The following is a 56,591-nucleotide window of genomic DNA, read 5'->3' as shown; positions in this document are numbered from 1 at the left end:
GTGGCCAATTCTTATGTGACCCCTTGACAAGCGTTTTAATTAATGAGTGGGTTTTCCTATGGCATCACTGGACAGTATGAGTACTTGGGCACCACCACTTCTATAAATTACTTCTATAAGTTACTTCTATAAGTAACTTAATGTGTCTTGTCCCTTTTCTTCAGAGGAAAGCTGTCATGTGGTGTGTTCACTTTCATCACAACAAATTCTATTAAGGTGGCTGAATTGAGGAAGAACATGAAATCTTTCAACAGAGCCCGACATTCCTTGGTGTTTTTCAACTGAGCCCTCTTCCCTATCTTTCCACTGGTTGGGTTTGCTCCAGTATCTCACTTGGGCCCCTCAAACTCCAGTAACTTCAGGGTTTCAGAGGAGGCAAGTACCTGCTCAACTACCAGTAAAACTTAAGGTCATCCAGATACAAGAGATCTGAGAACAAAGAGACTTTCCCAATTCATCTGGACTCTTAAGGAGGCTGTTGCAGCTGCTGCTGCTAAGGAACTTCAGTCGTATCCAATTCTGTACAACCCCATAGACAGCAGCCCACCAGGCTCCCCCGTCCCTGGGATTCTCCAGGCAAGAAACTTGAGGCAGATGGGCACAAAGGGCCTCTGGTGACTTGGCCTCTGCCAAGTCTCCCGGTACTTGTAGAGTTCAGGTGAAAGAAGACTACTTTGTGTCCCTCTGTGGTTGCCATAAATTTGTCAACTTGAAAAAAAAAGCACAACCTGAGAATTGCAAGTCACATTTTATTTGGGGCCAAATGAGGACTGCAGCCCCAGATCAAAATTGCAGATGGCTTTGAAACTGCTCCATGGTAGATGGGGGACGGTCCATATATATACGATTTTGCTGAAAGGAGATCAGGCAATCAAGTATGTATTTTTTGCAAGAAGTTTCTGCCAGTTATAAAGAACAGTCATACCCATGGAGGATTTGTGCTTTTCTAGATTTGAGGACATACAAAAACTGCACTCCTAAGATTGGCTCCTGAAAATATCTATGTGAAGACCTGTCTTGCCAGCTTTTCCCACAGCACAGCTGCCTCAGTTGTGCCCCCAACTTGAACTACTTTAAGTGGGGTGTTGAGGTCAACAGCTGCAGCAACATCTGATTTAATTCTATAGAGGTAGACAGCAAGTGCCAATGGCTTACCAAAAACTAGATGGGGTCTTAGTTTGAAGATGGCATTTTGTCACTGCCTTTCTTTCATTTGAAAGGTCAGTTCCCCAATAGATTTATCAAGATAAAAACACACCAGTAGCAATCATGCAGTGGGTTACAGCATGTTTTGTGACATTAACTCTTAAACTTTAGATTTGACCACAGAGTCCTTCAATTCAACAGAATTGAAGGTGTTTGAGCTTTTCACCCAGGTAATGTAAAATCACTGTGAGTACTCAGATCACAGAGAGGTCAGATCTTATATGTGTCCCCAGCAGAGCAACTTTTTAATTAAACTAGTGACCTTCCCTTTTAGGTATAGTAGCTAATTAAAGGTACTTGTATCCACCATTCCTGAATCTGAGAAAACCAGGAGTATCACTTCTCTTGGGGTGAAAACTCTGAGATATCTTCACTTTTTCAATAAGTTGTTTTAAAGTAAACAAGGGAAAATCACAGGCTATTTTCCCACCAAAATACCTACTCCAACCCCTACTCAGTCAGCTGAGGTAAGTCTTCTGAGTCTTTTAGCTGGGTCAAATTACCCATATTTAAACTGAGCAAACAGAGAAGGCAATGGCACCCCACTCCAGTACTCTTGCCTGGAAAATCCCATGGATGGAGGAGTCTGGTAGGCTGCAGTCCGTGGGGTCGCTGAGGGTCAGACACAACAGCGACTTCACTTTCACTTTTCACCTTCATGCATTGGAGAAGGAAATGGCAACCCACTCCAGTGTTCTTGCCTGGAGAATCCCAGGGATAGGGGAGCCTGGTGGGCTGCTGTCTATGGGGTCGCAGAGTCGGACACGACTGAAGTGACTTAGCAGCAAACTGAGCAAAAATCTTCCCAGTGTGTTTCAAATGAACTAGTCAAGGTATCAAGTTTAAAAAAGTTTCAAGGGTAACCAACACATCCAAGGAGTTCTACATCACTGGATTTTCCAAAAACGGCATATCTGAGTACCAGAAGAGAAGGACCCTAATTCATTTAGACTCTCCAAGGGGGTGGACAGGCACAAGTGGCCTCTGCTGGTACTAAGGATCCAGATCCAGAGTTTAGCGAAGAAAAAAAGTCTGCTTTGTGTGCCACTGTCGGTGGCTAGTACTGTCACACTGAACTAAAAGGGGGGAAAAAGGCACAACCTAAAAGCTAAGAATGTTTTATTTGGCTAACTTACTGAGAACTATGAGAAGGGCATGGTAACCCACTCCAGTATTTTTGCCTGAAGCCTTCCTACAGATAGAAGAGCCTGGTGAGGTATGGGCCATAGGGATCACAGTCAATCAGACAGCACTAAAGCAACTAAACACAGCAGCACTGATGATTATAACCCAGGAGGGATTATTAGCTCTGAGGAATTGTTACACAGAGGGAAAGGAAGAGCAAGGTATACAGAAGGCTTTGCCAAAAAAAAAAAAAAAAAAAAGCCAACCAAACAAAACAGAGATAGTCACATCAATTTCTAACCAAAGAAATACACCCTTCTGAATTAAAGAATATAGGGCTTTTCTTTGAATGGGAAAATAAAGTTTGAACTCATTAAAATCATTCCCAGATTGTGCATCTTAACCATTTTGGGCCGACTTCCTATTTCTCTCCAGCCCATCTCAAACCGCATCAGGGCACATATTTGCAGGTGAATGCAGATGCTGATGACTTGATTCCCTTGGCAGTCTTTGTTTACCGAAATACCTGGTAAAATCACTTGTCCAGATTTTCTCCAAACAAGTATATTTCCCTTTATCTGTTTTTTAAAAAACTTTGAGAACCCTAAAGGTTCTGCAAAAATGCTATTGCTACATCCGGACACCTGAGCCCTCCATCAAACTTTCCCCAGAAGGCGCTTTTCCCTTCTTCCCTAAAAGTGAAAGTCGCTCAGTCCTGTCAGATTCTTTGCGACTCTATGGACCATCAGTCTATGTACTTTTCCAGGCCAGAATACTGGAATTGGGTAGCCTTCTAACTTCTCTTAGATTTTCCCAACCCAGGTCTCAAACCCAGGTCTCCGCATTGCGGGAGGATTTTTTACCAGCTGAGCCACAAGGGAAGCCCAAGATATTGGGTGGGTAGCCTATTCCTTCTCCTGAGGATCTTGGCGACTCAGGAATCGAACCCGGGTCTCCTGCACTGCACGCGTATTCTTTAACGAGCTATTAAGGAAGCCTTCACTCTCCCACCCCGCAATCCCCCAAAGGAACTTGCTGAGTCTGAGTGTGGCTTATTACAAGCCGTCCTTTCGGGGAAGACAGGCCCAGACCACAGGCGACCTCACCATAATAAATTGTGGAAACTGCAACCAAAAAATAGGGGTAGCAAGTCCCTGGAAACCGTTCCAAGCGATCAGCTAGCGAAACGGAAACAGCTACTTTCGACTTATCCAGAGGCGGGGTTGCGTCATCCTACCAAGCGTTCTTTTTTGGGGCTGCCCTTAGCGTTGCCTGCACAAATGCCCATTAAGTCGCCAGTGAATAGGCCCCTAAACCTTTGGCTCGCTTTTTATCGTCAGGCTTTCTGCAGGTAATACGTAAAGCCAGGAGAAATAAGGCCATTTAGTGACCGCTCTGGTACACAACCATTCTTCTCTCCCAGGCGCGAGACGTAGTCGCTCTCCCGCCTGCGCAGCCCCGCCGGGACAAGGGGGCCTGCGAACCGTCCGGAAGCTTCGCGGACGGTTTCGTTGCTCGCTCGGCAAAATGGCGCGGGGTGAGGAGTCGTGTGTGACCCTGGGTCAGCCACATCTTTCTCGCCAGGATCTCTCCACACTGGTAAGGTTTTCTTTAAGGCGGATTGGAATGAGTTTAGGAGTGGGTATGACCTGACCTTTGGGAAGCGTTGAATCCCGGCAGTACCGGGCTGCCGAGAGCCTGAGTTACGCCCGAAACTTGGACCCGGGCGTTCTTTGAAGCGTTCATCCAGGTGTGCGAGTTGAGCCTGGCGGTGTGAAATCATGGAGCTTCGAAACGCGGAGATTTGGGCAGGAAAGTCAAGATATTAAGTGCCATTAACGTCTTTTCCTCTGAAGATCCGGCAAAGACTGTTAATACCCTCAGTTCTGGAAGGAGTTTTTACATTGTCGTTAGTGTTAATTTTCTTGAAATTTGAGGCCCTGGTCTTCCAGATCTTCTAGAGTTGGTGGAAATATAGGCTCTTCTGTAATTGTAAAGGGCTTTTAGGACTTGACTTTTGTTGTTGAGTCGCTCAGTCGTATCTCACTCTGCGATCCCATGGACTGCAGCACGCCAGGCATCCCTGTTCTGACTGGAAATCAAGACTGCCTTTGCAAGAAAGGTACTTTTGGTAAACAGTGGAGCGCTGAATAGATAATGGTAAACTGTAGATACAAAACGAGATATAAATTACGGTTTGTCTTTTGTGAGGTAGTTTAAACTAAAATGTTTAATTGCAGGATGTTACCAGGTTGACACCACTCTCTCATGAAGTAATCAGCAGACAAGCCACAATTAATATAGGTAAGAATACATTGTTGTGTACACTGCTGTCCTTCTTGAGGATTGATTGCTCTCCGATGACATTTAAACTCTTGTTCAATGAACTGAACTGTAGGAAGACTCAAATACATAATGGATAGATTTTAGCCATTATGAGCAAAGTACCTGCTCGATTTCTTGGGAAACAGTACTCTTCACTTGGATCCAGGGAAAGACATAGGTGTATGAAGAGACAGTACGGTGTATGCATGTATAGCAGAATGTTAAAGAAGAGGTGAAAATTCTTTTTGTAGAGAATATTTTAAGAACAGATTTCTTAACAGAATTTGAAATGTCTTATTTAGTATCTAATCTTTCAGAAGTGTTTTACTTCTTTTCTTAATTGACACATAATTTGGGAGAAGTTGATTGAGTGTAGATGTTTTACCTCTGTTAGCAGTAAAGCCTAATAAGACTTACACCTTAGAGTGGTGAAAAATTGTAAGACATTGTACTGCTTGCTGCTGCTGTTTTAGTTGCTAAGTGTGTGGACTCTTGTGACCGCCCCCCGCCCCCCACCCCGACTTGTTGCTTGCTAATCTCTGCTTTGGGATTCTGTAGGCAAGAATGTTGGTGGGGGTTGCCATTCCCTTCTCCAGGGAGTCTTCCTACATCAGGGATTGGACCCCCCATCTCTTGGATTGAAGGCAGATTCTTTATTGCTGAGCCACTTGCGGTGCTCACTCTGAACATTTACTTGTTTTACTGTAATCAGATTGGAGTTGTTTCCTAGTTTTCATGGATCTGTGCATGTTTAGGCTTCACTGTGGCTCAGCTGGTAAAGAATCCACCTGCGTTGTGGAAGACCTGGGTTTGATCTCTGGGTTGGGAAGATACACAGAAGGAAAAGGCTACCCACTGCAGTATTCTGGCCTGGAGAATTCCAAAGACTGTGTAGCCTATGGGGTTGCAAAGAGTTGGATGCTACTGAGCAACTTTCACTTCGCTTTGTGCATGTTTACCTCAATCAAAATACTGGAAATTTTATTAATATACAAAATTTTGTGTTTTTAAATGAATGTTTATTTCAAGTGAACTCCTTTTTTCAGATAACAAGTTGAATAATATGATTTTTAAATAAAATTTTCAGGTACATGTTTCAGAAAAAATTTTGTGTTGAAAGAATATATGGAGGGCATAAATGAAATCTCTGTTGGTTGTAGTTTGAAATATTTATAGTGAATTATGCCTTTTGTTTTTCTAACTTTACTGAAATACTTGGTATAATGGTATGCATATAAATTAAGTGTTTTTTGGCCTTTATAGGTACAATTGGTCACGTTGCTCATGGAAAATCTACTGTGGTGAAAGCTATTTCTGGAGTTCACACTGTCAGATTCAAAAATGAACTAGAAAGAAATATTACAATCAAGCTTGGGTATGCTAATGCCAAGGTACATAGTATGTTGTGGAAGGAGAAACGATTTTACTTGGGTTTCAAATATGCAAGTGAGAATTTAAATTTATTTTCATTATAATTTTTAGATTTACAAACTTGATGATGCAAATTGTCCTCGGCCAGAGTGTTACAGATCTTGTGGGAGTAGTACACCTGATGAGTTTCCTACAGACATTCCAGGGACCAAAGGGAACTTCAAACTAGTCAGGTGATTACTTTATGTTAAATACACATTTTTTTCCTTTCTGCTTATTGAATTATTTAATTGATAAGTTAGTGATTCAAATCTAAGCTTGAAGCAGATGGATTTTTGCCAAAACATTTTCTAATAAAATTTAGAGCTTATACTTGTTGCTGATAACCTTTTTAAGGATTCTGTTTAAATATAAGGTAAAATGTGTTTTTTTGGGTTCTCTTAAGAAATACAAGCATGGGGGTCCTTCTGTTCAGTCTTCCAATATTGTTACATACTTGTTTTGTTTTGCCTGTAGGTATCCATTTCTGGAATGTTGCATATCTTGATTCCTCAGAACACTAACATGTCATCTAACATATGTAGGTGTTAGGAATACCCAAAGAAAATTTACATCATAAGGATATTAATATTCAATTTTTGAGAATGGTAGTAATTCTAAAAGCATAGTAATTTTTGTTCTTAAGTGCTGAGTTCTTTGCATTAGGCTGGCAGGTTCATTCAGTCTTCCAAGACAGTGGAGATCCTTCTGTAAATTCCTTTTTTGAGTGAAAATTTCCATTCTGATAATGCAGTTGTAGTTTATTTAGTGTATATTATTGCTTGTTTAAATAGTTTATCTGACATTATATGGTTACAGTTATACTCTGAAAACATCAGATATCTCTTAAGCTTCTATAAAAGTTTTAAAAGCTAAAATTATTTTTAAAATCTACATTTTTAATGCATGGTTTAAAATTTTTTATTGTAAGCATTTTATACCTAAAGTTATTAATGGCAAATGTAATATTTGATTTTCCAACTGCTCTGCTCCATGTGCTTTCATTTTTAACTTTGAAATAATTGTAGAATAACCGAAAGTTGACGAGCCTTAATTGATTTTTCCCCAGTAGTTGTAAAGTGTTAGTCACTCAGTTGTGTCTGACTCTTTGAGACCCCAGGGACTCTAGCTGGCCAGGCCCCTCTGTGGGATTCTCCAGGCAAGAATACTGGAGTGGGTTGCCATTTCTTTCTCCAGTATTCACAGTACTACTTCAAACTTCAATGTAATACCAAAACAAGGCACTCTGTTGGTGTACATATATACGTCTACTTTATGATATGTATGTTCCTGGATAACAGAAACATTATTTCACCACAAAGATTCATCCATTATCCCCCACTGTTCTTAATCCTTGGCAAATACTGAATACTAGTCTGTTATTTAACTGAGTTTTTAAATTTCAGAAATGTTGTGTATGTTGAACACAGTATCTGCTGCTGCTCCTGGTGCTAAGTCGCTTCAGTCATGTCCGACTCTCTGTGACCCCATAGATGGTAGCCCACCAGACTTATCCGTCCCTGGGATTCTCCAGGCAAGAACACTGGAGTTGGTTGCCATTTCCTTCTCCAGAGCATGCTTGTATGCTAAGTTGCTTCAGTTGTGTCTGACTATATGCGACGCTATGGACAGCAGCCCACCAGAACACAGTATATCGCCTTTGAAATTGACTTTTGCACTCATTACAGTATTTTAGAGATCTGTCAAGGCTTTTGAGCTTACTAGTAGTTCATTCTTTTGGGTTTTTTTTTTTTTTTGGTAGACTTTATTTTTTAAAGAAGCTTTATATCTAAAGGTTCAAATGAGTACTGTGTAGAAGGTACAGATTTTTCTTATAGCTTGCAGGCAGAGCCCTCTCATTTTCAGATGAATGTGTTTTGACACAGCATTATCCAATATCCATGATTTACATTAGTGTTCACTCTTGTTTTATGTTTTACAAATGAGCAGAAATTTATAATGATGTGTTTGTCCTTTTGCTGTGTGTTCGTCCTTCTACTAAAAATCCTCTGTATCCTGCATATTCATCTTTTCCGCCTCTGTAACCCCTGGCAACTACTGATACTTGTTTCTCTGTGATGTGAAATTTGTTGTATCCTGTCTGACTCTTCATAACCCCGTGGACTATACAGTCTGTGGAATTCGTCAGGCCAGAATACTGGAGTGGGTAGCCTTTCTCTCTTCAGATTTGTTTATCTAGTTTTGCCTTTTCTAGAATAGTAAATAGTTGCTATTTTACCCTTCTATTGACCTCTTTTACTTAATGATATATAAAAAGCCTCTTGATGAAAGTGAAAGAGGAGAGTGAAAAAGTTGGCTTAAAGCTCAACATTCAGAAAACTAAGATCATGGCATCTGGTCCCATCAGTTCATGGGAAATAGACAGGGAAACAGTGGAAACAGTGTCAGTTTATTTTTGGGGGCTCCAGAATCACTGCAGATGGTGATTGCAGCCATGAAATTAAAAGATGCTTACTCCTTGGAAGCAAAGTTATGACCAACATAGATAGCATATTGAAAAGCAGAGACATTACTTTGCCAACAAAGGTCCATCTACTCAAGGCTATGGTTTTTCCAGTGGTCATGTATGGATGTGAGAGTTGGACTGTGAAGAAAGCTGAGTGCCGAAGAATTGATGCTTTCGAACTGTGATGTTGGAGGAGACTCTTGAGAGTCCCATGGACTGCAAAGAGATCCAGCCAGTCCATTCTGAAGGAGATCAGTCCTGGGTGTTATTTGGAAGGAATGATGTTGAAGCTGAAACTCTAGTACTTTGGCCACCTCATGCGAAGAGTTGAGTCATTGGAAAAGACTCTGATGGTGGGAGGGATTGGGGACAGGAGGAAAAGGGGACGACAGAGGATGAGATGGCTGGATGGCATCACTCACTTGATGGACATGAGTTAGGTGAACTCCAGGAGTTGGTGATGGACAGGGAGGCCTGGCGTGCTGCAGTTCATGGGGTCACAAAGAGTCAGACATGACTGAACGACTGAACTGAACGTTTTGCATCACTTTGTAATTGGTAACTTGCTTAATGGCATTGAATAATTTGTTCTCTGGGTGTATCTGAGCATATGTATATATCTATTTACTCACGAAAGGATAATTGATTGCTTTTAAGATTTGGCAGTTATGAATAAAGCTGTTATAAATATGCAAATTTTTTGTGTATGTAGACATAAATAAATTTTCAGTTGATTTGAGTAAACAGTTGTATTTGCTGGACCAAGTGGCAAAAAGATATTTGCTTTTGTGAGAAAACAGCAATCTTTTTAAAAATGGCTCTACCATTTTGCATTCCCACTAGTAATGAATGAGTGCGTATTTTTCCACATCCTTGTAGTATTTGCTGATGTTGGTGTTTAGAATTTTAGCCATTCTAGTCAAGTTTTTTGTTTTAATTAGCATTTTCCTGTTATGTCATGTGGGATCAAATTATCATGTGGTTATTTTCTATCAGTAAATCTTTGGTGGGGTTTCTTGGACCTGTTTTTTTAACCAAGTTCTATATTTTGATTTTTAAGAGTTATCTGTACACTTTAGGTGGTAGTTCATTTTCAGATACATCGTTTTGAAAATATCTTCTGCTACTTGGCTTGTCTTTTTATTCTCTTGACAGTGTCTTTAACAGAGCAAAAATTTTTAAGTTACAGAATTTTTTTTTCATTTTTGGGGGGGGTCCTTGCCTTGCACCTTGTAGGGTTTTAGTTCCCCAATCAAGGATTGAACCTGTACACTCTGCTGAGTCCTGCTGATCACTGGGTGTTCAGGGAATTCCCAGCAATTTCTAATTTTGAGGAAGGCCAGTGTATTAGTTCTTTTCTTCTGTGGTTTTGGTATTGTGCCTGAAAAGTGATTGCATTCAAGGTCATCCATGTTTTCTCCAGTGTTTTCTTCTAGGAGTTTTACAGTTTGATGATTGTTCTTTGAGCTAATTTTTGTACCAAGCACAAGGTCTCTGCCTGGATGTATTATTTTTTTTTTAACATGTAGATGTCAGTTCTTAAGGCACTGTTAAAAAGACTGTCTTTGCCCTTACATCTCTTTATGATATTAGTTAACTCAGCACAAGTTTATTTCTTGGGTTTTTGTTCTGTTCTGTTAATGTTTATCTGTTTTTTAAATACTGCAATGTCTTGGTTACTAGACCTTTATACTAAGACTTGAAGTGGGCTTGTGTCTTCTGATATTGTTATTGTCATTGAGTAGTGTTGGCTTTTCTGAGACTCACCTCTGCATATAAACCTTTGTGTTTTTTTAAATTTTGGTTTGTGTTGGGTCTTTGTTGCTGCATGGCTTTTCTCTACTTGTGGTGAGCAGGGGCCACTGTTTATTTTGGTGCTTAGGCTTCTTATTGGAGTGACTTTTATGGAGCACATACTTCAGTTGTTGTGGTTTGTGTGGTTGTGGTTCCCAGACTCTGGAGCATAGTAGTTGTAGTGCCCATACTTAGTTGCTCTGTGGCATGTACTATCTTCCTGGGCCAGGGATCAAAACCACTTCTCCTGAATTTGCAGGTTGATTCTTTACTACTGAGTCACCAGGGAAGCCTTGCATATAAGCTTTAGAATAAGTTTGTTGATATGCGTAAAATGACTTGCTGGGATTTTCATTCAGATTGGATGATACCTTTAGATTAGTTTGAAAAGAACTACCATCTTGATGGTATTGTTTTCCTATTTATTGCATGGAATCTCTTTAATTTTTTGACTTCATCAGAATTTTGTAGTCTTCCTTGTACAGATCTTACACATATTTCTTAGATTTATACCTAAGCATTTTTATTTTTAGGGGTGACAGTGTAAATGGTTTGTGTTTTTAATTTCACATTCTGCTTGTTCATTGCATCCTTTTAGGAAAGTGATTGAGTTGTATAAGTTAACTTTGACTCTACAATCTTATCTTATATTCATCACTCGTTACTTTTGGGTTGTTTTTTTTGGTTGTCTTTAACAGTTTTTCTGCATAGGCAGTCATGTTATCTACAAAGACAGTTTTATATCTACATTTTTAATCTGTATACCTTTTATTTCATTTTCATATTTTTATTATATAAGCTGGGACTCCATTATTGTGTTCAAAAGCATGGAGAAAAAGAGACATTTTTGCTTTTTAATTATCTTAGTAAAGAGCATTGAATTTCTTAACCATCAAGTATGACATTAGCTGTAGGGTTTTGTAGATACTTTTTATTACTTGAGATTGCCATCTATTCCTAGTTTGGTAAGGGTTTACAAATGAGTTTATGCTTTTTGTGCATTTCTTGATAGTATTATGTGATTTTCCTTTAACCTGTTGATGTGATGGAAGGCATTAATGAATTATCAGATATTGAATCAGCCTTGCATACCTTAGTTAAATCCCACATGGTAATATTGTTGGGTTAGATTTGCTAATATTTTGTTGAAGATTCTTATATGTATGTTCATGAGAAATTTTACTGTAGTTTTTCGTCCTTGCGGTGTCTTTGTTTGGTTTAGGTATAGAGTAATGTGTGCCTTATAAAAAGAGGAAATATTTCATTTGCTGTTATCTCCTTAAAAATCCAGCAGGGAATCAGTATAATATCTTAACTGTTTGGTAGAATTCACCAGTGAGCCCATTTAGGTCTGGTGCTTTCTGCTGGTGGAGGTTATTTGTTGATTGAATTTCTGTAATTAATATAAACCTAGTCAGATTGTTCAAATTGCTGTATGGGCTTAATGCTAACCATATCAAAATACCAGCAAAGTTTTTTTTTGTTTGTATATATACTACTTTAAGAAAAGATAATATCAGGCATACAGATCAGAAAGAAATGTTGCTTCATAAGTATGGTTGCAGTATACAAGTTCATCACACAGTAGCTCACTGTATTTCAGTGTACTAGCAATGAACACTTACATACCCACCCAAATATAAACTACTAAAGTCTGCAAAAGATGAAATACTTTAACCATTGCTTTAGAAGATAGAAGAAATACTTCCTCATTCTATGAGAAGAACTTCACCTTTTATCAGAACCAGAAAGACATTACACAAAAGGAAAAGTACTGGGAAATAATTCTTATGAGTATATAAGCTAAAATATGTGAAAATTAAACAGCTCGGGAAAGAAGTCAAGGAAATTCTAAATATAATCTGCATGAATTGAAAGCTCAACCAAAACACACAGGTTTAATGCAGCTTTTATCAAAATCCCGGCAAAGTAGGAAACCGAGAATTAGACCCCCTCCAATATGTCCCAGCTGAGTTTTGGCAAACGTGTGGAAGGAGTTCTGCAGAAGAGAATAGGGTATTCAACAAACAGGTGATGGAGCGTCTGTTTAAAGGCAAAAAAAAAAAGCGCCTAGTTTTAAATGTAATACTTTGGATTCAGAATGTATATTTTCTTTGAATATTTGTGTGAGCTCATCTATTTTGAGTACATACTTAAAATACAGCCACATTTGAATATTAAATGAATTGGATAAAACTATAAGAAACCTTTGAGAGAAACTGTAGGCAAAAAAAGTGTAGAACTTGGGATTTACTCTGATCTTTCAAGATATTATGGCATGTTGTATTCCATGGGGAAAAAAAAATTGGTAAGTTGCATTACATCAGGATTAGAAGTAATTGCTCTGCAAAAGATCTGTTGCAAGGGTCAGAAGACTTTTACTGACCCAGAGATAATATTTGCAGACAGCATGTCCAGAAGTGACTAGAACAGATAAATCTCAACTCAGCAGTTGAAAATAGTTGATCACAGTAGAATGTGTTAGTTGCTCAGTGGTCTGTCCATGGAATTCTCCAGGCAAGATAGTGAAGTGGATTGGCATTCCCTTCTTCAGGGGATCTTTCCAACCTAGGGATCAAACCCAGGTCTTCTGCATTGTAGTCAGGTTCCTCACCATTAGAGCTACCAGAAGACAATAGTCTAAAGGTACAAAGATCATATTTGCAGGCAAATAAGCGTATTTCCTATAATTCATGGTTTGACTTTAAATCCAGAATATGCCTAGTTTATTATTATTGTTATTTTACTATTCCCATTTATGCATCTATAAAGTCAGTATCTTTTTCACCTTGGGACATATCTCAAGCTGATTAGAGCCTAATCTTTGGTTAGGTTATATCTGTATATAGTTAATTTTCTCTATTTTGTATTAGGTCTTCAGTCATTTTAATTTCAAAGATGGTAGTATCATTTCAAACTTTTGGAAGCATCATGGTATATAGCCACTCTGTAGCAGGATTAATTTCTTTCAAAATAATCTAGCTATTAGAAATCTATGGATGTTTAAGTACTAGTTGATATTAAAGCTGGTTATTATTTCTTGATTATTAGACATGTTTCCTTTGTTGACTGTCCTGGCCATGATATTTTGATGGCTACTATGCTGAATGGTGCAGCAGTGATGGATGCAGCTCTTCTGTTAATCGGTAAGTAACATTAGAATTGGTTTCACAAATAAGTGTAGAGTCCATTCAGCATGGAATGTTTAAAGGGGAGATAGAGTCTCTCATGTCCATAATTGAGAATAGGTAGATTATCCAAATTAGTATAGATGAGTGCCTGTTAGCTATCATGAAATAGTAAGGTAAGTTGTACTGGGGCTATTATCTTGAGAGAATTTTAAGAGAAGTGTGGGGGAAACTTTTTTTTAAGACAATGCCTTTTTCTTACTGTTTTTCTTAGGCTTTTAAAATAGTAGTATGTTGGGGGCAAGTAGAAGGTAATTTAGAAATGGCTGTGAGCTATTCAGTGCAGTATTGACGGAATGGGCTTTTTAAACATGCACAGTCATGTGAAATAGTGAAGTCAAGGGCTGTGTGAATGTTTTTAGAACTGAAGTTGTGCTTTCTTTTGTGAGATCTTAAGGTGAATTGTAAGGGTCAAATGTAAAGTTCAAGGGCATTGTCTTCACAGAAGACCACTGTTGTTTCTGATACTCAGGGTAAAATTCAGGGAGTTCTCTACATCATCCTTAAGTTTGATAACTTATTAGAGTTTTTAAAAAACTTAGTGAAAGGTGAGTTTTTGAATTATGCAAAGGTGCAAAATTAAGTTCAGTGAAGGGAAGGCTACAAAGGGGCAGAGGCCAGCAAAGACAGTCTTTTATAAAAAGCATTTAGCTTCCACCCAAAAAAGGTTTAGTCCTTGCATTTGTGCTTCTTGACTATAAGCCATGTCACTTCTGACAGAATTGTCCTTATTCAGGGCAGGAGTTGAGTACATCTAATGTTAAGGGTAAGATTGCTACACCGGATACCCTTAAAGAGGGTGGCCATGCCAAAAAGAGCAACCATGTAATTTATGGTGAGAGACTGTGGAAATGAGAACTCCACTGATGTAAGACTGTGCTTTTCAACAAGCCTGCAGAATAAGTATGGGACAAGGCAACTAAATATCACAATTAAAGGGAAGTGATCATTGGGATACTGACAAAATACACTTTTTAATAATACATTGTCATACCTTCATTTCTCCTCACGTGATCTTACGTAACCTTCCCATCTGTCTTTGTGACTGGATAGCTGTGTTGAGAGGAAACAAACAGCCTCCAGGTTGGAAATCACTGTCTTTGTAAGCTGAGAAGTGTTGTTCCATTCCTTTTGTAGTATTCTCTTCATTAGATCTGCCCCACATTTAAAGGGAAGGATTTCACAAGGGTGTGAATGCCAGATAGGGGCTTCATTGAACATCTTCGTGGTTGTCTACATTTATGGTTGGTTGATTATAGTTCATAGACTGCACTATGCAACTTTTCTACTCTTAACTGTTTTGGAGCTACACTAGGCCAGAATATGCTGCAGACTACATAGAACTAGAGGGGTATATGTAATACCTAAGTATAGCCTGAAGGAAATCAAATTAGTTGATTCCAAGTATTGTGTGTAGGGTCAGGAATAGGAGTTAAAAGATGAGGGGATCCAGGGCAGTCAAATGTTGGGTTTAAACTGGTGAACTAACTCTGATCACACATCTTTTTTGTGTTTTAATTCTTCATAATCTCCTTAGCTGGTAATGAATCCTGTCCTCAGCCTCAGACGTCTGAACACCTGGCTGCCATAGAAATTATGAAACTGAAGCATATTTTGATTTTGCAGAATAAAATTGATTTGGTAAAAGAAAGCCAGGCTAAAGAACAGTATGAACAGATCCTTGCATTTGTACAAGGTAAGGTGCTGTAATAGTTAATAAGTGTATGAATCAAGGTTTAAGGTAAACATTTAATCATCAAAAATGAATCTATAGTTTCTAAACCCTGTTTCTCTATGTTACTAAATGCTTTTTAGCCAGTTTATAGAAGTAGTGAAATTTGAGTTGGTTGTTAGAGTTTGACTTTCATGTTAGATAGGAACAAGGTAATAGTCTGCGAATATTACCAGTTCGGTTTCTTCCAGATGGCAGCACGTTACTTTTGTTTTATTTAAAAATGACTGTTAACTTAATCATCATGGTAGTGAAAATATGTAAGAGCTAATATTTGTGTGTCATCCTTGCATTGAAGTCATGCTAGTATTATCTATATAATTCTAGTCTCAGTATATGTGTTTTCAGAGTGAGAGCCAATGCAGTTTTTTAAATTCTTTCCCAGTAATAGTAAAATTATATATATATATATGTTAGTCTGTTTTCTGATTATTTACACTGTCTACTTAAGAATCTCTTTGTAGTACTGCAAGTGACAATCATCTCTTTAATCTGTAATGTTCTTTTCTTTAAAACATGGTTTCTATTTGGGGCAAGACATAATACATATTATTTTTTACATTTGGCTTTTTTACTTGTTAGATGGTCTATCTTAATTAGCCAGATTGTGTGATAAAAGTTATACCTGTAAGTTCTCTATTTGGTCCATTCTGTTGACTCCTTTTTTAGCATTAGAAAAAAAAATACTGTGCTTTTCTAACAGGGTGGTAGCGTTCCATATTTTGCTGACATCTGTTTATAATGTCTGGATATCTGCTTTAGTTATCTTCAGTAATTTGTGGAGCAGACTTTGAAAAACGGATGAATTTTGATCTTTCTGAATTTTGTCATACAGGTACAGTAGCAGAAGGAGCTCCTATTATTCCAATTTCTGCTCAACTAAAATATAATATTGAAGTTATCTGTGAGTATATTGTTAAGAAAATTCCAGTACCTCTAAGAGACTTCACTTCAGAACCCCGACTTATTGGTATGGACTTAAGCTATTAGCCTTTAACTGTTGACTGTTTTTTTCTACATTGTAGATTTACTTTTAAGGGCACAGAGGTAATGATATATTAGAATGTTTGTGTGCTATTTTGAATTTTAACATAGGGAATGAGTTTATTATACCACAGGCAACACATATATATATGTATATGTATATATATGTAGTCATATATATGCATTTATATATATGTATACATATATATGTCATATATATGTATTTATATATATATATACACATACATAAGTCAACGGAGTGAATTTTAAAGTTTTATGTATTAGATAGATTGACTCTAAAATGCTAGATTGAAGAACAGAATCATGAATGAAATAGAAAAGTTAATTTTTATTAGGTAATCAGGATTAGAGTAATATAGTGTTAGAGTAACAATAGTGTTCTTTTATATAGAGATAATGTTTTAAACAAGAACACGAAAATAGAACCTCTGTACAAATTGTTTTAGCATACTGTTTATGAAGATTTTCATGTTCTTTTTGCCTTAATTTTGTAGTACCAGTACTGATGATTACATTAAGGTTGTGTTTTTTGAAAACAAGTTTGCAGAAAACTTGAGCCTTTCTGTACACTCCTCTGGGGATCCTGTATGTTTTATGGAGAGTGTTCTTTTGAGTGATTATGAAGCACACTCTTTGATAAGTGCCACTTTTTATAAGTTAATATAGTCCTAGAATTATTTTGTAGTTTTAAAAATAAGTTTTTGTCACATAAGTTCTAATATAAACGTATATGAGAGAAGAATTCAGTTCCACAGAACTGATAACATGTGTATTTCCAAATGTCTTTTTGTTCATATCATATAAACCTAGGTGCGTGTATAGTCATTTAATGAATGTAGGATTGTACTCCGGAAATGAATTTCATAGCTACTCCTTTTTTTAATTGTATGTGAGGATCACTGTAATAGTTTGGTAGGGCTGCCGTAATAAAACATCACATAATGGGTTTACTTCTCACATATACACGGGCCAGACATTAAGGTCCTTCCAGATTTTCTTCCTCCAGAGGCCTCTCCTCTTTGACTTGCAGATGGCCAGATGGTGCTTTTTGTCACACAGTTTTTTCTGTGTATGTATGCATCCTTGCTACCTCTTTGTCCAGATCCCCTGTTTTTGTAAGGACATGAGTCAGACTGGCTTAGGGCCTACTCAGTGACCTAATTTTACTTGAGTTACCTCTTTGAAGGCCTTGTCTTCAAATATAGATTCTGAGGTACTGGGTCGAAAGCTTAGGGGCTTTAGCATGAATTGCAGGGAAGGAGGCCACACTTTATTTAGCCTAGAATAATCAACCCTTCACTTAATTTTATCTGTATGAAGTATTTATTTGTCTTTTCTTTTGTAATAGTTGTTTAATTCCATAGTATAAATAGAGCTTCAACATGTCACTTAATTGATTGACTTATTTTCACTTTTCCAATATTTAAGACCATAATTAGATTAGGAATAATGATGTTTTCCACAAACTCAACTCTAAGGTATAGATCATAGCTACTTCTGAACATAGACACATTCCACTCACAAAGTTAGCGTGAGTAAGCGTCTGATTTAACTAACAGGATGAACTTTATGGTTTATTTCCTTTTTTCCTTTTCCCTTTCCCAGTTATTAGGTCCTTTGATGTCAACAAACCTGGCTGTGAAGTTAATGATCTTAAAGGTGGTGTGGCTGGTGGTAGTATTTTAAAAGGAGTGTTAAAGGTGAACTTGATTTTGAACTTTTCTTAACTAGAACATATTTTAAAGATGGTAAAAATAAAATTTCAAAATTAACTTCAAAACACATTGTTTTAATATGTCTTTAAATCATGCATAGGTTATAAGCTAGGTAACTGAATAGTGGTTGTGTTTCGAGATGTACTAGTTAGGACTCTTAACATATAAAGGTAATTATCTTGTCCCACATATTTTTATAACTCAATGTTTCAGCTGAACCAGGAAATAGAAGTCAGACCTGGCATTGTTTCCAAAGACAATGAAGGAAAACTCATGTGTAAACCAATCTTTTCCAAAATTGTATCACTTTTTGCGGAACACAATGATCTTCAGTATGCTGCTCCAGGTGGTCTTATTGGTAAGAATTTCACTTAACATCTGTAGGCTTCTGATAGCACCTGTTCATGTCACTTTTTTGTGAAATACACTGTCTATATCTCTAATTAGGTATTTTAAGTGAATATGAAGGAGTGGGATGCACAGGTATACACATAATTTAATTGTTCACTGTAGTATAAAACAATTTCATGTTAAAAAAAACTTGAAGGGAATTTTTTGGTGGTGCAGTGGTTAGGACTCAGCCTGGAGAATCCCAGGGATGGGGGAGCGTGATAGGCTGCTGTCTGTGGGGTGGCACAGAGTCAGACACGACTGAAGCGACTTAGCAGCAGCAGCATAATTAATGCCTCATTAAGAAACTAAAATCCCATAAGCTGTGCTCTCTTTGTGGTGGCAGGAGTTTTATATGTAAAGAATACATTTTAATTGCTATTAGGAAACCACTGTAGAACACAGGGTGCTCTGTGATGGCCAAGAGGGGTGGAGTGTTGTTGGGAGAACCAAGAGGGAAAGCTTCACGTATACATAAAGCTGATTCACGTTGTACAACAGAAATCAACACAGCACTGAAGCAGTTACACTGTAAAAACATAAAACACTAATTTATTGAGTGTAGTATGCTTAGTCGCTCAGTTGTGTCCAAATATTTGTGACTTCATGGACTTTAGCCCCCCCGGGCTCCTTTGTCCTTGGGGATTCTCCAGGCAAGAATACTGGAGTGGGTTGTTATGCCCTCCTCGAGGGAATCTTCCCAACCCAGGAGTTGAATCCAGGTGTCCTGCATTGCAGGAGGATTATTTATCAGCTGAGCTACCAGGGAAGCCCAATTTATTCAGTTTATTGAAAATGATAAGTTAAATAACAAAGTGTAATGATTTAATATTAAATGTAACACACCCTTACTTAAACTGGTCAGATTCACACTGTTCACGGCATCTGGTCCAGTCACTTCATGGCAAATAGGTGGGGAATCAATGGAAACAGTGATAGACTTTGTTTTCTTGGGCTCCAAAATCACTGCAGATGCTGACTGTAGCCATGAAATTAAAAGAGGCTTGCTCCTTGGAAGAAAAGCTATGACCAACTTAGACAGCATTTTAAAAAACAGAGACAGCACTTGCAACAAAGGTTGGTATCTCTTGATTAAAGTGAAAGAGGAAAGTGAAAAAGTTGGCTTAAAGCTCAAATTCAGAAAACTAAGATCATGGCAACCGGTCCTATCATTTCATGGCAAATAGATGGGGAAACAGTGGAAACAGTGTCAGACTTTATTTTTCTGGGCTCCAAAATCACTGCGGATGTTGACTGCAGCCACGAAATTAAAAGACACTTGCTCCTTGGAAGGAAAGTTATGACCAACCTAGACAGCATATTCAAAAGCAGAGACATTACTTTGCAACAACGATACATCTAGTCAAGGCTGTGGTTTTTCCAGTAGTCATGTATGGATGTGAGAGTTGGACTGTAAAGGAAGCTGAGTGCTGAAGAATTGATGCTTTTGAACTGTGGTGTTGGAGAAGACTCTTGAGAGTCCCTTGGAGTGCAAGGAGATGCAACCAGTCCATCCTAAAGGAGATCAGTCCTGGGTGTTCATTGGAAGGACTAATGTTGAAGCTGAAACTGCAATACTTTGGCTGCCTGATGTGAAGAGCTGACTCATTAGAAGAGACCCTGGTGCTGGGAAGAATTGAAGGAAGAAAAGGAGAGACAGAGGATGAGATTTTCTTGTTACTTTGTTGCATTAGTGTACAAACAATAGTATAATGAGAACCCTGTATACCTGCCAACCAGCATTAACAATTATGTATTATGTTTCTGCAAAGTAATATCCCTGGTGGCTTACTGATAAAGAATCCACCTGACAATGCAGGAGAGATGGGTTCAATCCCTGGGTCAGGAAGACCCTTTGTAAAGGAAATGACAACCCACTCCAGTATTCTTACTTGGGAAATCCCATGAACAGAGGATACTAGTGGCTGTATACAGTGCATGGAGTCAGAATCAGACACAATTGAGTGACTGAATAACAACAATCATTATAAACTTTGTAATTCTCAGACTTAATTAATTACATGACATTTATTTACCTTTATAGTTTAAATAAACTTAAAAAAATTCTTTAATTTCTATAAACCCTTTTTTCCCCATTGTTCTTGTATTTATGGATAAAGCAGGGATTTCAATTAAAAATGTATGGCATTTTGATTATGTAGTTGTTACCTGTTATGAGTTAATTGGGTTAGAATGTGTAGATAGATGTTATACTGGTATGACTACCTTTGCAAATGTTTTAAGAAATAGCAAATTGGAATATGTATTTTTTTATATCTTAGGAGTTGGAACAAAAATTGACCCCACTTTGTGCCGGGCTGATAGAATGGTGGGGCAGGTGCTTGGTGCAGTTGGAGCTTTACCAGAGATTTTCACAGAATTGGAAATTTCCTATTTTCTACTTAGACGACTTCTTGGTGTACGCACAGAAGGAGACAAGAAAGCAGCAAAGGTAAGTGCTTTTTGTAATTCAGAAGCACAGACAAAGCATGATGTTTCAAGCAGTTTTGTTCATTTGCTACAGTGACAGTATAATTACAAAAAAAGTATTCGGGAGTGAATACTTTGAAAGTTTCTGTGTACCAATGAGCCATAAACCAAGCCAGAATTTTGTTTTGTTATTTAATGGAAAAAAGTGTTTGTGCCCATATGTCTAATGTGCGTGCTCAGCCATGTCTAACTCTTTGTGACCCAGTGGGCTGCATCCAGCAAGGCTCCTTTGTCCATGAAATTTTCCAGGCAGAAAACATGTGACTTTTTATAAAAGAAGAGTCAGACTTTGTTGGCAGAGATACAGAGAACTAAGTACTTAAATTTTCTGAGAGAGTATAAATTTGTAACATATTTAAGTGTTCACTGTCCCAGCATGCTGGGGTCCTGCCCCGGTTGGATCCAGGGTATCCGAAGTGTAACAGCATCAGTGAAGAGAATGATGTAGAGAGATAAAGAAAGAAGGTTGTAGATAAGAAAATAGGGGAGAGAAAGAAAGAAAGACATGGGGAGACCAAGCTTCTTCAGTTAGCTAGGCCCATTACTTTATTTTCAGAGAGCGCTTTTATACCCCTGAGTTGTACACTGAGGAAAGTGAAAAATGCAGAGTCAACTCAACATTCCATCAGTATTAACTTTTATCAATACCAGGTTCCTTGCTGCAAGAGTCCTATTTTTTGTACATTATCTTCTGGCCCGGAGGCCTGTTGATATTTTATGACCTCTTTTTGATAAAGGTTGGTAGGCCAGAACAGTAATTTTCCCTTAAAGTGTTTCTTCTTAAATTCCTAGGCTGTGTCACCCTTAAAGTACAGAGTTAGGTTTTTATGAAGCAGGTTACAGCAAAGAAAGAACTTATTAACTCAAAGTCTAATGTTGCTAATGCTAAAGCTGCTGCTTGATTTTTCTACATCCTGACTATATGCACTCCCAGGAACACAATGGATAGGGGATGTGAGAACTTGGCAGCAAACATTGGCTCAACAATGTTGCAAGAGTCTGGATAAACCTGCCAAGTAAGCTAGAATGCTAAGGGGTTTGAATTGAAACACTCTTATCTTGTCCAGGAGAGTTATTAACTAAAGCCCTAAGTTAACTCTTTCCAGAGAAAGGTGGTCGGGGACAGCCCCCTGTTAATGTCAGAAGAGTTGGTGAAAGACATAAAATAGTAAGACAGATTCTAGTTTTGGGGTAGATGCTCAAGCAGGTCCAGGGGGTCAATCGAGTCCTGAGGCCTTGCTCATCAGGACTCTTCCTCATGACCTTGTCATGGGTGGGATGGCCCAGAGAGTCTTTGGAGTCCTGCATGATCTTGTCATGGGTGGGATCTCCCTTGCTGGCTCCCGGCACCAGCAGTTTCATTTTAGAGTTGTCATTTTAAACAACAACGGGAAAATGACATTTAAAAAGGAATGATGTGTAATACATATTTTGACATTAAAAGATCTGAAGATACAATAAGCTCAGAGAAACAAGTGGCAGAGAGTGATACAGAGTACTCTGTTAGCTTTTAACACTGGGTTTTTTTATAGTAGTTAAGTCTTTGTATCATGTTATCACTATTAGATTGTATTCTCTAGCTTTTCTTTAAGCTTTAGTATTTGTTGTTTGAGTGCTTAAAATAATAGCTAGTGGGAAGCTGCTCTGTAGCACAGGGAGCTGTTCCTATACCTTGCTTTGAAGTATGCAACCTTAGATTGAGAATATTCTTCCTGTACAGTATTTAAAATTCTGTATGTGATCATAAAGTCCTTTTTAGAGTTCACTTTAGTATTTATATTTCTTACAGTCTGACTAAATGAAACATGAAGGTCTTAAAGACAACAGTGTAGGGGTTACCCTGGTGGCTCAGTGGTAAAGAATCTGGCTGCCAGTGCAAGAGACAACAGGTTTGATCCCTGATCTGGGAAGATACCATATGCTGTGGGAGCAGGAAATCCTCTGTGCCACAACTGCTGTGCCCACATGCTGCAACTGCTGAAGACTGTCCACCTAGACTCTGCTTAGCAGGAGAAGCTGCCACAGTGAGAAACGCACACACCACAGCTAGAGAGTAATCCCTACTGACCCCTACTAGAGAAAGCCTGCACAGCAACAAAGACCCAGCACTGCCACAAATAAATAAAATTATACATAAAAAAAGTTGGTGTGAATTTTGACATTATACTGTAAAAGCATCAGTAGGCAGTATGTTGTTTAGTTGGTAAGCCATGTCCAACTCTTTGTGACCCCAAGGACTGCAGCAAACCAGAGTTCCTTGTCCTTCACACTCCTGGAGTTTGCTCTAACTTGGGTCGATGGAGTTCGTCATGCCATGCAACCTTCTACTCTGTAGCCCCCTTCTCCTGACTTAAGTCTTCCCTAGTGTCTGGTCTTTTCCAGTGACTTGGCTCTTTCTATCAGGTGTCCAGAGTATCAGAGCTTCAGCTTCAGGATCTATTCTTCCAATGAATATTCTGGTTAGTTTCCTTTAGGATTGAGTGGCTTGATCTTGCAGTTTAAGGGTGTCTCAAGGGTTTTCTGCAACACTGTAATTTGAAAGCATCAATTTTTCGACACTCAGTCTTCTTTATGGTTCAACTCTCACATCCATACACGGCTTCTAGAAAAACTGTAGCTTTGACTATACTGACATTTGTTAATGAACTGATGTCTCTGCTTTTTAATAATGTAGTCTAGGCTTTTTGTGGCTTTTCACTCCAAGAGTGACTGTCTTTTAATTTTGTGGCTTCAGTCACCAACTACAGTGATTTTGGAACCCAAGAAAAGAAAATCTGTCATTGTTTCCATTTTTTCCCTTTATATTTGGTGTGAAGTAGCAGAGACATAACTTTGCCAACAAGGGTCCATCTAGTCCAGGCTATGGTTTTTCCAGTGGTCATGTATGGATTTGAGAGTTGAACTGTGAAGAAAGCTGAGTGCCAAAGAATTGATACTTTTGAACTGTGGTGTGTTCGAGAAGACTTGAGAGTCCCTTGGAGTGCAAGGAGATCCAACCAGTCCATTCTGAAGGAGATCAGCCCTGGAATTTCTTTGGAAGGAATGGTGCTAAAACTGAAACTCCAGTACTTTGGCCACCTCATGTGAAGAGTTAACTCATTGGAGAAGACTCTGATGCTGAGAGGAATGGGGGCAGGAGGAGAAGGGGATGATAGAGAATGAGATGGCTGGACGGCATCACCGACTCAATGGATGTGAGTTTGAGTGAGCTCCGGGAGTTGGTGATGGACAGGGAAGCCTCGCGTGCTGCAATTCATGGGGTTACAAAGAGTTGGACATGACTGAGCGACTGAACTGAACTGAACTGAATGGGACTGGATGTCAGGATCTTGGTGTTTTGAACGTTGAGTTTCAAGCTAGCTTTTTCACTCTTCTGTTTCATCTTCATCAAGAGACTCTTTAGTTTGCTTCACATTCTGCCATTAGTGTGGTATGAAGCATTCTGCCATTAGTGTGGTATCATCTGTATATCTAAGGTGGTTTTTATTTCTCCCAGCAGTCTTGATTCCAGGTTGTGATTCATCCAGCCCTGTGTTTTGTAAACAAGCAAGGTGTCAGTATACAGCCTAGACTTACTCCTTTCCCAATTTCCTAGTTGTTCCACTATTGGTTCTGTTGCTTCTTGACTTACATACAGGTCTTGGAGGAGGCAGGTATTGCCCTTTAAAAAATTTGCCAGTTTGCTGTGATCCACATAGGTAAAGGCTATAGCTTAGTCAGTAAGCAGATGATTTTCTGAAATTCCTTTGCCTTTTCTATGACCCAGTGGATGTTGGCAATTTGATCTCTGGTTCTTCTCCCTTTTCTAAATCCAGATTGTACATTTGGAGGTTCTCAGTTCACATACAGTTGAAACCTAGCTTGAAGGATTTTATGCGTTACCTTGCTAGTTTGTGAAATGAGTTCAGTTGTACTAGAATTGGAACATACTTTGGAAATGCCTGACTCTGGCATGAGAGTGAACACACTGCTTCCCAGTCCTAGGCTACTGCTGAATTTTCCAAATTTGCTGGTATATTGAGTGGAGCACTGTAACAGCATCATCATTTAGGATTTGCATTAGCTCATTTGGAATTCTATCACCTCCATGAACTTTGTTCATAGTAATTTTTCCTAAGGCTTGCTTACTTTCACACTCAAGGATATCTGGCTCTAGGTGAGTGACTATACTATTGAGGTTATCTGGGTCATTAAGACTTTAATTGTATATTTTGTCCATGTGTTCTTTTGTGTGTGTGTGATGATTTTTGCCCTACATCAGTGTGAATCAGTCAGAGGTACATATGTTCGCTCTATCCTGAACTGCTCTCCCTCCTCCCTTCCCAGCCTGTCCTTCAGGGTTGTCCCAGAGCATCAGCTTTGTGTGCACTGCTTCATGCCTCAAACTTGTACTGGTCATCTGTTTTGCATATAATAACATACACACTTCAGTGCTATTCTCAAATCCCATTCTTGCCTTCTCCCATCGAGTCCCAAAGTTGTGGTTTATACCTGTGTTCCTTTGGCACCCTGCATATAAGATGGTCAGTAGTATCTCTGTAAATTCCATGTATTTGTGTTAATACACAGTATATGACTTTTCCTTTCTGACTTAACTTCACTCTGAATAATAGCCTCCAGGTTCATCTATCTCATTAAAACTGACTTAAATGTTTACCTTTATACAACTGGGTAATATTCCTTTGTGTATATGTACACCCTCCTTATCCATTCATCTGCTGTTGGACAGTTCAGTTGATTCCATGTCCTAGCTATTGTAAACAGTGCTGCAGTGAACGTTGGGGTACATGTGTCTCTTGCAGTTCTGCTTTCCTTGGAATGTAACCAGCAGTGGGATTGATTGCTGGATCATATGGCAGTTCTGTTCCCAGATTTTCAAGAATCTCCACACTGCTATCCAAAGTGGCTATACCAGTGTGCGTTTGCATCAGCAGTATAAGAGGGTTCCCTTTTCTCCACATCCTCTCTAGCATTTATTATTTGTAGACTTTTGCTGCTGCTGCTGCTAAGTCACTTAAGTCATGTCTGACTGTGTGACCCCATAGATGGCACCCCACTAGGCTACCCCGTACCTGAGATTCTCCAGGCAAGAACAGTGGAGTGGGTTGCCATTTCCTTCTCCAGTGCATGAAACTGAAAAGTGAAAGTGTAGTCTCTCAATCGTGTCCGACTCTTAGTGACCCCGTGGACTGCAGCCCACCAGGTCCTCCGTACATGGTATTTTCCAAGCAAGAGTACTGGAGTGGGGTGCCATTGCCTTCTCCTTGTAAACTTTTTGATGGCTATTTGGACTAGTATGACATGATACCTCATTTGTAGTTTTGATTTGCATTTCTCTAATGATAAGTGAAGTTGACTATCTTTTAAAGAGTTTATCAGTCATCTGTGTATCTTCTTTGGAGAGAAATGTCTATATAGGATTTTTGCCTTTTTTTAATTGGGTTGTTCATATTTCTGGTATTGAACTGCATAAGCTGCTTGTATATTTTGGATATTAATTCTTTGTCAGCTTGTTACTTTCTCCCATTCAGAAGGCTGTTTTTACACCTTGCTTATAGTTCTTTCATTGTGCAGAAGCTTTTAATTAGGTGCAATTTGTTTATTTTTGTTTTTCTGTCCATTACTCTGGGAGGTGGGTCATAGAAAACGTAGTGATTTATGTTGAAGAGTCTTCTGTCTTTATTTTTCCCCTCAAAGTTTTAAAGTTTCTGATCTTATATTTAGGTATTTAATCCACTTTGAGTTTATTTTTGTGTATGGTGTTAGAAAATGTTCTAATTTCATTCTTTTACATATAGTTGACAGTTTGCCCAGCACCACTTGTTGAAGAGACTGTCTTTTCTGCATTGTATATTTTTTGCCTCATTTGTCAAAGATACAGTGTCCATAGGTACATAGAATTATTTCTGGACATTCTGTTTTGTTCTGTTGATCTATAGTTTTGTCTGTTGTCAGTATCAGACTATGGTGATGACTGTAGCTTTGTAGTACAGTCTGTAGTTAGGAAGGTTGATTCCTCCAGTTTCATCCTTCTCAAGACTGCTTTGGCTATTTGGAGTCTTTCATGTTTCCATAAATTGTGAAATTATTTGCTTTAGTTCTCTGAAAAATACCATTGGTAGTTTGATAGGAATTGCATTGAATATGCTAACAATGAAAAATCAGAAAGAGAAATTAAGGAAACAACCCAATTCAACATTGTAACAAAAGAAATAAAATGCTTGAGTAGTATACTTATTTTCACTTATTGATTCTTGCAGTCCAACATGTGTCATCTTTGATTTCTTTCATCTGAATTTTATAGTCTCCTCTATATAGATCTTCAGTTTCTTTAGGTAAATTTATTCCTAAGCATTTTATTCCTTTTGTTGCAGTGTTGAATGGGGTTATTTGCTCAATTTCCCTTTCTGATTTTTCATTGTTAGCATATAAGAATGGAAGGTCATTTCTGTATGTTAATGTTATATCCTGCTACTTTGCTCGGAGAAAGCAATGGCAACCAACTCCTATACTGTTGCCTGGAAAATCCCATGGATGGAGGAGCCTGGTAGGCTGCAATCCATGGGGTCACTGAGTCAGACATGACTGAGCGAATTCACTTTCACTTTTCACTTTGATGCATTGAAGAAGGAAGTGGCAACCCACTCCAGTGTTCTTGCCTGGAGAATCTCAGGGACGGGGTAGCCTGGTGAGCTGCCAGCTATGGGATTGCACTGAGTTGGACATGACTGAAGTGACTTAGCAGCTACTTTACTGTATTCATTGATTAGCTCTCATAGTTTTCTGGTGACATCTTTAGGGTTTTTTATGTAGAGAATCATATCATCTGCCAACAATGAGAGTTTAGCTTCTTTTCCAATCTGGATTCCTGTGATTTCTTTTTCTTCTCTGATTGCTGTGACTAGAATTTCCAAAACGGTGTTGAATAGAAGTGATGAGAGTGGGCACCCTTGTCTATTTCCTGATTTTAGAGGAAATGCTTTCAGTGTTGCACCATTGGCATTAGTGTTTGCTGTGGGTTTGTCATATATGGCTTTTATTATGTTGAGATATGTTCCTTCTATGCCTGCTTCTGGAGAGTTTTCATCATTAAAAGGTGTGGAATTTTGTCAAAGGGTACCTCTGCATCTATTAAAATAACCATACAATTGTATCTTTTAATTTGTTAATATGTTATTGCATTGATTGATTTGGAAATATTGAAGAATCCTTGGCATCCCTGGAAGCACACCCAGTTGACATAATGTCTGATCTTTCTAATATGTTTGTGGGTTTTGTTTGCTAGAATTTTATTGAGGGTTTTTGCATCTATGTTTACCAGTTATATTGTCCTGTAGTCTTTTTTTGTGGTGTCTTTGTCTGGTTTTGGTGTCAGGGTGAGGGTGGCCTCATTGAATGAGTTGGTGTGTTTTTCTTCCTTCGCAGTTTTCAGGAAGAGTTTCAGTAGGATAGGTGTTAATGCTTTCTTAATTTTTGATAGCCATTGTGATGGCTTCATGTGTGAAGCCATCTTGTCCTGGGCTTTTGATTATTGGAAGATTTTGATTACAGTTTTAATTTCCATTCTTGTGATCTAGTGTTCATATATTCTATTTCTTATTCAGTTTTGAAATGTTAAACTTTTTAAGTATTTGTCCATTTCCTCCAAGTTGTACATTTTGTTGGCATATAGTTGTTCATAGTAGTCTCTGATGATAGTTTGTATTTCTCTGTTGTTCATTTTAATTTCTGGAATTTTTTCTTGTTAATTTAATGGATTTGAACCTGCTCTTTTTTTCCTGATAAATCTGATAAATGGTTTGTCTCTTTTATGTTCAAAGAACCAGCTTTTAGTTTACTGATCTTTGCTGTAGTCTCTTTCATTTCTTTTATGGTAGTTTTTTTTCCTAGTTGCTTCACATGTCAAGTTAGGTTGTTTCTTAGTGTTGCTTTTGTTTCTTGAGGTAGGCTTGTTCTGCTCTGAATTTCCCTCTTCAGAGGTTTTCCTGAGCAGGGGTTTTCCTGAATTCGATATTTTTTATTTTTGTGTTTTCATCATTTGTTTCTGTGTATATTTTGATTTCCTTTCTGATTTCTTCTGTGATCTATTGGTAATTTAGAAATGTGTTGTTTTGTCTCTGTTTGTGTTTTACGGATCTCCCCCCCCCCCCGCCCACCCGTGATTAATACCTAATCTTAAGCATTGTGATCCAGAAAGATGCTTGAAATGATTTCAGTTTTTGAAGATTTACCAAGCCTTGTATTATGGCCCAGAATGTGATCTGCTGGAGAATGATCTGTGTGCACTGGAGAAGAATGTGAAATACATTGTTTTTGGGTGAAATCCTTGGTAGATATTATGTCTAATGGGTCTAATGTATTATTTAAAATTTGTTTCCTTGTTGATTTTTATGTCAGATATTCTGTCCCTTGGTCTGAGTGTGGTATTATAGTCCCACACTATTATTGTGTTACTGTCAGTTTCCCCTTTAATAGTTGTTAGTATTTGCCTTATGTATTAAGGTACTCTCTATGTTGGGTGCATATATATTTATAATTGTTTTTATCTTCTTCTGATTGATCTCTTGATCATTATGTAGTATTCTCCTTTATGTCTTAGAAAGGCCTTTGTTTTAAGCTCTGAGTGTTGCTATTCTTGCTTTTTTTTTTTTTTTACTCCATTTTATTAACTATCTCTTTCTACTCTCTCATTTTCAGCCTGTATGTACACCTAGGTTTGAGATGGGTCCCTTGTAGACAGCGTATATAGGGGTTTTGTTTTTGTATCCATTTGGCCAGTCTTTGTGTTTTGATTGGAGCATTTTATCCATTTACATTCAAGGTAATTATTGATAGATATGTTCCCATTAGCATTTACTTTATTGTTTGGGGTTCTTTTTTAGAAACCTATAACAATCTTGTCTAAACAAGATCCTTTAGCATTTGTTAAAGAATTAATTTGGTGGTGCTGAATTCTTTCAGCTTTTGCTGAATTCTCTCAGCTTTTGCTTGTCTGTAAAGCTTTTTGATTTCCCCTTTGAATCTGAAAGAGATCCTTGCTGGGTAGAGTAATTTTGGTTCTGATTTTTCCCTTTCATCTCTTTAAGTATGTACCATCATTCCCTCTAACCTGCAGGGTTTCTGTTGAAAGATCAGATGTTATCCTTATGGGGATCCACTAGTATATTATTTGTTGCTTTTCTCTTGCTGCTTTTAATATTTGCTCTTTATGTTTAATTTTTGTTAGTTTGATTAATATGTGTCTTGTTATGTTTTTCCTAGGGTTTATCTTGTATGGGACTCTCTGGGCTCTTTGTACTTGGTTTTTGTTTTCTTTTCAATTTTAGGAAAGTTTTCTGACTATAATCTTTTCGAATACTTTCTCATGCCGTTTCCTTTTGTCTTCTCCTGGGACCCTATGATTTGAATGTTGGGGCGTTTAACATTGTCTCAGAGGTCTTTCAGGTTGTCCTCATTTCTTTCTATTCTTTTTTCTGCTCTGCTTCATTTATTTCCACCATTGTATCTTCTAGCTCACTTATCTATCCTTTCTTTTGCCTCAGAGTTCCTTTGATTTCTTTTGGTTCCCTCCAGAGTGTTTTAATCAGTTTTGCATTGTTCGTTATTGATTGACTCTTTTTTATTTCTTTTAAGTCTTTGTTAAACATTTCTTGCATCTTCTTAATATGTGTTTGTAGTCTGTCTGTAACTCGATTTTGTTTTCAAGATTTTGGAGTACCTTTACTATCATTATTCTGAATTCTTTTTCAGGTAAACTCCCTTTCTCCTTTTTTGTTTGGTTTGGTTAATTTTTATCATGTTCCTTCACCTAATGGATATTTCTCTGCCTTCTCATTTAGTTTGCTGTGTTTGGGGTCTCCTTTCTGCAGACTGCAGGGTTATAGTTCCTCTTATTGTGGGTGTGGTTGGATCCTGTGTGTGGGGTTGGACCTTTGCTTGTGAAGGTTTTCTGCTTGGGGGAACTTGTTTTGTGTTCTGGTGAAAGGAGCTGGACATTGTCTCTCTGTAGGGCAAGGAAGTGTCCAGTAGTGCGTTTTGGTGTGTTTGTGGATTTGATAACGGTGTATGAAATATCTTGTATTGGAACTTGCATTGGAACTTGATGGCTCTTTGGTGAAGCTTGTTTTTAGTGTAGGCATGGAGAGTTTTGGATAAGCTGTTGTCTATTAGTGTTCCTTGGGGTCAGAAGTTCTATAATGGTCTAAAGTTCTGGAGGTGAGCCTCCACCTCTGTGTTTGAGTCCCCCTCCTACAGTAGCATTAAAGCTTCTCTGTCCTCACAGCACTAAAGACAAAACCCCAAGGTTAATATTGAAACAACTCTCCCCAGCCAGGAATACACAGAGAGGTTCACAGAATTACGTAGAGAAGAGGAAACGGGGAGATACAAATGACCAGGTTGAGAAAATGGAGAGTTAGAGGGGGATAGAGCAGTCAAGACAGCAGTTGAATGCCTAAGTGAAAATGGGTACTATAAAATAGATGCTTAAAGGCTCAAAATTAATAATAATTATCAAAAAGCAAAGATTAAAAAACTAGGATAGAAATTAGACTTTCAGTATACTACAATAAAGTACAATATAAAAAATACAAAACAAATTCTGTCAAAAAAATAAAAAAATATTTGTATGGAGTTTGTTTAAAAAGGGGCTTTAATTTTAAAGAAAGGTAATAGACTACAAATATGAAAGTTAAGGAAATAATAAAGAACAATTTTTTAAAAAATTAAAAATGATAGTGAAATGTTTACAGGAATTTCTCTGGAGCTGTTGTGGGCTGTGTGGGGTCAGTTAAATGTCAAATAATCCCTTATTCTGGCTTGTACTTGTTCTCAAAGTCTGTTCTTGACCCGTAGATGCACAGTCTCAGATTAACTGGTGGATTTTAATCTGTTGTATCTGCCACTTTCAGGTGGTTCCCCCTTCTTTGCTTATTTTGGCCTCCTGTGTTTGTAAGTTTCTTCAGTATCTAATCTCTGCCCTGAGTTGAAGGGGCAAAGGTGACCATTTATTCAGGCTCACTTGATCAGTTGTGTTGTGGAGAGCGACACACACACTGCAGGCAAACACTGCTGGGATGTGTGGGGAGTGCTCGCAGTGAATGGACCACATGGGGGTTGCTGCAGCCCAAACTGGTGTGTACTTCCCAGGTCCATATTACTCAGGCTCCCAGGTCCTCTGCAAGGACCCTGTCCTGGGAAGGCCCTTGCTTTCGTGCACTTTCCAGGTCCAAGCCTCTCAGGCACATATTCCTGGATGTGCCATGAGCACACAGACCCAGATGGGTAGTGTGTCTCATGCATCTCTCTGGTCCCAGCAGCTTGTTTTCCTAGGTGTGCAGCAAGGGCATAGTCTCATGTGTGCCTTGTGTCTCCTTAGGGTAACTGGTCTTAGATTGTAATACTTATGGCAGATATGAACCATCCAGGGTCCCAGGAAGACATGGTTAGTGACTGGCAGCCTGGTCACAGCTTGGTGGGAGAAGTATCTGGGGTTGAGATTGCAGAGGTCCCTTGCCTTCTGCCTCTGGCTGTGGTGTACCTGCCTGTTAGCCTCCAGAGAGGGAAGGCCACTGGCTTACTCTTCTTGGTATTCCCTAGGGTGCAATCCTTTGTTCTGTGATTGTGCCAGGGGTCACGGTGAGATGTAGAAAGGTCTTTTTTTTTTCATTGTCTCTCTGGAATTCCCAGGGATTGGGTTGCTGTGTCACATTGGCCCCCTCAGATTGTCCTCTGAGCACTCAAGCCTGGTCCTTACCCTAAAGACCAGTGATGCATCCTGTATACAGCCCCTCCTTTGGGCAGAAGTGAGTGTGTGAGCCTTTTGCTTTTCTGCTTGTAATGCGGTTCGGTGCAAAAATTCTGTGGTGATTCTTCCCATTATATTGCTCTCGGAGATTCCAGAGCTCTTCACTGACCCTCTCTGTGATAGGGTTTCCTATTGTGTGGAAACTTCTACATGACTCCCTCTGCAGGTGAGGTCACTGTCCCTTAATCCCCTGTCTCTCTTTTCATCTATTATCTTTTGTCCTACCTTCTTTTGAAAAGATAACCTTTCGTTTCTGGTATCTGGTGTTCTCCACTAGCATTGAGAAGTTGGTTTGTGGAAGTTGCTCCACGTTCATTTGATCTTTTGATGGATCTCTAGGGGAGAAAGTGGTCTCCCTATCCTATTCCTCCACCGCCATAGGACCTCCCTCCCTCTTCTGTGTATTCTTGTCATATATTCTTATTCTTTTGTGCTATTGTTAGGTTCTTGCTATTTCTGTCCATTATTGTGCCCATCCTTGCATGACTTTTTTCTTGCTCTCAATTTTCTTGAAGAGGTCTCTTGTCTTTCCTGTCTTTTGGTTTCCTCTAGTTTTTGTATTGTTCATTTAAGTTTTTCTTATCTCTCCTGCTGTTCTCTGAAGCTGTGTGTTCAGATGGATATGTCTGTTCAGTTTCTCCTTTGACTTTTACTTTTCTCAGCTATTTATAAGGCCTCCTCAGACAACCACTTTACCTTCTTGCATTTCTTTTTCTTGGGAATAATTTTAGTTACCACCTCCTGTACAGTGTTACAAACCTTTGTCTATAGTTCTCCAGGCACTCTTTCCGATCTAATCCCTTGAATCTGTTTGTCACTTCCACTATACAATCTTAAGGAAAGTGGTGTAGGTCATATATGAATGGCCTAGTGGTTTTCCTTACTATCTTCAGTTTAAATCCCATTTTGGCAGTAAGTATTCATGCTGAGCACAATCAGCTGCAGGTCTTCTTTTTGTTGATTTTATAGAACTTTTCTGTCTTTGACTACAAAGAATGTGATCAATCTGGTTTTGATATTGACCATCTGGTAATGTTCACGCCTAGAGTCTTCTCTTGTATTGTTGGAAGAGGTTGTTTAGCATTGTGAAAGTGTTAGTCACTCAGTCATGTCTGACTCTTTGCAACCCTATGGACCATAGCCCGCCAGGCTTCTCTGGTCTTGGAATTTTCCAGACAAGAGTGCTGGAATGGGTTGCCATGCCCTTCTTCAGGGTATCTTCCCGGTTCAGGGATCAAACCCAGGTTTCCCACACTGCAGGCAGATTCTTTACCTTTTAAGTTACCCGAAAAGCCTGTTTAGCAGTATAATTGCTAATAATTATGGTAGTAGGTGTTACTCAGTTTTACAGAGACCAGGACGTTTAAGTGCCAGGTTATCTATGAATGGAATTAGGCCTTCAGGAACCTGCTAAACTATGTGTTATGTTGTTGTTATCTTGGTATGCCTTTTAAGAATGTGGTAGATACTTTCTGTCTTAAGTCTCTTCAGAATTTGTTTCATTGATCTATGCTTTCCTCAGTAACTTAGATCCTGTTTGTATTCAGTAAGTGCTAAATAATAAACTTTTTTTTTTACCTTTGTAGGATATATATAGTACAGAATTTTATTTAGTAAATTCTCACTTTATTTTGTAAAGTATTTCCTTTATTTAAGGATTTCTTTTTCCCCCCTCTGAAGGTACAAAAGTTGTCCAAGAATGAAGTGCTCATGGTGAACATAGGATCCCTTTCAACAGGAGGAAGAGTTAGTGCCGTCAAAGCTGATTTGGGTAAAATAGTTCTCACTAATCCTGTGTGCACAGAAGTGGGAGAAAAAATAGCCCTTAGCCGAAGAGTTGAGAAACATTGGCGGTACGTTTGTCAACTTTCACTTTTCATTTCAAAACAATATACATTTTGTTGTGGTATATTTGTTCTTAATGGTGTATGCATGTACAGGTACAAACTCTTTTCCTTGAATTCAGTGCTTCTCAAGGCTTAACTCAGCAGTGTATATGAATCACTAAAATCTATACTTCTCCCTGCTGGGTAAAGCTACATTTCAGTTTTTACCCCATGTACTGAGACTGGCTTTCATTTAAGTCTCAAACATAGTTTGTATAAAATCAAACAATTAAGAATCAATCATTCTGTTTTCTTTGACTTTTTAAATAAATATTCATTTTATTATTATTCATATTATATATTATTCACATTCATATTACTACATGTGCATGTGTCTATACATATATACATATGTATATGTATATATGTGTGTGTGTGTATATATATATATACATATTTGTGTATACCTTAGTTTTTTCAAAATAACTGAGTAGGTAGTATAGTCTGGAATTCTTAGTAAGAATAAGGATATTCTCTTATTCAGCTAGTTCAAAGATTTTAACATTGGCAGAATTTAAAACGTACAGTTTTGTTTTAACATTGTCCTTTACTGACTTTTCATTTCTTCAGCCCAGTATCATGTATTTCCTTTCCAGTTTTACTTCCATTTCATTTTCCTTTAGTTTTTTCCTTTCTTTCAAGTTTGCACATTTGAGTTACTTCTTTCCTTCATTATTTTCCTCTCACCTTGTGTACTTCATGGCATGTGGAACCTCCCCAACTAGGGATCAATTAAACCTGGACCTTCTCCTGAAGTGGAAGCACAGTCTTAACCAGTGGACTGCCAGCGAATCCCCTTGTGTATTCTCTGTAATATGGAACTTTTTTTCTTGTCTTAACATGAATTAAAATTTCAGTAGTACAAATCAGTTAATTTATACAATCTTTCTTAATTTCAGTTTGATACTTTATAATATTACATTTACATTATATCATAGTCCATATTGGTTTATAGTTTGTGTTATGTCCTTATCATAAGGGCGCAGAATATCTGGCTATACTTGGTTGGAGAGGTTAATTTTGTTCCTTTAAGCCGTCTGATTTTGCTGTTGTAAGGTTTTTTTTGTTTGTTTGTTTTTTGATTGTCTATTAGGAGAACCCTTGATGGGATGGCAGATAGCCTGCTTCTCATTAAATTGCCTACCCCTTTCCCACCTGATTATTTTTGTTTGATCTTCTCTCTGGGATTGATCTTCACTGTGTGTTACTTTTACACATTTATCATTTGCCAGTTCTCTTTTTTTATTTATTTAGATACTATAATGTGGATGGACTCAAAGGTGTATAGGTTACTCAGTAGGTTACGATCCATTACTGTTTTTTGGTTTTGAATATACATTTAAACATCTTATTTATTTTTTGTTGTACTAGGTTTTTGTTGTGCAGGAGGTTCCTTTAGTTGTGGTGAGCAGAGGCTACTATTTGTTGTGGTGCTTGGGTTTACTAGTTCCAACATGTGGGCTAAGTAGTGTCTCGAAGGCTCTAGACCACTAGCTTAAGTGGTTTTGGTGCACAGGTTTAGTTCCTCTGCAGCATGTGTGAATTCCTGGATGGGGATGAATGTGTCTTTCCTATACTGCCAGGTAGGCTCTCAACTACTGGAACATTTGGGAACTCCTAGTTTCTTTCCATTTTGATGATCATGACTCACTTTGTTGTGATTCTCTTTATCTTTGTTCCCATGTTCTTTTTTTTTTTTGTAAATTAATTTATTTTAATTGGAGGCTAATTACTTACAGTATTGTGGTGGTTTTTGCCATACATTGAGATGAATCAGCCATGGGTGTACATGTGTTCCCCATCCTGACCCTCCCTCCCACCTCCCTCCCCATCCTATCCCTCAGGGTCAACCCAGTACACCAGCCCTTGGCACCCTGTCTCATGCATCGAACCTGGACTGGTGATCTATTTTACATATGGTAGTATACGTGTTTCAATGCTGTTCTCTCAAATCATCTCATTCTTGCTTTCTCAGAGTCCAAAAGTCTGTTCTTTGCATCTGTGTCTCTTTTGCTGTCTCACATACAGGGTCATGGTTACCATCTTTCTAAATTCCATATATATGTGTGTTAGTATACGGTATCGGTGTTTTTCTTTCTGACTTACTTCACTCTGTCTAATAGGCTCCAGTTTCATCCATGTCATTAGAATGGATTAAAATGCATTCCTTTTAATAGCTGAGTAGTATTCTATTGTTATATGTACCACAGCTTTCTTATTCATTCATCTGCTGATGGACACATAGGTTTCTTCCATGTCTTGGCTATTGTAAACAGTGCTGTGATGAACATTGGGGTCTCTTTCAGTTCTGGTTTCCTGAGTGTATATGCCCAGCAGTGGGATTGCTTGGTTGTATGCCACATCTAAAAAAATCCCCACACTGTTCTCCATAGTAGCTGTACTAATTTGCATTCCCACCAACAGTATAAGAGCGTTCCCTTTTCTCTGACCCTCTTCAGCATTTATTGTGTGTAAACTTTTGGATAGCAGCCATACTGACTGGCATGAGATGGTATCACATTGTGGTTTTGGTTTGCATTTCTCTGATAATGAGTGATGTTCAGCATCTTTTCATGCATCTGTTAGCCATTTGTATGTCTTCTTTGGAGAAACGTGTTTGGTTCTTTGGCTCATTTTTTGATTGGTCGTTTATTTTTCTGGTATTGAGCTGCATGAGTTGCTTATATATTTTTGAGGTTAATTCTTGGTCAGTTGCTTTATTTGCTATTATTTTTTCCCATTCTGAAGGCTGTCTTTTCACCTTGCTTATAGTTACCTTCATTGTGCAAAAGCTTTTAATTTTAATTAGGTCCCATTTATTTATTTTTGCTTTTACTCAGGAAGGTGAGTCATAGAGGATCCTGCTGCTATTTATGTCAGAGAGTGTTTTGCCTATGTTTTCCTCTAGGCGTTTTATAGTTTCTGGTCTTACATTTAGATCTTTAATCCGTTTTGAGTTTACTTTTGTCTGTGGTGTTAGAAAATGTTCTAGTTTCATTCTTTTACAAGTGGTTGACCAGTTTTCCCAGAACCACTTGTTAAAGTAATTGTCTTTTCTCCATTGTATAGTCTTGTCTCCTTTGTCAAAGTTAAGATGTCCTTAGGTGTGTGGATTTATCTCTGGGCTTTCTATTTTGTTCTATTGATCTGTATTTCTAACTTTGTGCCAGTACCATACTGGCTTGATGACTGTATAACCTGAAGTCAGGCAAGTTGATTTCCTCCAGTTCCATGCTTATTCTTCAAGATTGCTTTGGTTTTTCAAGGTTTCTTGTATTTCCATACAAATTGTTAAATTATTTGTTCTAGCTCTGTGAAAAATCCAACTGGTAGGTTGATAGGGATTACATTGAATGTATAGATTGCTTTGGGGTATTATATTCATTTTCACTGTATTTGTTCTTCTATCCGTGAACATGGTCTATTTCTCCATCTATTTGTGTCCTCTTTGATTTCTTTCATCAGTATTTTATATCTATATATAGGTCTTTTGTTTCTTTAGGTAGATTTAGTCCAAAGTGTCTTATTCTTTTCATTACAGTGGTGAATGGGATTGTTTCCTTAATTCCGCTTTCTGTTTTTTCATTGTTAGTGTATAGGAATGCAAAGGATTTCTCCGTGTTAATTTTATATCCTGTAACTTTACTGTATTCATTGATTAGCTCTAGTAATTTTCTGGTGGTGTCTTTAGAGTTTTCTGTATAGAGGATCATGTCATCTGCAGAGTTTGACTTCTTCTTTTCCAATCTCAAGTCTTTTTATTTCTGTTTCTTTTCTGATGGCTGTGGCTAAAACCTCCAAAACTATGTTGAATAATAGTGGTGAGATTGGGCACCCTTCTCTTGTTCCTTAAGTTTAGGGGAAATGCTTTCAGTTTTTCACCATTGAGGATAATGTTTGCTTTGGGTTTATCATATATGGCTTTTTTGCTTTGGGTTTATCATATATGGCTTTTATTATGAGGGATATTCTTTCTGTGCCTGCTTTCTGGAGGGTTTTTATCATAAATGAGTGTTGAATTTTGTCACAGGATATGTCTGTATTTATTGAGATAATCATATGGTTTTTATCTTTCAATTTGTTAATGTGGTGTATCACATTGATTTGTGAATAGTGAAGAATCCTTGCATCCCTTGGATAAAACCCACTTGGTCATGATGTATGATCTCTTTAATATGTGGTTGGATTCTGTTCGCTAGAATTTTGTTGAGGATTTTTCATCTGTGTTCATCAGTGATATTGGCCTGTAGTTTTCTTTTTTTGTGGCATCTTTGTCTGGTTTTGGTATTAGGGTGATGGTGGCATCATAGAATGAGTTTGGCAGTTTAGCTTCCTCTGCAATTTTCTGGAAGAGATTGAGTAGGATAGGTGTTAAATTTTCTCTAAATTTTTGGTAGAATTTACCTGTGAAGGCATTTGGTCACGGGCTTTTGTTTGTTGGAAGATTTTTTATTACAGTTTCAATTTCTGTGCTTGTGATAGGTCTGTTAAGATTTTCTGTTTCTGCCTAGCTCAGTTTTGGAAGGTTATACTTTTCCAAGAATTCTTCCATTTCTGCCAAGTTTTATTGGAAGTTTTATTTATTCTTCCCTTTTATTGTCATATAGTTGCTGATAGTAGTCTCACGATTCTTTGTATTTCTGTGTTATTCTCTTGTGATTTCTCCATTTTCATTTCTAATTTTGTTGATTTGATTCTTCTCCCTTTTTTTCTTGATGAGTCTGGCTGTTGGTTTGTCTGTTTAATCTTCTCAAGGAACTAGCTTTTAGCTTTGTTGATTTTTGTTATAGTCTCCTTTGGTTCTTTTTTTTTGCATTTATTACTGCTATAATTTTTAGTGAAGGAAACTTCACTGAATTTTAGAAGGAAACTTCTGCTAACTCTAGGGTTCTTAATTTCTTCTTTTTCTTTAGGTGTAAAGTTAGGTTATTTGTTTGATTTTTCTCTTGTTTCTAGAGTTAACCTTGTATGCTTATGAACCTTCCTTTTAGCACTGCTTTTACTGAATCCCACAGGTTTTGAGTTATCGTGTTCATTTTCATCTGATCTATGTATATTTTGATTGCTTCTGTGACTTGTGTTTTTGTTTTTGTTTTTTTTTCACAATCTTGATGTTTAGGCTCAATATGTATGTATTTTTAATAGTCTTTTCCCTGCAGTTGACATTTAATCTTACCACATCATGATCAGAAACTACACTTGAAATTATTTCATTATCAGTGCTAGATTTATGGCACAGGATATGATCTATCCTGGAGAATGTTCCATGTGCACTGGAGAAAAAGGTGAAGTTCATTGTTTTAGGGTGAAGTGTCTTATAGATATGAAGTAGGTCTAACTGGTCTTTTGTGTCATTTAAATTTTGTCTTTCTTTGCCAGTTTTCTTCTTGGTTTTCTATCCACGTTGTGAGTGGATATTAAAGAAATCTCCTACTATTATTGTCTTACTGTTAACTTCCCTTTTCATACTTGTTAACATTGGCCTTATGTATTGCTGTGCTCCTTTGTTGGGTGCGTGTATATTAATAATTGTTACATCTTCTTCTTGGATTGATCCTCTGATCTATTTAGTGTCCTTGTTTGTCTCTTTTCTTGGCCTTTATTTCAAAGTCTGTTGTAACGTATAACTCTTGCTACTGCTTCCTTCTTTTGGTCTTTATCTGCAGGAAATATCTTTTTCCAGCCCTTCACCTTCAGTTTGTAATAGTTTGTGGTTTTGAGGTGGGTCTCTTGTAGAAAGCATATGTAGGGGTCTTGCTTTTGTATCTTTTCATCCAGTTCATTTGTGATTTGGGGCGAGTTTATAAACGTCTTCTGTGTTTCCTGTCTAGAGAACATCCTTTATCAGTTTTTCAGTAGTTGGTTTGGTGGTGCTGAATTTTCTCAGCTTTTGCTTGTCTATAAAGCTTTTGATTTCTCTTTAATATTTTAATGAGATCTTTGCTGGGTATATTAATTTGGGTTGTACGTTTTTCTCTTTCATGACTTTAAGTATGTCTTGCCATTCCTTTCTGGCCTGAAGTGTTTCTACTGAAAGATCAGCAATTATCTTTATGCGACTCCCCTTGTGTATTATTTTTTCCTTTTCCCTTACTGCTTTTAATAGTTGCTCTTTGTGTTTGATCTTCATTAATTTGATTAATATGTGTCTTGGGGTGTTTTGCCTTGGGTTTATCCTGTTTGTGACTCTCTGGGTTTCTTGGACTTGGATGGCTATTTCCTTCTACATTTTGGGGACGCTTTCAACTGTTACCGCCTCAAGTATTTTATTATGGCCTTACTTTTTGTCTTCTTCTTTTGGGAGTCCTATGATTCAAATGTTGGGACATTTAACACCCTCCCACAGGTCTCTGAGGTTGTCCTCATTTCTTTTAATTCTTTTTTCTTTATTCCTCTCTGCTTCATTTACTTCCACCATTCTATCTTCTACCTCAGTTGTCCTATTTTCTGTCCCTGTTATTCTACTGCTGGTTCCCTCCAGAGAGCTTTTGATCTCACTTACTGCATTATTCAATGTTGATTGACTGTTTTTATTTCTTCGACGTCCTTGTTAAACGTCTCTTCCATTTCCTCAATCCTTTTCTCCAGTCTGTTTATCTGTAACTGCACTTTGTTTTCAAAATTTTGGATCATCTGTACTCTCATTCTGAATTCTTTTTCAGGTAGACTGCCTATCTCCTCCTCTTTTGTTTGGTTTGGTTGGCATTTATCCTTTACCTGCTGAATATTTCTCTGCCTTTTCATTTTGTTTAGATTGCTGGGTTTGGGGTGGCCTTTTTGTATGCTGGAAGTTTGTAGTTCCTTTTTATTGTTCAGATTGTTCCCTGTGGTTGGAGTTGGACTAGTGGCTTATCATGTTTTCCTGGTTAGGAAAGCTTGTGTCTTTGTTCTGGTGAGTGGAGTTGTATTTTTTCTAGCTGGAGTGCAGATAGTGTCTAGTAGTGAGTTTTGAGATGTCTGTAGGTTTGGTATGACTTTGGGTAGCCTGTATTTTAGTGCTCAGGTCTATGTTCCTGGGTTGCTAGAGAATTAGCACGGTGTGTCTTGCTCTGCAACTTGTTAGCTCTTGGATGGAGCTTGATTTCCGTGTAGGTATGGAAGCTTTTGGTTGAGCTCTTGTCAATTAATGTTCCCAGAGTTAGAGTTTTCTAGTGTTCTCAAGTTTTGGATTTAAGCCTCCTGCCTCTGACTTTCAGTCTTACTCTTGCAATAGTGTCAAGACTTCTCCATGCATACAGCACAGATGACAGAACATCTAGGTTAATGGTGAAAAGATTCTCCACAGTGAAGGACACCCAGAGAGCTTCACAGAGTGACATGGAAAAGAATAGAGGGAGGAGGGAGATGAGCTAACTAGTAGGGGAAGAGGGGTGGAGTCAAAAGGGAAGAGGCCAGTCTAGCCAGTGATCAGTTCCCTAAATGTTCTCTACAGCCTGGAATACCGAGAGAGATTCACAGAGTTAAATAGAGAAGAGAAGGGGGAGAGAGGAGATAGAGGTGACCTGGGGGAGAAAAGGGAGAGTCAAAGGGGGAGAGAGGGATCAAGCCAGCAGTCATACCCCTAGGCAAAAATGGGTACTGAAGATTAGATTTTTAAGGGTACAAAATTGATAGCAAATACCAAAAAGCAAAGATGAAAAATCTAGAGGTTAGACTTTAAAAAATACAATATTAAAAATGCAAAACAAGATCAATCACAAAATCTATTTAAAAATATGTATGAAATTTGCTTTAAAAATAGGGTCAGGCAGGGTTCAGTTCAGTTCAGTTGCTCAGTCGTGTCCAACTCCTTGTGACCCCATGAATCACAGAACATCAGGCCTCCCTGTCCATCATCATCTCCCGGAGTTCACTCAAACTCATGTCCATAGACTTGGTGATGCAGTCTAGCCATCTCATCCTCTGTTGTCCCCTTCTCCTCCTAACCCCAATCCCTCCCACCATCAGAGTATTTTCCAATGAGTCAACTCTTCGCATGAGGTGGCCAAAGTACTGGAGTTTCAGCTTTAGCATCAGTCCTTTCAAAGAACACCCAGGACTGATTTCCCTTAGAATGGACTGGCTGGATCTCCTTGCAGTCCAAGGGACTCTCAAGAGTCTTCTCTAACACCATAGTTCAAAAGCATCAATTTTTTGGCACTCAGCTTTCTTCACAGTCCAACTCTCATATCCATACAAGACCACTGGAAAAATCATGTGAAAGAAAGTGTAGTTGCTCAGTCGTGTCCGACTTTTTGCGACCCCGTGGACTGTAGCCCACCAGGCTCCTCCGTCCATGGGATTCTCCAGGCAAGAGTACTGGAGTGGGTTGCCATTTCCTTCTCCAGGGGATCTTCCTGACCCAGGGATCAAACCCAGGTTTCCTGCATTGCGGGCAGACGCTTTAACCTCTGAGCCACCAGGGAAGCCATAAAAGGTTATAAATATGAAAATTAAATCCGTGGGGAGTGCTCACAGTACATGGGCCACACTGGGTTTGACCCTCTCACAATGTGTGTACTTTCCCTGTCTGCAGTGCTTAGGCTGCAGGTTACTCTGCAGGGGAACTGTCCAAAGTAAGCCCTGGGTTGTGTGCCCTTCTTAGATCTAGGATACTCAGGTTCAGATTCTCGGGTACTCCACAAAGGCACAGACTTAGTTGGGCATGCATTTTGTGCCCTTCCAGATCTGAGCAGCTCGGGTGACCTGGTGTTTGGTGAGTGCACTGTTCCAGGTGGGTGGTGCATCTTGATCACCTCCCCGGTCCCAGCTACTTGGTTTCTTGGGTGCGCAACAAGACTGCCTTCTCAGGTGTTCACGTGTCTTCTCTGGGGAGTTGATCTCTGGCTGCAATCCTCCTGGCATATGTCAACTTTCCAGGATCTCAAGAGTTGGTTAGCAAATGGGAGCCTGCTCATGGTTTCGTGGAGCATGCCATCTGTGGGGCCACAATTGCCCCTTGCCTTCTGGCTTTGGTTGTTGCCAGCCTGTGTGTCTGCCTCGAGCGTGGGAATGGGCATGTCCACAGCTGGCTAGCTCTCCTCTGGTATTCACTCAATCCTATGTTCTGTGAACAGGCTAGGCTCTACCTCAGGTTAGAGCTTTTCAGGAGAAAGTTCTATCTCTGTTTCTTTTTCTTCCCCCTCTCTCTGGCTGTACCTCAGCTTGGGTTGCTGCCTCACGTTAGTTCTCTCAAATTGTCCTCAGGGCATTACCCTAAGCATGCATCCTAAGCCTCCTTGTTCAGCCCCCACTCACTGGTGGCAGATGCAAGTATCTGGGCTACTTCTCCACTGGGAGTTATAATTAGGTGCATAATCTGTGTTTTTTTTTTTCTTCCCAGTTATGTTGCCCTCTGAGATTGCCAAACTCCCCACAGACCTGCCCATGAGAGGGTTTCCTGGTGTTTGGAAACTTCTCCTCTTTCATGACCCCTTCCCTGGGCCTGGTCTCTGTCCCTAACTGTTTTATATTTTGTCCTACCTCTTTTCAAAGCTAATGGACTGCCTTTCTGGGTGCCTGGTGTCTTCTGCTAGCGTTCAGAAGTTGTTTTGTGGAAGCTGGTCAGCAGTCAGATGATCTCTTTTGTGGAATCTGTGGGGGAGAAAGTGGCCTTCCCATCCTGTTCATCTGCCTTCTTAGGACCACCCTATTTCCATGTTCTTTGTTGGGGTCCTTAATTCCTTGACTAGGGATTGAATCCACACCTGCAGCAGTAAAAGCACTGAGTCTCAACTGCTGGATCACCAGGGAAGTCCTATTCCTAAATTCTTTTAAAAGTAACCCATCATTTTTCATTTGTGTATTTTGTTGTTGTTATGGAATTACATATAACACCATTAGAATGTTTTATGCCAAATGATATGGTTAATTTTAAATCACATGGAATGTCTCTTTTTTTTTTTCAATTGGAGGATAATTACTGTGTGGTATTGGTTTCTACCTTACGTCAACATGAATCAGCCACAGGTATACACATGTCGCTGCTGTCTTGGACCTCTCTGCTTCTCACTTTCCACCTATCCTACCCCTCTAGGTTGTCCTAATGGCTATCTGTTTTGTCTTTCATATGTATATGTTTTCTTGCTACTCTCTCCATTCATCTCACCCTCTCCTTCCCCTTCCCCATATATTTATATGTATATACAGTACAGCTTCCTTATTATTTATCTGTTGATGGACACTTCAGTTCAGTTCAGTTCAGTCGCTCAGTCATGTCCGACTCTTTGTGACCCCATGAATCGCAGCACACCAGGCCTCCCTGTCCATCATCAACTCCCGGAGCTCACTCAAACTGACATCCATTGAGTTGGTGATGCCATCCAGCCATCTCATCCTGTGTCGTCCTCTTCTCCTCCTGCCCCCAATCCCTCCCAGCATCAGAGTCTTTTCCAGTGAGTCAAGTCTTCGCATGAAGTAGCCAGAGTAATGGAGTTTCAGCTTTAGCGTCATTCCTTTCAAAGAACACCCAGGACTGATTTCCTTTAGAATGGACTGGTTGGATCTCCTTGCAGTCCAAGGGACTCTCAAGAGTCTTCTCCAACACCATAGTTCAAAAGCATCCGTTCTTTGGTGCTCAGCTTTCTTCACAGTCCCAACTCTCACATCCATATATGACTACTGGAAAAACCATAGCCTGGACTAGATGGACCTTTGTTTGCAAAGTAATGTCACTGCTTTTGAATATGCTATCTAGGTTGGTCATAACTTTTCTTCCAAGGAGTAAGCGTCTTTTAATTTCATGGCTGCTATCATCATCTGCAATGATTTTGGAGCCCCCAATAAACTCTGACACTGTTTCCCCTGTTTCCCCATCTATTTCCCATGAAGCGATGGGACCAGATGCCATGATCTTCGTTTTCTGAATGTTGAGCTTTAAGCCAACTTTTTCACTCTCCTCTCTCACTTTCATCAAGAGGCTTTTTAGTTCCTCTTCACTCTTCACTTTCTGCCGTAAGGGTGGTGTCATCTGCATATCTGAGGTTATTGATATTTCTCCTGGCAATCTTGATTCCAGCTTGTGCTTCCTCCATCCCAGCGTTTCTAATAATGTACTCTGTATATAAGTTAAATAAGCAGGGTGACAATATACAGCCTTGACATACTCCTTTTCCTATTTGGAACCAGTCTGTTCCATGTTCAGTTCTAACGGTTGCTTCCTGACTTGGCATATAGGTTTCTCAAGAGGCAGGTCAGGTGGTCTGGTATTCCCATCTCTTCCAGAATTTTCCACAGTGATCCACACAGTCAAAGGCTTTGGCATAGTCAGCAAAGCAGAAATAGATGTTTTTCTGGAATTGTCTTGCTTTTTTGATGATCCAGTGGATGTTGGCAATTTGATCTCTAGTTCCTCTGCCTTTTCTACAACCACTTAGGTTGTTTCTATATTGCAACTGGTAAACATCAAAAGCACACATTTTTCTTGTTTTTAATTCATTTATTTCGAAGATAATTTTTTTATAGTGTTTTGCTGGTTTCTGCCATACATCACCGTGAATCAGCCATAGATATAAATATGTCCCCTTCCTCAGTAAACTCCCTCCCACATTCCCTCCCAACCCACCCTTCTTGGTTGTTACAGAGTACCAGATTTGAGCTCCCCTAGTCATAGAGCAAGTACCCACTGGCTATTTTATGTATGGTAGTGTATCTTTCTTTGCTAGTCTCCCAATTCATGCCACCCTCTCTTTTAAAGATCTATTTGTACAGTTAATGGCTGTTGATATGATAGATAAATTATATCTTTGTATATGGTATATATTATTAATTTTTACATATTGAATATATAGATTCTGTGCTCCAGAATTAAATATTGCAGTTTTCTTTGTCTGTGTTCTGTTTTGCCAAGGGAGCAGTATGTTTTCAGAGATCTTTTGTTGCTATGTACTATCTTTTCAGTTCAACTTGACAGATGTCCTTTATCATTTATTTAAAAACTAAGTATACTGAGAATGAATTCAAGAACTTTTATCTGTCAAAAACCTTCATTTCTTAATATTGAAAGTATTTTTAAAGTTAGCATTCTTGCTTGGTAGTTTTTTTGCTTTAATACTTTGAGTGTATCATCCTGTTGTCCTTTGGCCTGCAAGATACCTGCTAAGAAATTCAGAGATAATCTTGTAGAACATTTGTTATTATGTACTGACTCACTCTTCTTGCTGTTCTAACATTTTATGTTTGTTTTTGCCTTGGATGGTTAGGTCATAGTTTGTCTTGTTATCTCTTTGGGTTTTCCTAGTTGGAAAATTTTGAGCTTCTTGTATATATTCATGTATCGTTCCAGTCATTAGTTCTTCAGATAAACTGTTCATCTCTTCCTTTCTGGGACTCTCATAATTATGATTCTAGTGATGTATTTTAGGTTATTTAGTTGATGTTACTTTTTTGTTTTTTCTTTTTTTCCTCAATGTCAGTAATTTAGATTACCTGTTTTCAAGATTTGTTCATCCTTGCTGATACTGTTCGAATCTGCTGATTTATTAGCCTAGTGAGATTCCCAGTTGTCCTTGCATTTTCTGGCTTTAGAACTTGAATATAGCTTTCTATTAATTTCTTGTTTTGGAAATACTTTTTATAATTTGTTTTGTATTAGAAATTCTCTATGTGTAAAGTCTAATTTTATTGATGTATGATGTTCCTAATGATTTTTGGGTCTATATTTCTCCTTTAGCTCTTTGAAACTATGTAGGACATTTGCTTCAAAGTCCTTCTCAAGTAAGTCCAGGGCCTCTGCATTTAGTATCTTGGCTTGTGTTTTGTTCTCTTACATGGACTGTGACCTTGCTTCCCCGTATATTTATATGCCTTGTTTTATTTAAGATTAGGCATTTGAAGAAAAGAAAAAAACATAAAAACAGGCATTTCTTCTAGTCTTGAAAAACTTCAGAAAGAAAACATCAACCTAATATCTAAGCTTCATCTTCCCTGGAGCTGTATTCTTTTGTCTGATTTGTCTGTGAACACAACTTTTTATGTCTTAATATCCCTGAGTCTCACTCTTGCTTCTTCTGGGACCCCCATTTTATTATATTCCTTTGCTCATATTCCTTAATCCCTCAGGCACCTTTAACCTGTAATCTTTCTGAAACTTTTATTTACCTGGTCTCACACAACTGCTTTCAGGCATCTTCAACATCATAGTACAACTGTGCCAGAGTTCTGCAGGTATTCCAAGTCCAACAAGGCAGAAACTAGTCTATTGAGCAGCCCTGAAACAGGACAGGCCTTTGAAAACAAGTGCTGTTTGTTTCCTTCTGTCTCATGAGGGGAACTGTGGATTGATTGGCTTCTACTTGGCTATAAGGTACTGGGTGAGCAAAAATGCCACAAAAGTTTTTTCTCTTATAACTGTAGCTTTGTTTTGTTAGTTTATCCTTAGCTGCTGCTTTGGTCAGAATGTTACTTACTTGATGTTCTATATCTGGAACCTATATCACCCATTTTTACTAACTTTCTTTTTCTTTTATATTCTTTAGAATTGTATTTTTTATTCATATTTAGGTGGTTTTCTTTTAGAAGGAGAACTTTAGTTATCAGTCCAGTGTGGTGTTTGACTGTGCTATTGAGAATAATCTGTTTATAGACTGTCTATTCTAGTTCTTCACCTTTTTCTCTTCATTTATTTTCCTTTAAAGCTATTATATTCCTTTGAGATGCTATAAAAGACACATTTTTCAAGGGAAAAATTGGTAATGACTTCTTTTCTTTTTAAATAAGTTGGTGTGTGTGTGTGTGTGTGTTTTTTGTCTTGGGACATTATACCTTGGGGGACCTAAAGTGCTCCTGTTTCCTAATTCTGAAAGGGTAGGTAGTTTTTTTATTTTTAGAGAGACGTTAGTATATGTGTTATAGCAAATTCTTGTTTGCTTTTCTTGTCATTTGTGGTGGCCAAAATCCATATATGAGGCTCTGGGATTCTAACAAGGTAATATACAGACTATTCTTCGTAGAACAGAAATTTTGAATTTAGAGGAAAATGTAGTAAGAACAGTTTTGTCAAAATTTTATACTTATGCTAATGAAATGAACTTAAAATTCATAATTTCTTTTATTTTTCACTTTGCAGTTTAATTGGTTGGGGTCAGATAAGAAGAGGAGTAACCATCAAGCCAACAGTAGATGATGAATGAAGATTATCAGTTAAATAATATATTTGGATGAAGTCAGAATTTCTCTTAACAAGCTAGTGGTTTAATTTTAAAGCAGTACCAGCAAATATATTTCATTTCACTAGTAGAGCTGTTAAAGTTTTCATTTTTTTCTAATGGGAATTAGTTTTTATTCTAAAATAAATAATAGGGTTTATGATAAATGTCAGAATTAGCATGTTGATGGTTTCAACCCACATTTTAGCAATGTCACTTTTGTGCATCAGTTTAGGTTTCAAATGAAGTTGCTGTTACAACCAGCCTTTGCTAGTGTACACATACCACTGAACCTGTTTGAAATAAAATTTTTCTCTTAGTTTTTCATGATTTGCCTTTGAGTATTTCTGGGGGCTATCACACCATTCAAAACCTGCAGACGTAGTCTCCTTCAAAACCAGCTTTTCTTTTTAATCCCATATTTTGTCCCCTTCTTTTTAAAATGTAGAGTGAGAATTAATAGGTTCAAATTGAATTGTCCCTTAAACTAGGGGATTCCCTGGTGACTTAGATGGTAAAAAATCTGCCTGCAGTACAAGAAACTCAGGTTTGATACCTGGTTGGGGAAGATCCCCTAGAGAAGGGAAGAGCAATCCGCTCCAGTGCTTTTGCATGGAGATTCCCATGCAAAAGAAAAGCTGGTAGGCTATATAGTCTTATGGGATCACAGAGTCAGATGTGACTGAGCAAGTAACACTTAGAGCATAAGGGATTAATTACATGGACAGACCTTTCTCACCCTTTACTATTTTCCTAGACTGAAACACAGGAAGCTTAAGCCAATTTTATGTTTGACCCCAGTTGTTTGACCCATATGATCCATATGCCTCACCCTACTCCAGTACTCTTACCTGGAAAATTCCATGGACGGAGGGGCCTGGTAGGCTTGCAGTCCATGGAGTCGCCAAGAGTTGGACACGACTGCGTGACTTCCCTTTCACTTTTCACTTTCATGCATTGGAGAAGGAAATGGCAACCCACTCCAGTGTTCTTGCCTGGAGAATCCCAGGGGCGGGGGAAGTCTGGTGGGCTTCCGTCTATGAGATTGCAGAGTCAGACACGACTGACCCAACTTAGCATAGCATAACATAGCATAATATGGATTCTAACTACTAGCCTTTTTTTCCTTTTTTTTCAAATAGCATGTTTCTCTCCCCCCCCCCCGCTGTCCCCCCCCCTGCTCCCCACACAACCCCCCCCCCCACCCCACGCTTTTTCCTTCTTCCTTAAAATACTCACTAGAAGGGCTTCCATGGTCTAGTGGTTAAGACTCAGCATTCCCACAGCAAGGGGCATGAGTTCAGTCTAGTCAAGAAGTAAGATCTCATTTACCTTATGGTGTGAAAAAATTCATTATAAGTAATAATTGTTAAAATTGGCATACTCATGCTCTTAATTCACACTTGAAAAAAATTAGAACTTGCAGAAGACACAGAGCTGATGATGTAAGCAGTTTGCAAATAATGATGTTTCCTTAGCCCAGATACTTTTAAATTGACTTAAGCCAATCATATTTAAAAATTAATAATTTGAGATACAGTAGGCTGGGAGACTTAAATGTATTACAGTACTGAATACGTTGTTTTTAAAGAAATATAAAGGCAATATTAACATTTAAGCTGATGAGGCATATGGGTCATGAATTTAAGATCAAGAACAGGTTTATCTACAGGTTTAAAGTTCTGCACGTGATTTCAGTAGCATCATGGAGCTGGTAAAGTCCAAAAGGGATTTAATTCATTTTGGCAATTCCTATAAACTAACCTTTGCCTATAAGGAAAAACTTACACTTTTATTGTGTACTTTGCTTGTCCTTTGGCATGTTCTATTCTTTATATATAGCAGTTTGTTAGAAAATTCCATTGAGCCTGGGCACTGTTATCCCCATTTTACTGTTGAAGAAACAGGCATAAGGAAGCTAAGAAAGTTTTCCAAGCCTTGCAGCTAATAAGTAGCAGAATTAGAATTCAAGTCTAAATTATCTGGATTCAGAGTTTATACCCTTAACTGTGAAATTACACATCTCTTTTGGAAGCTACATTTTCCAGTTGTGGGTGCCATGGTATCAAGATAGAACTTCCTAAATCTTTTTCAAGAGATATTCATTTTTTCAGAGTCTTTTTCCTCTGCTCATTTTATTACTGTTTTCATACTATTTTACTTGCTTTTTATATTAATGCTAGTTATAAGCGTTCCTTCTATGAGGGAGGAGTCTCAGTTTCCTTGTTTTGGTCATCTGTCTTTGCTTTATATATATTGAGAGTAAGTTTAGGTAAAGTAGACTCTGTGTATCATTTAACTAAGGAAATAAATGTCTGTAATACTGTTTTTGGCTAGTAAGACTTATTTGCTGTTAGTATGGTTTTATCAGCATAGTTTTGATTTGTATCTACCTAGCATAACTTTGGCCTTTGGTTTCAACTGTAATTGTAGTCAGAAGTAAAACATTTAGGAGATTTTACAACTTTTATTTCCATAAAAGATCAGAGAATACTTAAATTTGAGTAAGCACAGACTGTAATGAACAAACACTTTTAAATTTGGTTTCTACATCATAACTAGGACATAGCTTATGATTTTGTTTAATAAATTGCAGACATGCTATATAGATCATGTGCTCAGTATTTAAAGTAATACTTAGCCCAGTAAGATCATTGGGAGAATATGCAAAACTTTTAAAAATAATCTTTCAATAATTCTTCTGAATTTAATTTTGTATGTATTATTTCTGTCTGAGAAACTCATGCAGTTGAAACAGGAATCAAAATGTCTGCTGCTCATTCTGTAATTAAAGCAAAATCATGCAGTCTGGTGTTTAGAAATGAAGTGGGTTGGAAGGAGCAATTTCAAAGGATAATCATGAGGGGGTGGAAATAGCTTTTCCTAACATTTCTACTTTAATGCTTTCTCTGGAAAGTCATGAATGATGAAAATTATACATGGGATGTTGATTTCTAATGTGTCATTTGCCTGTTTCTGACATAAGTAGCACTAACTTTCAGGGCTCATACAGGTAACATGCAGAGGACCCAAACACAAAAAATTAAGTAAAGGAAAGTAAGCCACCAGGCTCCTCTGTCCATGAAATTTCCCAGGTAAGAATACTGGAGACGGTTGCCACTTCTTTTTTTCAAATGGTAGCAGTGGTGATAATTAGATTCTGAGCCATCCAGGGTGATAAAATTTTACCAAGAAGGACTTCTTATTACTTTACTTTTAAATGATATGAGTCTAAAACTAGATTTTAGTACTGGGAGAGGAAAAAGTGGAAGCAAGAAGTTCTTCCTGGAAAAAAGTGCTTTGGTAGAATGGAAAACTAAATGTAGTTTAGTAGAATTGTGTCGTACCAAGAGTTCAGAAGTTTTGTTTGTAAATTAAGTATTTAGACTAAATTTAGACCACTTTTATTTGGGGCGGAGTTCATTGAGGTTTTATTATTTATTATGATGATTTTGTTCAGTTAATTTAAAATTAGATATTGTGACTTAGAATGAACTGAAGATGTATTCCCTTAGCAGTATTTTGGAATTGATGAATTTGTGCAGAATTGATAGTATTTTTTGCTGGAGTGAGTGGAAGAATTTACTTAAAGCCATAAAAGCTCTTTATTTTTTGCACTTACGGAAATGTTTTAACCTTCAACTTAAGTTGCTTTCTTAAGTATAAGCTCTTTATGAGGAAGTTATGGTAATTTGTGTCCAGAAATTTATTCATTTCATGTAATTTGTGGGTTTATTGACAAAAATTAATTGTGAGAGCCATTATCTTCATACTGCATTTGAGTCTTTAGTATTACAACATGTTTAATTTTGAATTTCTAACCTTTTCCGCCCCTACTCAGCTAAACTAGGGGTTTATGAATTTGTTTTATCAAATGACCAGTGTTTTTCCTCTATTTTCCTTTTTGAATATTGATCTCTGCACTAAAAAAAATTTTTTCTTTGGTCCATTTCCTTTCTCTGAGTCTAAGTGACTGTTCTCTTCAGGTGGAAGGTTAATTTTTTTTTTCCTAACACAACCATTTAGTATTATAAATTTTCCTCTATGTTCTACTTTACTTGGATCCCACAGATGCAAAACATACTATTTTCATATTTAATTTTTATAAAAATTTTTCCTTTGAAACTTTGATCAATGAGTGTTCAGCAGTATTAGATTAGATACCACATAGTTGAGTTTTTTTCAGGTACCTTTCTTTTACTGGTTTCTCAGTTCATTTCTTTGTAGCCTAAGAAAGTACATTTTCTGAGTTTTAATTGTGAATTTCTTTTGTCATGGTCTAGAATTTGATATATTTTGTATGTTCTATGTGCACTTAAAAACTGTATGTTTACTGCTATTAGGCAGGAATACATTTGATGGAGAATGGGGGGAACTAAAATGCCTACTGAACTGAGAAGCACGAAAAATCATCAGTGGGTAAGTTTATGTAGGGTAACTTAGAAGGTGGTGCCTGGATCAGATGAATAATGATCTGAAACAGTTGCAGCTGCAGGCTGCACCCCTGAGGATATATTGGGACAGTTTTATAGTAAATCTAGGTGGGAGGACTGTGAGCTTGGAAACAGTATGTTCATTCCCGGATTCCAGTATTTACAAATGGGTGACTAACCTGGTGTGTCAACAAAAGAGTCAGATGCAGTACTTGCATGCAGTCGGTTTGTTTCCAAGGCAAACCATTCAATATCATGGTAATCCAAGTTTATGTCCTGACCAATAATGATGAAGAAGCTGAAGTTGAACAGTTCTGTGAAGGCCTACAAGACCTTTTAGAACTAACACCTGAAATAGATGTTTTTTTCATTATAGCGGACTGGAATGTAAAAGTAGGAAGTCAAGAAACACCTGGAGTAACAGGTGTTGGCCTTGGATTACGGAATGAAACAGGGCAAAGGCTAATAGAGTTTTGCGAAGAGAACACACCGGTCATAGCAGTCACTCTCTTCCAACAACACAAGAGAAGACTCTTACACATGGACATCACCAGATGGTCAATACTGAAATCAGATTGATTATATTCTTTGCAGGCAAAGATGGAGAAGCTCTATACAGTTAGTAAAAACAGGACTGGGAGGTGACTGTGGCTTGGATCATGAATTCCTTATTGCCAAATTCAGATTTAAATTGAAAGCAGGGGAAACCACTGGACCATGCAGTTATGACCTAAATCATATACCTTGCAATTATACAGCAGGTTTTAGAAAACGCAGAGGAACCAGAGCTCAAGTTGACAACATCTGCTAGATCATTGAAAAAGCAGGAGATTTCCAGAAAAACATCTATTTATGTTGTATTGACTATGCCAAAGCGTTTGTGTGGATCACAGTAAACTGTGGAAAATTCTGGAAGAGATGGGAATACCAGACCACCTGACCTGCCTCTTGGGAAATCTCTTTGTAGGTCAAGAAGCAACAGTTAGAACTGGACATAGAATAGCAGACTAGTTCCACATAGGAAAAGGATTACATCAAGGCTGTATATTGTCACCGTGCTTATTTAACTTATATACAGAGTACATCATGAAAAATGCTGGGCTTGATGAAGCACAGCTGTAATCAAGATTACCAGGAGAAATATCAATAACCTTAGATACGCAGATGACACCACCCTTATGACAGAAAGCAAAGAAGAACTAAAGAATCTCTTGATGAAAGTGAAAAAGAGTAAAAAAGTTGGCTTAAAGTACAACATTAAGAACACTAAGATCATGGCATCCGGTCCCATCAAATAGGTGGGGAAATGGTGAAAACAGTGGCAGACTTTATACTTTGGGGCTCCAAAATCACTGCAGATGGGGACTGTAGCCATAAAACTAAAAGACATTTACTCCTTGGAAGGAAACTTATGACCAACCTAGATAGCATATTAAAAAGCATATTTGCCAACAAGGTCTGTCTAGTCAAGGATGTGGTTTTTGCAATAGTCATGTATGGATGTGATAGTCAGACCATAAAGAAAGCTGAGCTCCAAAGAATTGATGCTTTTGAACTGTGGTGTTGGAGAAGACTCTTGAGAGTCCCTTGGACTGCAAGGAGATCCAACCAGTCCTTCCTAAAGAAGATAAGTCCTGGTTGTTCACTGGAAGGACTGATGCTGAAGCTGAAACTCCCAATACTTTGGCCATCTGATGCAAAGAGCTGACTCTTTGGTAAAGACCCTGATGCTGGGAAAGATTGAAGGTGGGAGGAGAAGGGAACGACAGGATGAGATGGTTGGATGGCATCACTGACTCAATGGAGATAGGTTTGGGTGGACTCTGGGAGTTGGTGATGGACAGGAAGGCCTGGCCTGCTGCGGTTCATGGAGTAGCAAAGATGGGACACGACTGAACTGAATAAAAATTGTAAAGCAATTATCCTTTAATTAAAAAATGGATCAATTAAATTGAAAGTGATTCTTAGCAGCATATATGAGTACCAGTGATAAAGATAACAGTCTCTGGCTTCAAATGCTATCATTTGACATGAATAATACACTGAAAACATAGCAGTTTCCTGACTCCAATATCAAAATTTAAGAATACACCAAAATAATTAACTACTTAGAGAAGGAACAAAAAATGAAAATAACTACTTAGAACCAACAGCAAAAAGAACAAGTGGGATTTATCAGAGTTTCTGTATTTTAACAGCAGTAGCCTGAAAAGACATAAAATCTACCTCATGTATTGTTAGAATTTTCTTTTCTGATGACAGATGGCTTAGAGATTGGGAAATATGATTTGGTTGCAGAGGCATGTATCCAAGTATAGTTCTGTTAAGATTATAGAAAACGGGTTGGACAATTAGCAGTTATATATAAACAAGTCAAGTGGGCCTTAGAAAACGTTCAGGTCAATTCAGTTGCTCATTTGTGTCCGACCCTTTGCAGCCCCATGAACCACAGCATGCCAGGCCTCCTTGTCCATCACCAACTCCTAGAGTCCACCTAAACCCATGTCCATTGTGTCGGTGATGCCATCCAACCATCTCATTGTTTGTTGTCCCGTTCTCCTCAGGCCCTCAGTCTTTCCCAGCATCAGGGTTTTTTCAAATGAGTCAGCTCTCCACATCAAGTGGCCAAAGCATTGGAGTTCCAGCTTCAACATCAGTCCTTCCAATGAATACCCAGGACTGATCTGCTTTAGGATGGACTGGTTGGATCTGCTTACAATCTAAGGGAATCTCAAGAATCTTCTCTAACACCACAGTTCAAAAGCATCAGTTCAGTGCTCAGCCTTCCTTAAGTTCCAACTCTCACATCCATACATGACCACTGGAAAAACCGTAGTCTTGACTAGATGGGCCATTTTTGGCAAAAGTAATGGCTCTGCTTTTCCATATGCTGTCTAGGTTGGTCATAACTTTCCTTCAAGGAGTAAGCATCTTAGTTTCATGGCTGCAGTCACCATCTGCAATGATTTTGGAGCCCCAGAAAGTAAACTCAGCCACTGTTTACACTGTTGCCCCATCTATTTTCCATGAAGTGATAGGACCAGATGCTGTGATAACAAAATGGATGTGATAGTATTCCCACTGGGCAGTTTAAAAATCATAAATGGTGATGCTCTTCAAGTGCTAGACTCAATAGGTCAGGGAATTGGGATAACTCAGCACTGGCCACAGGGCTAGAAGAGATCAGTTTTTACTCTAGTCCCAAAGAAGGGCAGTGCCAGAAAATGTTCAAACTACTGCACAGTTGCATTCATTTCACATGCTAATAAGATTATGCTCAAAATCCTCCAAGCTAGGTTTCAGTAGGACATGAACTGAGAAATGCCAGATAACACAGCTGGGTTTAGAAAAGACAGAGGAACCAGAGATCAAGTTGCCAATCTTCTTGAACCATAGAGAAAGCAATAGGATTCCAGCAAAATTCCTTCATTGACTAGTATCCTGAACTTTGACTGTTTGGATTACAACACACAAGTTTTTAAAAAGATGGAAATAC

The 56,591-nt window shown here is 38.3% G+C and overlaps 1 protein-coding gene across 2 annotated transcripts; it reads left to right on the top strand.

Annotated features, from left to right (window-relative positions):
• Positions 1-3,835: 3,835 nt before the first annotated feature.
• LOC132659062 (eukaryotic translation initiation factor 2 subunit 3, Y-linked-like) lies at positions 3,836-48,989 on the top strand. Of its 2 annotated transcripts, XM_060408718.1 has the most exons (12): positions 3,836-3,930; positions 4,572-4,635; positions 5,920-6,047; positions 6,139-6,260; positions 13,379-13,473; positions 15,053-15,211; positions 16,083-16,217; positions 17,858-17,952; positions 18,181-18,325; positions 20,640-20,809; positions 34,334-34,506; positions 48,584-48,989. In XM_060408718.1, exons 1-12 carry the CDS (start codon positions 3,859-3,861, stop codon positions 48,645-48,647), a joined length of 1,422 nt encoding a protein of 473 aa, XP_060264701.1. In that variant the 5' UTR covers positions 3,836-3,858; the 3' UTR covers positions 48,648-48,989. The 2 variants fall into 2 exon arrangements, with proteins under 2 accessions (XP_060264701.1, XP_060264700.1); XM_060408717.1 differs by lacking the exon at positions 48,584-48,989 and having other exon boundaries at positions 34,334-42,166.
• Positions 48,990-56,591: the final 7,602 nt, after the last annotated feature.

Source organism: Ovis aries, chromosome Y, assembly GCF_016772045.2.
Source record: "Ovis aries strain OAR_USU_Benz2616 breed Rambouillet chromosome Y, ARS-UI_Ramb_v3.0, whole genome shotgun sequence".
Lineage (NCBI taxonomy): Eukaryota > Metazoa > Chordata > Mammalia > Artiodactyla > Bovidae > Ovis > Ovis aries.
The sequence above is the reverse complement of the archived record's forward strand: the minus strand, read 5'-3'. Positions and strand labels throughout refer to the sequence as shown.

Bases quoted from the DNA above. Each gene is read 5' to 3' on its own strand.
- LOC132659062 (XM_060408717.1), top strand. From the start codon at position 3,859: ATGGCGCGGGGTGAGGAGTCGTGTGTGACCCTGGGTCAGCCACATCTT. The intron at 4,636-5,919 runs GTAAGAATACAT...TGGCCTTTATAG, and splicing joins ACAAGCCACAATTAATATAG to GTACAATTGGTCACGTTGCT. The intron at 6,261-13,378 runs GTGATTACTTTA...CTTGATTATTAG, and splicing joins GGGAACTTCAAACTAGTCAG to ACATGTTTCCTTTGTTGACT.